Consider the following 69789-nt stretch of genomic DNA (forward strand, 5'->3'; position numbering starts at 1 on the left):
TTTCCCCCTCCCTGCCCATCTGTCTGGGCCTGGGCCTGAGGTGTTGTGGGTTCTACCTGGCAATTGCACCCAGGCCACCCAGCTGCGAGAGGACAGCTGGGGGCCAGGTACTGAACCTGGCCTGATGGAGGGGCCCAGCCCTGGGCCTCTCTCCCTCCACCTTCTGTTCTGGTGCAGAAGCCCTGACCTGCCTGTTCCCAGCACAGTAATTCCACAGAGATTTTCCAGGGAGCTGACAAAGCAACTCCTGCTGTGTGAAAACAAGACCAAACACATGAGAATGGCTGAGTCGTCCTCTTTCATTCCCAGCCTCCCCTGCGTGGATCAGCCTCCCCTCATCCCCCTGACTGAGGACGGGAAGGACCCCCCTGCTCGAAGCCCCGAAGCCACCGTGGTGGCATCCCTTCCTGAAAGCCCTGAGGGTCAGGGGACCCCTGGGGCTCTGGCCAAGCTGGAATTCAGAGAGTTGCAGCACGAAGTTCTGTCTGGTGCCTGGCTCTGGTCTCTCCCGCTGTGTGTTGAACCCCCTCTCTTCCTGTCCCGTGGAGAGACACAGACTGCTCAGTGCTCGGCCACCGTGAGCTGCAGGTCAGGACTGCACGTGCCCTCATGCTCTCCTCCACCCTTAGGGTATGGGGGAACCCGAGGCCTTGATCTGAATACCCACGGGAGACACCCATCTTCACACCCCTTCCCCAACCTGCCGGCTCTGTCCTGCTGGCCCCTTGCCTTCCTGTCCCCCACACTTTGCGCACACTCCCCGCTCCAGGAAGTGCTGTCTGCTGCCCCAGAGTCTGTCCTGACTCTGCATCTGAGCTAGTTTCCAGCATTTTCTCTGTGTCCTGCACTAGTCTGTGTTCCCGGCACCTTGGGCAGTGCCTGGGACATTCTGGTGCTCAGCATGTGTCTGCTATGGGCTTGCTGAGGACAGGTCTTCAGATACATGCTGGAAACCATGGTCAGTTGACTCCTCCTGCCTTTCCAAATGGGAAGCTCCAGGGTGGACCCTGCAGGTCCAAGCCACATGGACTTTTGGTCCATAGTGCTCTGATGGGGACGTTGGAGCACCTGCGAGCATGGACTGTCTGCCACTCCTGGCCTACAGGCTGGTGCCAGGCCCTGGAGAGGGTCAGAGGGGAAGAAGACTGCGGGCCTATTCATAGACCATCCCCTCCTCCAGGCTACTGACTTCTCTGGGCCTGGACCAGGATCCATCAGTAAGTTCTAGAAGCCAGGAGGGCCAGGGCATGGGGGGGGGTGTACTTCCTCCTGGGCCCCAGGCTCAGAGCGGGGCTGAGAGCAGGGTCTCAGTCTGCAAACAGCCACTGATTAGTTCATGCATTTAGTGAGCACTTACTGTACACAAAAATTTAACTGTGACCCAGAGAGAGGAGAGTACATTGGGAATGCACAAGCCAGGCCCCCTCTGCACCCCAGACAGATAGGTCAAATGTGGCCTTAAAAATGGTCTCTTCCAATTAACTCAGAGACCTGGGTCTTAGAGAGGGGCATGTGCTGCCCTGGGCCACACAGCAGTGCATGGTGGCTGGGACTAGAGTCTAAGCTCCTTCCCCAGCACCTGCTGCCCACAGAGCTGCCCGAGTGCTGGGCACAGGCCGGGGGCAGGGCTCGGAGAGGGGGCTCTGGCCGAGGGAAGGCCAGGCAGTGCGCCAGATGTTCTGGAGCGCAATTGCCAGGGGTGGGGGCCTAGACCCAGCAGTGTGGAGTTACTGACAGGCACAAGGGATGTGCGTGTGTGAGTGTGTGTGCGAGAGGCAGGGGCCTGGCAGGGTTTGTTCTGGGCAGGGGTGTTGCGTGTATGAATGTTCAAAAAGCAGGAAGAGTAGTGTAGTCTGCTGTTGCATTAGCATTTTGCTGTTGATACTTTGGGGGTCTTACAGTGGGCAGGCAAGAATTGGGTGGGCCTGCCGGGCTGGGGTACAGTCCGGAGGTGGGTCGTCATCTAGTGTAGCAAGACAGGTGGGCTTGGAGGGCTTGTGAGTCGCTCAGAGTCAGGGAGAGGAGGAGGCTCCAGCTCTGCCCACTTCTTGGGCAAGGGGAGTCCAAAGACGGGGGCTACTTTTGCAGCCTGGCTTCAGGCTGTGCATAGGACATAGCTGGGTGGTCTAGGCGGGTCTTGAGGGTGTGGCTCAGAGCTTTGGCAGGTCAAAGAGGGTGGAGGGCCTGTAAAAGGCTCTGGCTTGTTTTTCTGCAGCACCCCTACCCCAGTCACAGGCTGGAGGTGTTTGAAGAGTGACTGATGGGGGTGGTGGGACCTTTGGAGGCGCCTGAGGACTGTGATTGCGGCCACCTTCTCTGGGACCCGCAGTGGCCCACAGCAGCCGGCAGGGGGCGGCGCCCGACCGGCTTTGCAGGGGCTCCTCCGCCCCTACCCCGGGCGCGGTGCCCGGGAATGCTGTGGGGCTTAGATGTGGCGGCGCCGCCCGCGTCCTGTCTCGTCCGGTTTGGGCGGCCCGGAGCAGCCTCCCTGCCCGGGCACGCCAGCCCGCAGGAGGGCGGGCACCAGGTGTCTGGGCTGCTGGAACCCAGGCTTCCGAGCCCCGCCCCGGAGACCTGGCGCCACACCTGGCGCCTCCCCTGGTTGGGCGCTGTTGGGATGGACACGGAATGTCAGAGTTTCGGGTTTGGGGAACCCTCCGTGGGCAGCAGCGTGACGCATACCTGTCCTGTTGTTGGGTGGCTTAGGGTGGGGGTGACAAGCCCCTAACCTCTGCTTCAGTGGCCTCCTACCGGTCCTGCTGGAGGCAGTAGGAACTGTACCGGGGTCCTAGCTCTGGGCCTCAGCTTCCTCATCTGCTAACCGTGGGCGACGACCCGCTCTTACAGGGCCTTGGCCCATAGGAGAGGCTCATGGACAGTGGCCCAGGGCAATGCCAAACGATGTCCCCTGCCCACCTCCCCCATCAGACTGGCAGCTCCGCCAGGGCAACTCCTCACAAGGGGTTCCTTATTGTCTTACCCACCCACCCACAGCTGGTGGTGGCCCTCAGCTCGGGAGTAGATGTATGTTGGGCAGGGTGGCTGAGAAGTGAAACACGATGGCCTGTGCTGGTGACAGGCCAGGCCTGTCCTGTCCTGTCTGTTGTCTCTGAGTGGCAGAGAAGGAGCCTGGAGGGGGGTGGAGAGGGCTCGGCCCTTTCCCTGCCCCTGGTCAGCAGGGCTAAGGCAGCCGGGTGGGGAGGCACACTCCAGGCTCGGAGGGGAGACTCAGACTGGGAGGGGAAGTTTCTGGCAGCATGGGGTGGAGGGCGGCAGGGGGATCACAAAGACCATTTCTGCCTGACAGATGGGTAAACTGAGCCTCAGTTTCCCCCTCACGAGTTAGTGGCAGAAGCAGAACCAAGGTACCTGACTCCCGGCCCAGTGCTTTCTCCATTTCCTCACCCACATATTTGGGGCTGGTGTAAAACTACAAAGTCCAGAATACGTACAGAGTCCCCATTTGCAAACCCAAGCGTGTTGGTGGCTACATCAGTCACCCTCGCATTCTGGTCATGGTCCAGGCCCCAGAAATTCCAGAAGGGGCCTTGTCTGGCCGTGCTGCTCCTGTCAACCCCAAGGCTGGGCCCGGAAGAAGCCTTGCAGCCTGCTCCTCCTTCCAACAGAAGATCGGCTGATTTTGCTGTGTCTGTCCTCTTTCCCTTTCCGCCCTGCCAGGCAGCAGCCCCAGGACGCAGAACAGAGGTCGGAGTGAGAGAGTAGCTAGAGCCCTGCAGTCTCCAAAGAGGGTGGGAGGGGTCAGGAGGCCCAGCTCCTGGCCTAAAGCTCACAGTGGGCCATCTCCACTGTGTGGGCCTTGCCCTGAGCCTCAGTTTTCCCATCTGTAAAATGAGGTAGTAGGCTCCATTCGTGTGCTGGTATGTCCCCCTGGGATCCCTGTGGTATCTATCCTCTGTGGCCCCGTACCTGAGGTCTGCGGTGACCCTGACCTATTTTGGAGTGACCTAGAAGGCGAGGGATCTAAGTGATGGCGCCGGCTGCCTTTGGGCCAGTTTAGTTTCCAGAGGGCAAAAGAAGCAGCTCTCATTGTTAAGTGTGGCCGCAGTTCCTTCCGGGTGCATGCCTGGGGGTAAGGAAGGTCAGGAAAAGAGTCCAAGGTCGTTCTTTTGGGGCCTGACAGATTGGGAGCTTGATGACCAAAGGGCACACGGCTAAGAGGCAGCCTGCTACACGGCCGTCTCTGATCTCTAGGAAGCTCTTCAGAGTCAGCTTACCAGCCTAGGTTCAGCTCTGCCCTGGACCAGGACAGGGAGCTCCTCTCCCTCCAAGCCCAGGAACTGGGGGGCCATGGCAGGGTGGCTTGTGGGGCAGGGTTTTGTTGGGGGACTTCGGGTCCCAGGGTGAGAGGGCCACGGGCATATCGGCCGGCTTCCTTCCTCCAGGAGGCCCTAGGAGAGCATGTGTGTGGGACGGGGCACAGGGGCCTGCCGTGCCCCCCACCTCTCACTCCGCCAGAACATAGTCTCAAGCAGCCTCGGGCTTGTGGGGAGATGGAGTGGGGGAGGAGGCTGTCAGGGACACTGAAGAGCCCTCAGGAGGATCCCTGGGTTCCCCCAGATTCAAGGAGGGCCCCTAAAGTGCCTCCTAAGCAGGGCAAACCTATGATGGCTTAGAGGGTGAGTGTGTCCCTAAATCCTCCATTTTGTACCCCAACGCCTATGGCTAAGAGGAAGAGGGAAGGCAGCAGGAATGCAGGAATCCTGGCCAGGTCCTGTCTGCACAGGCTGGGGCGGCGGGGGGTGGGGGAGGGGGCCAGGCTCCCACGTGGGCCCACGTGCTCATCAGTTTGGCTGTAGCTAAGCAGCCTGTGCAAACAGCAGGAATACACTGAGCAGCCCCTGCATGCATGCACATCTGCTGGGCCTCCAGGCTCAGGGGACAGTCACATGCAGGCCTGATAGTGGGGCTTCTGCTTGCTGACACTTGCTGAATGCTCACTGCGTATCACGAAGCCTGGCCCACTCGTTGGTGCCTTAGATTCTGACAGCCTGACAGGCCCTCTGATGACCTATGTTTATAGACAAACTGAGGCTCTGAAAAGTTGCACATACCCAAGGTCATGGAGCAAGTGAGTGGTGAAGCCAAGCGAGGGTTCCAATTGGGGTCTCTGACTTCAGAGTATGGCTCTACCCCCAGGCATGTGTGGGTGTGTGTGCACGTGAGCATCGACTGATGAATGTGTGTGTAGGTGTGAGCTTTCATGGTGGAGCTACGTTGGTTTGCATGTCTAGGGATGCCTGCTGTGGGTGTGGAGATACCTGTTCACCAATGGAGACATGCACCAATGCTTGTGTGTGAGCATGTGAGACATTGTATGCATGTGTATCTCATGTACACACACACCTGCAAGTGCACAGGGGTTTGTGTGTGTGCATGTGCATGTTCACATGTGGTGTGTGTGTGTGCGTGAGTGTCAGCACACAGCCGTGTGCCTGCACACGGTCCTCTCCAAAGGCTGAGCTGGCTCTCCAGCTCTCCACCTTCTGTCCCCTTCCCGGGCTCCTGGGTCGGCCCATGAATTGATGCCATGGAAGGATGTGTGATGGCCTTGTAGCTGGCACTGGAACTTTTGAGGCTTTGAAGGAAGGGCATTTTGGAGAGGGATGGGATTGGCAGGGATGGGGGTTGAACAAAAGAAAGGCAGATGGGATGACAGGGATTAAGGCTGGGGGCAGGTACTGGCCTGGGTTTTCTTCAGCCCCAGGCAAGGGAAGAGGACCCACTGTGGACTGGTCCAGAGAGCCCTGGTCCTGCTCCCACCTCCTCTACCCACCTCTCTCAAGGCTCAGTCCCCACCACATAGGGAGCTTTTAAAGGGATCCTGCAGGCCTGGAGGACACGTCTGTGCTCTGTCCCCACATCTGTGTGTGTCAGGCAATACCCCCGAAGCCCCAGAGGGAACAGACCAGGGACAGCAGCTCAGGATGGGAACCTTTCTGTGGTTCATGGGTGTGGGGGAGAAGGACTGAGGCCAAATTCTAGCCCCAGGAGCTGGTCTTTGCGCCACCCCTTTGCGTGGTGCTCTACGGCTCCTGCTGGGCATGGAGGTGCAGGTGGAACAGCAGTCAGCAGGGGGCGCTCAGGGTCCGCGGATGGCTGGGAGAAGCGCGGCATGCCGGCAGGATAGGGACATGGAGGGTGGGGCTGAAGCACAAGTACAGACAGACCCACTGGCGGGTGGGGGTGGGGCCACAAATCGTGCACCGAGAGGGTCAAATACACAGAGAGACAGATTCCCAACCCCTGCTTGTAGACTCACAGACCCTCAGGGGACAGGCACAAAAGAACAGCTCCCTCCTCCTCTAGAGCTGCCAGGCTGCTGTCGGAGGGCTTTGGGTGAGCCGGATGGAGGTGGCAGGGGCTGCACTGGCCTGACAGGGTGTGCTGGGCCTTTGTGACTGTGAGAAGGGGCCCCGGCTCCGGAATCAGACAGGCTTGAGGTCTGATTCCAGCCTGCCTCGGGGTGACCCTGGGCAAGTCATTCAGCCACCCCTGAAATGGAGGCGAAATCTAATAGCGAGCGGCCCAGCAGCTGCAGTGACACACGGGTGGCCGTGGAGGTCATTGCCAGCTGCCAGAGCCTCCCTCACTGGCAAGCCTGCAGTTTCTTTAAAACATACTGGGGTGGGCAAGCGTAGGTTCACAGTCGTTTGCGTGGAGAACGACATGCAGGTTATGATTGTTACGATAGCTTCATTAACTCTGTGTTTTGAGTACTCACAACCAAAGCCTACTTTTGCCCACCTGTATATTTAATGAACACTTGCTAAGTGCCAGCCCTTAGTGAGGCACTGGGGATACCATAAGGAGCAAGTCGCGTGGGGTGGCACCTGTCTTAAGGAACTAACATTCTAACAGGCGGGCAGGGGTCCTGGGGCCTGTTGAAATGAAAACTACTCCCCACCCTTTGATTCCTTGAGATGGTCGTTATGGGGTAAAAGAAAGACTGGCAGGGAAGACCCTTTCTCTCTTTTATTTCTTGTTGAAGGCAGGGCTGGGAAAATTCCAGATCTCACTGTTTTGCTCTGGCCCTCTGCCGCTCCCCGCCAAAGTCAGACCCGGTCACTGGCCACCCCAGACCCTCCATCTCAGTCAAAGCTGGAGTCTAACCATGACCCACGATGCCCGGCACAGTCTGGGCCCCCCTCTGACCAGTCTCCTCCTCCCACTATCCCCTCTGTCCTCCACGGCAGCCGCACTGGCCTCCTGGCAGAGAATCTGCCTTTGCTATTCTCTCAGCCTGAGGGCTTGTCTCCAGGCACCTGTGTGGCCTACTCTTTACCTCCTGGGTTTTCCTGAAACGTCCCCTTCTCCGTGAGGCTTTCTCTGACCTCCCTCAACACCCCTTATGCCTGCGACTCCTTTGTTTTTCTCCACAATATCTCGTATTATTGCCACCGGGCTGACTTTGTCTTGTACAATGCATTTCTTTCTTGTCTGTCTTCCCGTGAGACTAAACTCCACCGAAGCAAGATGTGGGCAGACTTGTTCGCGCCACATTCCCAGAGCCTGAAACACGGCTGGCGAATCGTGGCATCAATAACTATTTGTTGGGGGAACGCGGAGTGCTGCTCCTGAGGTAGTATGCGTCTCGGAGATGGGGGCCGAAGACAAGGAGGTTTGCTCCAGCCCACGTGATCCTTGGCCACCGCCCTCAGAGCAATCTCCCAGCCTTGAAGTCCCCACTCTTCCCATTAGAGGGAAAACATTTTGCTCCATCCAATCCCCTGTCCCCATGTCCAAGAACTGTCCTGCTGGGACCCTTGCCTGGGCACTGGGGTTTGGTAAGACCCCTCTCTCGGCTCTCCAGCGGTTGCCTTCTGTGTTTACTAGTCTCTAGAATACCTCAGCATCCCCGCTTTGTTCTTTATGCTTTTGTTAGGTCAGAGTGACTCAAGAAACTGGACAGATGCAGCAAGCTAAGGAGAACAGAGTTTATCAGTGGGAAAGTAGAGCGGACCAAGGGAGGTTGGGACTCATTCAGTTGTTCTTAGGTCAGGGTTTTTAAGCGAGGGATATCAGAGTTTAATTGGCTAGAGCTGGCTGCTGGGTGCAGGCTCAAGTTAAAGCTGCATCCCGTTATGCCGAATAGGCTGACCCCAGACCCTAATCTTTATCTGTTTTTCCTGGGAAGGGTTTTCAGGCAGCTTCCCACTGTGCCGGAGCCATTTTCTCTCCTGGTGATTTTCCGTTCCTCCTAGGCCTGCGGAGGTCTGTCAGCTTTCAGTGTCCACCCTATCAGTTCCTTGCATTTAAGCCCCTATGTCTAAAATAGACTGGTTTCTCTTTTCCGCTGGGATCCCAACCGATACACTAGAGAAGGAAAAATCGACCAGGCAGAGCAGGCTGTGCTAAATGCTGTGATGAACGCAAGACAGGGTCACGATAAAGTAGGAAATAAAAAGTAGCGTGGAGGTAGTAGGGGCTCTGTTAGATGGACAGGTCTCTAAGAATGTGACATCTGAGCTGGCAAAGGAGGAGACAGAACTGGGGGGTGGGGTGAGTGCTCCAGGTGGGGTCAGGGTCTCTGAGGCCTGTGGGCTCCGGCAGCCCCCTGGGTGGACGGTGCTAAGCCTGACCCTGTGGAACGGAGGTGGAGCCGGGGCTGAGGGTGGTCCCAGCTCTGGGGGTTCAGCCCTGAAGGCTCATCCCTGGGAGCCTCTGAGCGCTTAGTACTGGTATCGAAGCTAAGAGTGTGGGGGACCTGAGTTCTGGGTTTTGCATTTGAAAACACATCCTGAGTCCTCCCTGGAGGAGGGGAAGTTCTGTGGGCTCAGGCTCCTGGGAAGTGCTGGTCTTGCTGACGCTGGCAGGGGGCAGGGGTTGCCGCGGTGCAAGACCGCCTGGCCCGCATTGACCTTTCCCTAAAGGAATGTGGGCAGTCAGCTCCTGCAGCAAACAGAAGGGTTGGGCCACTTGCCTACCCTCTCTAATCCCCAGCTGCCCCAAAAGGAGTCTCTGAGCCCTGGCCCCTCCTGGAGGGGTGGGGTGGGGCAGGATGCAGGTGAACCTGGGCAGAGGGGGCGGGCCTTCGAGTAACCACTTCACTGGGAGAGGGGACAGGCTCTCACAGTGGGCATGTTGGCTGCTATTGTTATTTTTAAGCATTTAGCCTGTGCCAAGCATGGTGCTAATTTTTAAAAAATTGTGCATCGTTTCTTTAAAGCTTCACAACAGATCTTTGAGGCGGGTACTCTAGCTTTTGGAGGTTGCCTAAAACCGCACAGCTAGGAGCCTGCAGGTGCGTTGCCTAGGGAACTGAGGTGCGCAGGGTGGGGATAGCAGCTGTCGGAGCACTCATCTAACCGCTTTATTTTACAGATGAAGGAACAGCTGCAGAGAGGGGACACACCTTGCCCAAGGTCCCACAGAGAGCATGCTCACCACAACAGAGAGGACTTCGGCTCAACAGAGGATTGTGAGTGAGCAGGATTCTGGCCGGGAGCAGACGCCCCTAGCCCTCAAGGGCAAGGACCCCATTGTACCCTTTACTTCCTCCTACTTCTCCCAGGGTGTCTGGCACAGGGTGCAGCTCTGAGCAGGTGTCCAAAAAGTCCTTTGTCATGGCTTCAACTTTCATCCCTCAGTAGCTGCAGGCCCCTGCCATTCAGGCCTACCTTCATTTATCCAGCATTCAGTAAGCACCGACCGCACGCTTGGCACCCTGCTAGATGCTGGGGTGCACGGTTGAATAAGACATGGTCCCTGCACACGGGAGTTGGCTTATCGCCTGGTTGGGGTTAGGGGTTGGGGGTTGTAGGTGCTCAACAAGCGTTTGTGATGCAGATGATCCATATTCATTCTAAGAACTTATTTCTAAGTAACTTATGAGTCAAGGAATAAAATCACTTTATCTGAATGCTAATAAAAATGCTACATATGAAAACAACAGGAAGCAGTCAAAAGAGTACTTAGAAGAAAATATATGTCCTTCAGAGAATCTATATTGAAAAAGAAGAAAGTTGGAAAATGAGAGATTCAACTCAAGAAGTCGGACGATAATAAAAATAATTAATTTAAAGAAAGTAGAAAGAAGGAAATAACATGTTACATATTTTGACAATGAAATTCAGATTCAGATCCAGAAATTCAAATTAGTATTCAGAAATCAGACTAGAAAATAGAATAAAGGTAGATAAGTAGACAGTTGGTCTTGGCACTAGGCCCCTCCTGGGTGGGAATGCGGTTTATCCATCTGCCTCTCCTGAGTCTTGAGAGAGCCAGACTGAGGCCCATTCACCTGTATTTGGTCTTCCAAGCAGTGGGCTGTCTTTAATCCATAACATCTGCTGCAATAACAGTAACATCACTAATAATGCTTTGCATTTGTTCAGCTGTTACAGTTCAGAGTGCTGGAAGCAAGAGATGTGTCATTCCTGATAGGAATGAACATAACTGTTTTCAGATCCTCAAATGCCCTATTAGGTGAGTAGAGAAGGTATGTGCTCCACTTTACAGATGAGGAAACTGAGGCTCATTTGTCTGTCTCAATGCTTCAAAGTCCCTTCTTTGCCCCTAAGATTCCTACCTTGAGACACCTGCTCTTCTTTCACCATCTCTAGCTTCTTCACACTCACTTAAAAGCCCTACTTCCTCCAGGAAGCCTGCTCTGATTCTCAGCTTCCCTGCATAAGTCCCTCTCTTCTCTGACCTTCTTCACCTGACCAGGAAGTCCAGAATGGCTGTCTTGAGTAGTTAGCTTCTCTCTCAAGCTGTCTGTCAGCTTCCTGAGGTAGAGGAGTGGGGAACGATTGTAGGTATGCTGGCCCAGGGCTGGGCTCCGAGAAGGTCCTCAATCCTTCTTTGTTGATCTAGCATTTGACTTGGCAGGATTGGGCCTGCACCCATCAAAATATATTCTGGGCTGTGCCAACCCCCACAGTTCTGCTGGAGAAGGAACCCGCCATTGCCAGGAGGAATCCTGGGTTGACAGGCTTGCTAAGGCGGCCACGTGCTGTCTAGGTGGGTCGGGAGGCACTGGGAACGCAGGTCAACACTTTCATAGGATGGTGGGGTGGGTGATCTTTCATGTCCAAATTGCATTGGTCTGAAGTTGTAACTAGGTCCCTGGACCTCTTTCCCCATAACTGGAGAACTCCCAGAGTCCTGTGGTCAACCTGTCTGACCAGTGACTGATTGATCCCAAGAGGAGAGATAAAAATAGACACACAGCTTTGTTCATGAACAAATCTCAGTATTTTATTCACCCCTTGGCAGGGAGAAAGGGGCTTTGCCCCAAGGTAGTCAGCCAGTTGGGTGGGGTGGCTGGGATATGTGTTATCGATTCAAATAGTGTATAGCACTGATTATACAGAGACAGGAAGGGAAGCAATAAGTTAAAAGCCACATAAGTTATGAAAAAATATATTTTATATATATTGTATCCCCATTGTGGATTTGCTCCCTTAGAAACCAATAAATAGGCAGAGAAAAAGCAGCAATCAGCTCCCTTTGGGAACTTCAGGGATGAGTATATGTCTGAGTTCCCTCCAGCCTGAGAGTGTTAGTAGCCCTTCAGCGCCCCCCAGAGGCCTGGAGGACCTTGAGCCCTGGGAGGAGCCAAGGTCCCTGGGAAAAGGAGATGAATCAATCAAAAGACTGGGGCTACAGGAGGAGAGGACCTAAGGAGAAGAGAGGGAAAGAGAGGAGGTGGCTTGTGGAGTAGGAGGCTAGAGGAATCGCCAAAGGTGAGAGCCAAGAGGAAAGAAAGAGGAGCACTCCTCCCAGCCCCAAATCTTGTTGGATGCAGACTCTGTCTTTGGTTGTTACTGCGGCTCCCCAGCCTGACCTCAAGGGCTCAGAATCTCCCAGACCTTCCTGGACTGTGCCTTCATCATGGTGCTGCTGGAGGCAGGAGACTGGGCACGGAGGGAGATGGGCGGAGGGGGCAGAGAAGGAGGAGCTCTAACCCCACAGGTATAGGGTGTGCTTGGGCTCCTTGATGAATGCAGGAGAGGGCAGGGCCAGGCTTTTGGCCTGATGGGGGGAAGGGATTCATGGGAAATGAGCCCAGGGTTTCATGGCAGGGGTGGGGTTAGGGACCTGGTACAGCAAAGTCAGGTTTCAGGCTGAGAAACGCCTGGGTGGGGCAAGGGGGTGCAGAGAGCTGAGATCCCAGGCAGGGTAGTGAGCCCCAGGATGGCAGGGAGGGGAGGGGTAGGGAGGATCTGGTTCTCCTGCTTGGTCTCAGGCTGCCGTCCAGCCTTCTCCCAGGAAGCTCATCACGGCAAGAATAGCTTCTGGAGAAGGTGCTGGGAGCTGCCTGGGCAGCCTGTCCATTTCTGACTGTGACCTACTTGGAGGACCCCACAGGAGGAAAGAAGAGGCACAGGTGTGTTTGGGCCGATCTCAGAGGTTCAAGCTCAGGTCCAAAACACCCAGGGTGCCTCCTTCTCTTACTCCCTAATACTGTCAGGTCTCTGGGGAGCCCAGCTGGTACAGGAAAACCAGGGGCACCCAGCACCCAGCCCCCACCAGGACCTCCAGACATGGAGGTGGGGGGAAGCAGTCCTCATCAGTGCCCGGTCCATGGCTGGGGCTGGGTGAAGTACAGAGGCTGAGGCAAGGCAAGGCTTGAGATGTGAGTTTAGGAAAAGGGTTGGGCAGAAGGGTCAAAGGGACCTTGGTCAGAGCCCTCTGTTGAGGAGGAGTCTCAGAGGGGCGAGAAGGTGGAGATAAAACTGACCCCACTTCCAGTTAATCCAGTCAGGAAACATCTGGCCAGAAGGTTGGAAGTGTGGGACTATGAGATACTGATATGGAGCGGAGTGACTTTGAGTAGCTGGCGACAGTTTTGTCCCACTCCTGGCACCCACGAGAAAACGCTCATTGCTGTGAGCTCTTCTCAGTTCAGAATCAGGTTTGCCTCCTCTCCCAACCAGGAGGCTCCAAACTGCCTTCTTGAGTCTAGCTTAAGACTCTCTTGCTGCAGCGGAGTGGTCTGGGACTCCTGGGGTCCAGCTGCCTTACTCCGAGGCCTCTGACTCTTGCATGAGGAACTTCTCTGACATTTCGGTGATTTTGATCACGGGGCCTCTGCTGCTCTTCTTCTTCCTGGAGGGAGCTCTTGCAAGGCGGGACTTGGAGGAAGCTACAGGGAACATAAGGGGTGGGGGAGGGAAGGGGCTGGAGGTTTGGGAGCCACTTAAAATGATGCCTTTAGGGCCATGGTCCCCATACCCTGTCTCCCTCCCCACCGTGGGCAAGTAGACTCACCAGCTCTGGATCTGGACTGCACAGTGCTGACCATGGTGGCTGAAGGCATGTCCATCCTGGGAAAGGAGGCAAATGGTGGGGTGTGAAGGCTTACATTCCCCTGGGATTGGGGACCTGGGGACTGGCAGGTAGAGGGCAATTCTTGGTTATCATGCCAGCTCGGGGCTGCCTTGCTGTGTGACCCTGGCTAGCCAGCTTGTCCTCTTGGCCCGTCTCCTCTCCCCTGTATAAATGGCTAACATTTACTGCGCACTTATTTGAGATAGGTATTTGCATGCAGAATCATATTAACCCTCTCCACCCCAGGTGGTGCATGTTTATGATGAGCCTACTTTCCAGGTAGAAAAACTGAGAATTTAAGGAGCTGGGTCAAGGTCCCAGTTTGTAAGTAACTGAGCCAGGACGTGAGCCCAGGCCTGCCAGGCTCATGGTGTCATGCTGGGGGTGGTGCCGGCTTGGTGTGGGGCTGGTTCTCAGTTCTCCCTCTCCCCCAGCTCCACCCTGCTGTCTCCACCCCTCACCTGATCTCCTCGCCCTCCACCAGCTTGCGGTAGGTGGCGATCTCAATGTCCAGGGCCAGCTTAGTGTTCATGAGCTCCTGGTACTCGCGCAGCTGCCTTGCCATGTCCTTCTTGGCCTGCTGCAGGGCCTCCTCCAGCTGGGCCAGCTTGGCCTTGGCGTCCTGGAAGGCCAGCTCACCCTGCTCCTCGACTTCCTTGATGTTCTCCTCCAGTTTCAGGCACTGCAGCCAGGAGGACAGAGGGAAGGGGTCAGCAAGCAGGGGTGGGATGAAGAGAGAGGGCCCGGGCCAGGACGGAGCCCACCTCTGTTCTTGGCAGGGGTGTGTGTGGGGAGAGAGGCTAAGGAACCCATTCCTGGGTGTGCTGGTGGAGTGTGCTGGTGGGTTGCAATGAAGCAAGAGGAAGGTCAGAAAGATCTGAGGAGACACTTTACAAAAGCCACCAAAGAGGAAAGTACCCCAGGTCACCAGAGGAGCCTGTCTCGGCCGTCCTTACGGGGCAGCACTTGCTCTGAAAGCTCACCTGGCTGGAACCTGGAGCTTAGGCCTCCGCTCCCTTCTCTCTGTAGAGCTGGCAAGAGGCAGTGGGCTCTGGGTGTGTGTGTGGGGCTCTCTACCATTCCAACAGCCCTGGCCAGTTTACAGAGCAAGCTCATGTGATTCTCATAGCCATCTTGGGAGGACAGGTGAGGAAACTGAGGCACAGAGGTGCTAAGTGACCTGCCCAGGTCACTTAGTCAGGGGCTTCCTCTTGCATGTATTCAGCATGTGTGTGTGTGTGTGTGTGTGTGTGAGAGAGAGAGAGAGAGAAATGGACAGACAGACAATTGTGTGTCTCTGTTCTTCCCTGCTCCCCCACAGGTGGTTCTCCAGAACTCACGTGGCTCTTGACGGAGAGGATCTGGGACCGGAGCTTCTGGATGCGCACATTGAGGTCAGAGATCTCGCTGCGGCTGCTCTGGAGGCTGTTCCCAAACTGGGCTGAGCAGGCGGCCCGCTCCTCCAGCTGCAGGGCGTGGAGGAGGGTGGTCAGGGCTGTTCACTGTGTCCCTCCGGGCACCTCCTGTTTCTGGCCCCTTGTTGCTCCTTTTTCTCCCATCCTCAGCCCCCTTCCTCTGCAGCCACCACCGCAGGGCAGCCTCCCCTTCTAACCCCCTCTCCTGACCCCACCCCATCCTCCTACTGGAGCCCCAGACTGAGCCCCCCAAGCTGTGCTCACACCCGGCCTAGCATTGCTGGGAGGCAGCCCCGTCCTGAGCTCCTGGAGGGTACAGACCAGGGGCTTTCCCAGCCCGCGTCACCCTCGGGGCCCAGAACCACACTGAGCTCTCGAATGCTCCCAATCTGTCTGTGAACCGACCACTGTGGTTGCCCGCCCCTGTGCCGCCCCATTCCCCTTTCCAGTATCTCCACACATTTGAAGGGGACCCCAGCCATCAGTAGTGCGGCCCCTCCGGTCCTGACTGCTGCGCCCCACCCTGTGTGCTCAGCCACGAACCTGCCTCCGGGAGTACTCCTCGGCCTCCTCCAGGCTGCGAGCTGCGATGGCATCGTACTGGGCCTTCACCTCCTCCACGATGCCGCTCAGGTTGATGTGGCAGCGTCTGTCCATGCCCACAGTCACCGACACGTCCTTCACTTGGGCCACCAGGTCTTTCAGCTCCTGGCCGGGCACAGATGTGGAGGGCTCAGGGCTGGTGGGGGTGAGACCCCCATAGTTCTTTCATTCCCGGGGTGAGTGGAGGGTGAGCTCCTCTTTCAGGAGAGACGATCAAAGCATGACAGCCGCCCCGCCACACCTGCCGCCCAGGCTCTGGGGAGGCAGCTCGCCACCCCACTCACACCCTCTTTGTGCTCAGAGGGACTAGCCGAGCCTTGGGAGTCTACCTGCCGACGGGGGTACTTCTCACCTGCAGCTTGTAGCCCTGTAGCCATAGGGCCTGGGTCAGCTAGAGCCTTGTGGGCAGCTGTGGAGGCCAGCTGAGGGAAGCCACCCTCCCCCTGCCTGCTCGCTGCCCAAGCCCTGCCCAGTAGCATCGCTGCTGACCAGGATGGGCTCCTGGAAGGGGAAGTGGGCAGTGGCAGCAGCCAGCAGCTCCTCTGGGAGCACCCTGTCTCCACCCTGAAGCTGGCAGGACCCTGAGCTCAGGGGCCAGCTGACCCTCGGGGATCTCCTGACAAGGGGTTTTGGTTGATCTTCAAATGAACAGAGATCGCTGGGCAAAAGCAAGGGAGGGCTGGGCCGGTGTCAGAATAAGGTTAGCGGTGCCCGCGGGCTCACGCCCCACCTGTGCCGGCCCCTGGTTACTGATGGAGGTCGACATTTCCCATATGGCACTGATCTCCTGGCCAGAGCTGCTTGGCTGTGGCCAGTCTCAGGGACGGAGCTCTGGGGCCTCCTTGGTCAGCACGCCAGGCATGCAGAATTCTAGATAAAGCCCTCTGTTGGCCTTGCTAGCCCAGGCCTTGGGGGTGGCGTTCCTTACAGTTCAGGAAAAGCCTGGGACACTCAGAACACTCTGAAGGAAAGCTTCCCACCAGGGTGAAAAGATCGGCAAGACGACTGGCAGAGCAGCCAAAGAGCCTTTCTGGAAGGAGGCAGGGTAGCAGGAGCTCGGTAAACAGAGCAGGCAACGGAGGGTATAGAACGCCTGCAGACCCTCTCAGACGTGCCAGCCCCTGGGCCGTAACAGCACTGCCCTGTGTGGCGTGGAAGTGTCCCCATGCGATGGGCAAGAATTAAGCTGAAGTACAGTTTAGAGCTTCTCTGGGGAAACCAGAGCCTCAGGGGAGGTCACCAAGGAGGCTGCCACATGGGTGCCACCCTCCTTGTGGCCCCCAGGTCATTGTAGACGGTGACTCTGAGGGGTCACCTAGTGCTGCTCGGTAAAATGTAGTAATGGCCCTGGGCTCTGGTACTACCATGTCTTATAAGCTGGATAACCCTGGCCAAGTTTTCAAGCCTCACTGAGCCATGTTTTTTCATCTGTAAAATGGGCATAATTACAGAACTGAAAACAGCTAAGGTTTACAAATACTTACCACCTGCCAGACACGGTTCTAAGGGCTTTGGGTTAGAGCAACACAATAAATCCTCACAACGGATCAGTGAGCTAAGTGTTATTATTTTCCCTGTGCTATATATAGAGGGGGAAACTGAGGCACGGAGTGAGAAAAGAACCTCGAGTTCACGTAATTACTGAGTCAGGGTTCAAATCCAAGCTGCTCTAATGACCATGTCTCTCTTAATCATTATCCCTGCTTCACAGCGCTGTTCGGATTAAATGAGATTATGCCTGCAAAGCACTTATTAGCAGGGTGCTGGGGATATAGTAGGCTCTCGATAAACAGTAGCTGGGTTACTTTTGTAGCTTGTGCAGGTGATAGAGCTGAGGGGAAGTGTCCAGGGGCAGCACTGCCTACCCCTGGAGGAGACTCCCCAAGTGACATGAGACAGGTGCCAGAGCAGCTTCCATGAGGCAGTCCTCTCTGCAGCAATCTGCATCCCAGGAGGTGTGCCTGGCTGCAGGGGGTTGTCCTCAGATTTTGCAGCTAATCTCCCTGGAACCAGAGTTTGTGGGTGGGGCAGGCGGCGTTCCGGCCGGCTGCAGCCAGGCCCCAAGTGCATTCAGTAGCTGGAATGCATCTTGGAAGCTGAAGGAGAATGCCAGCCTCTGCCAGCTTACGCTTCTGTCACCAGCTTGTGTCCCTGGAGGTGAGTGAGGGGCAGGGGAATTGCCCAGGAGGCTGCAGCGTGTAGATGAGGCTCCAAGCAACCCATGGCCTGTGGCTCCTGGGAAAGGCTTTCAGGCCTTATTTCTGCCTGTGTGTATGTGTGTGTTTTGGAGGAGAGGAGAAGGCTGTTTCCTGGACATGGAGGTGGGCCCACACAGGAGTAGCCCATGCTTTGTTGACCTGGTGTCTGCTCCAGAGTTGAAACCAGAGCGTCCAGCCCTCCTGGTGCTACTCACGTCTGTCGTGTTTTCCCCCACCTGCGGTGGCCTGGCCGGCCCCTGTCTGGCGTGGCAGCCACTAGCCATGTGTGATCTCGAGAACCTGAAGGGAAGCTGGTCAGGGCTGAGACGGGCTGAGTGTAAAACATGCATGGGGTTTCGAAGACTTAGTAGGAGAAAAAAGAATATAAAAGATCCCCTTAATTTTTAAATATTGATTACATATGCTCATATACTCATATGAGTATATACTCATATTTTAGATATATTGGGTTAAATAAAAATGGTTATTAAAATGAATTTTCCCTGTTTCTTTCATCAAAAAATGTGGCCACTAGAGAAAATTATGTATTGTTGAATCATATAAGCATGTAGAAAGTTACTTAAAATATATGATATATGTGGCTCACATCATGTTTCTACTAGTGCTGGCTCGGAGACCTGCTGGCATGCGGAATCTCTTCAGCAGAGTCAGTGCTGCCTTCCCCGTCTGTGGTGGCGCGTGGACAGGAACACAGCCCTCGCGTCCTAATGCCGACTTGCACCTTACCCATAACAGTAACTGCTCTAAGGCCCTGAGCAGGCCCTGAGCACTCCCTTCTCCACAGTCATCTTCTAGGACCACAAGCCAAACTCTTCACTGCCTTGACAGCACCCCTCCCCGCACTGGCCAGGGCTGCCCATCACACTTAGAATAAGGTCCAAAGCCCGGCTCAGGGTCAAGGCCTCACATGGCCCCTGCCAGCCCTGCCCCAGCCCTGGCTGCTTCTTTCTTTCCTTTTCATCACCAAACTCACTTCTGCCTCAGGTGCTTCGCACAGCTCTTCCTCCTGCCCGGAGCCCCTCAGCTCTCCACTGGATCTTCCCAGCTTGGGTCTTCTCTCACTTGTACCTCCCCCGAGGCGGCCCCTGACCTCGGGGTCTAAAGCTTCCCCCTCCCTCCAGCACAACTGCATCGCCCGGTTTCTTTGCAGCCCAGCACTTTTCACCCTCCAAAATAATCTTGCTCAGATGCTTCTTTGGCTGCTTATGATCCGTCGTCGCCTTAGCTAAGCTGTACCCCTGGAAGCAGGGGTCACCGCCGTCTTGCTCACTTGCTGTGAGAACAGCGCCTGGCACTAGCAGGCATGTAGTCAACGTTTGTTAAATGGATGAGTAGGTTTAGTCTTCATCCTGGCTCTAGGAGCCTGCTACTATTAGGAGAGGAAGCTGAGGTGCAGAGTGGAGAAATAATTTGCCCAGAGTCACAGAAATAGCAAAAAAGCTAGAGTCAGGACTTGGGTTCAAGGGCTGCAAAGTCTAAATGGAGCAGGAGCTGAGAAGTTCGTGGCTGTGACTAAGGCAGGGCTCAGGTGTGTGGCTGGTGATGCCGGCCTTCCCCTAGTTCTATCTCCTTACTTGTAGGGCCGCTCTCCTGGCTCAGAGTTCGGGCTCTGAGCTCACTGAGACGTGGGCGAGCAGAGTGGAGGGCAGCTTCGGAAACGGTGGTCCTGCTGGTGTCTGCCTGGGCTGCACCCACAATGAATTTGGGTGGAGGGACCTTTAACCCACTTCCTAAGCCAATCAGTGGTGCCACAGAGGGCTTGGCCTGGCCGCGGGGGGCTCTGCCAGGGACGAGCAGCTCCTCAGCATGGCTGCAGCCTCCCATGGCCAAAAGAGGTCCGAGGCTCCCGGAAGTCCTGCTAGGGATGGAGCCTGCTGGACGGAAGTGCGGCCCGGGGCGGCCCTGATGCCTGATCTCCCTCTGCTCAGAACAAGGCCACGAAGACGTGGTCAGCAGCTGCTAGAGCCATTTTAGCAGAACTTTTTGATTGCGGTGGTAACTTCCATCTCCGCTCTGACCTCAGCTGCATTGCCATAGCTCAGCACCAGCGGTTTGCAGTATTCCCCCTGAATGTTTATAATTTTCTCACTTACATTGAAATTTTAAAATTGATTTTTAGCGAGAGAGAGGGAGGGAGGGAGAGCAACATTGATTTGTTGTTCCACTTGTTGATGCGTTCACTGGTTGATTCTTGTATGTGCCCTGACTGGGGATTGAATCTGTACCCTTGGTGTGTTGATTGGGATGATCTAACTAACTGAGCTACCTGGCCAGGGCCTAGAGTAGTATGTAATTTTTTTATCCTCACCTGAGGACATTTTTTCACTGCTTTTAGAGAGAGGGGAATGAGGAGAGAGAGACAGACACACAGACATCGACTTGATTGCCTTCTCGTATGCGCCCTGACAGGAATCTAACCCACAACACTCCAGTCTATGGGACGATGCTCCAACCCAGCCACACGGGCCAGTGCAGTCTGCAGTATACAAGCTGCCGAGTCCTGTCATCCCCAACATGGTGCCACCTACTCATGGCTGAATTAAAGCATCACCCCTATACCTCCTCACTCTTGAAACAGGAGGAGGAGAACACACGTCCCAAAGGATGCCCAGGAGGCAGAGGGGAGGGGAGGAGCGGTGGGCGGCAGGGCCCATCCGCTGACTGCACTGGTGGTGTGCTGGGCCCCGCTGGGCTACAGTCCCGCTGCGGTCCGCCGCGGCTTAGGGACAGACGAGAATGTGCCTGGAGACTCCTCTGTCTGCATTTACTCAGTCGTTTTTGTTTGGTAGAAGCTAGTTTTTCCTGGGAGTCAGAGAATCTGACTGCAGGTCTTCCCTGCCTTGGCCCCAAACAGGGAAGGGAGAAGTGCCTGGCCGTCAGAGCTGGAACTGAGGGCATCTGCAATGGCAGGCACAGAGTTTAGTTCAATAGGAATGGCTGTGCAGGGTCCCCTGGTCCCCCGCTCTGAGGCCACCTCCTGACCCTGGTCCAGATGCACCTGGTCCCCCACGTGCCTCTGCACTTCAGCACAAAGGAGGCATGGGTTCCCCGAGAGAAGGCCTTTTTAGAACCTACCTGCCCATGCTCTGTTCAGTAAGTGACGAGGGGACATGTTGGGTTATTGGCAGCAATGTAGGCTGTGGTTTAGGAAATCATCACAACTGTGACCAGAAACAGTGCCTGTGAAGGTTCCACACCCCACTGGACCTCCTGCCCTCCCTGCGCCCCTTGGCCAGGGCCAGTCAGCTCTTGGCCGGGCAGGACACTGGCCCTGCCTTCTCACCTGCTCATAGACGGTTTTCATCAGCTCCACGAAGCTCTGCAGACTTTTCAACTTGGTCTCCAGTTCGGTCCGTCGAAGACACTCTACGTCCAGGTCCTGGGGGTGGGAGCAGTTGTGAGTGAAGGGAGGGGGAGTGGAGGGGTCCCAGGACAGGAGCGAGGTGGGGGCCTTTGCTTCCTGGGTGAGATTGGGGTGGTTCCCAGAGGAGGGCTGGCTCAGAGCCTGGGATGGGGAGCAGGGTGGGGACAGGTATCTCTCTGTGGTCCTGGGACCCAAGCCTCTGAGGGCGTTGCCTGGGGGTCCTGAGGGAAAGCAGGCAGAGGGTCCGTGAAGAAGGGCCCCTGGGGCGGGCGGGGCAGGCTACCTTCTTCAGCTGGACGAAGGTAAACTCCATGTCTGTGCGCTTGGAGATCTCATCTTCATACCTGGGAGGTGAGGCGGGTGGGGGAGACAGAGAGAGAGGCTGCTCAGCTGATGTGGTGGGAGCTTGGGGTTTGGTTAACCCCTTGGGTGGGACTTAGGGCTTCTGCTGTCCCATTTGGTGCCTTGTGACAATTAGAAAAAAGTGATTCTTCCTTCAGGTGGATGGAGCCCCTCTTCTTCTATGACACGTCCCTTCTCCCCCATGACACCCTGGTGTTGGCTCCGGGGAAGCAGGCAAAACCGTTCTCCTTCCTGACCATCAGCCCGTGCTCTCCCCGTGGCGTCTGTCCCCTTGCTGGCCCTGCTCCATATCTACCTCCTCCAGGAAGCCACTCCTGATTGTGTAGCCTTTTTACCCTGACAGTTTGTTCCCTCCTCCCCCAGGGTGTCTCGGTTTCTAACCAACGGTGTCTTTGGTCAGGTCTGCACTGAGCATCCTGCTTACCCTCAGCCTCTCCCACCTCTACCCTCCCTGCAGCCCCACCCTTCTCCCCTCTACCAGATGGTAGTACCCGGTTCCCTCGAGTTCCCTCCACCGGGAGGACAGGAAGAGTGTGGACTTCACAATCAGATGGACCCGCAGTGTGGTTTTGGTTGGGCGGATAACTCCACACCTCCTTCCTTGACTCTCTGGGCTACCAGGCACGTGCCTGTGTGTGTGTGTGCATGTGTGCGCATGTGCGTGCATGTGTGTCCACTCCTGATGCAATGATAGACGTGGGCAGTCAGTACTCAATTGAGGTGGGTCCCCCCTCTTCTCAGATGTGCTTTTTCCTTCTTCAGGTCCACTTCCTGTTTGGAACAAGGACACTATTTTGGGTGGGAGATGGGACCCCTAGGCCCCTGACCTCACCTTCCTCTAGTCAAGACATACATCTTGGCCCAGCAGGTGGGTGTCCACCAGCCACTGACTCCCCCCCCAAGGCCAACGCCTTGGCCTTGCCTGCCTCAGCGGGTGCAGGGATTCTGTGGTTCCCTGTCTCCTTCCCTCCTCTCCAGGGGACACCTGAATCACTGGCGGCTCTAATTATAGCCGCCTGCCTGCCCCAGTCCCTGACCTCGCAGCAGGGCAGCGTCACCTTCGCCCACATCCCCTGGCTGGACCCGCCACCCCTCAGGCCTTCTCTTCTGCCTGCCTTCCCAAGGAGCCAAGGGGAGCAGATCCGGGGCACCAGCCCGCAGGGCGCTCGGGTCTCTGAAACTCAGTGTGCTGAGTGTGCACTCTCTCTTGTCACTCACTGCCTTGGCTTCTAAAAGTCTGCCAGGGGCTCTGAGGGTACAGGTGACGGTGGCAGGGTGAAGGGCTGGGCTAGGGAGACTGTCCTGCAGTCTAGAACTTTCCAGAGCAAACAAAATGTCCAGGAGGCTTTACCTGCACTGGCTCCCGTGACCTTCAGGGCCCCCGTCCAGGCAGGCCCTATTGGTGCCATTTCACAGGTGAGGAAATGGAGGCCCGGTGAAGGGCCTGAGGCTCGTGGGTGTGCTGGTTATGCATGGGCCTCAGATCCAGGCTAGCTGGGTTGCAGTCCTGCTTCCTTGCTAACCAGCTGTGTGACGCTGGATAAGCAATTATGTGTAGCTCAGTCGTAGTAAGTGATGTCGTGAGGGTGAACTAAGTAAACACATGAAGTGCTCACAACTGTGCCTGGCACCCCCTAAACCTACTGCCACTGTTATCGCCTAAGCTCCAACTCCAGGCCTGGCCCGCAGTGCTTCCGCTCCAGCATCATTGGAGCGGAACCGTGGGAGGCGTCACTGCAGAGAGAGAGTGTGTGGGTGGTTTTCTGCACATCCTTCAGGACCCTCGGGACTAGGCTGCTTTGAATGGGCTTCCCTCTGGATTGTGGGGTCCTCTGAGGAATGCCCTGCCCTGGGCACAGGGGTCTGAGGACCCCCCAGTCTAAGAAGCTCCTCACTGACTGGCCCTTCCCACACAAGCCCGGTGGTCAAATGTCTCCCTTCTGCTCCCACCCCTCTGGTGGCGGAGTTTGGCCAGTCTGGGGGCAGGACCCTTGGCAGAGCCGCCCAGTTGGGGTCCCTCTGAGGTGCGAGACTCCTCCTTACCCCTTACCGCCTTTCTCATCCTTCTGTGCAGCCTGCCCTGCTCCCTTCTCTTTGACTCCATGGGATTCCAGCCCCAGTCCACCCCCTCAACCTGTGCAGTGAACAGCTTGCACAACTGTGTGCAGTGTACCTGAGTAGCTTGCTGTGGCCTTGGGCAAGCTGTTCCCCCTGGCTGGGCTTCTGCTTCATTCTCAGTAAACGGACGGGTTGGCTAGCTGCTGCTTGGGGTCCTGGCTACATCAAAGGTTTGGGAAGTCTCCATCCTTACAGAGGCTTAGGTGATGCCACATCCCGAATTTCACTCCCAATCTTCTGAGAGCTGACAGCTCCCAAACCCGTTCTCAGCCCTTTGCAGCTCTTCACACCCACAGCACCCCCTCTCCCTGACTTGTTTATTTCTATGAGCGAGCAAAGCTGATCTCATCGGCCTCAGAGAGGCAGGGCACACCCCTCCCCCTCAGGGCTTGGCCTGGTGCCTCTTGGCTCCCGGGGCCCCCAGGCTTTGCACAGCCAGGCTGCTGCTTTTCAGGCTCTGGCCTGCAGACCCAGAAGCCCTCCAGCCTGGGCTTCCTCCAACTCAGGTGGGTTCCCTACCAGAGAGAGGAAGGGAAGCTCTGAGCCTAAGTAGTCAAATCAGGCGGCAGTTGGAACAAGGCAGCAGGCCAAATGAGGGGGCCGAGCCAGATTAGAACAAGTAGTGTTTGTACAGAACTTCCAGGTACAAAGTATCTCCATGGATATGATCTGGCCGGGCTCATGGGAGCAGCCTCTCTCCCTGGATGACAGAGATTAGGGATGGGTTTCAGCACGCATGGCTCTGTGACTGAGGACAAGCCCCTGCCCTCTCTGGGACTGTGTTTCCTTCCCCATAGAAGTATGATCCAGGGCCTCCCCCTTGCTCTGTCATCTTCTGATCCTCAGAGGGCCAAAGGCCTGCGAGATATCAGTGCGATGATATCGTAACAGATTCTGGTACACTAACACCATGGCCCTCACTGTGGTCAGATGGGTAATCAGATTCCCTATGTGTTTCCCTAGGACCTGGGAGGGCAGGGCTGGGGTAGAGTGGCCCCAGGTCAGAGAGGGGCCCAGCCATGAGAAACAGCCTGGGCCAGGGCTACAGATCATGCCTGTTGGCCGGAAGTTTCCAGGCAGATCCACAGATGAGGATCTGAGGCCCCAGAATGGGGAGAGTGTCCTGTGTGACCATGCCCTCTGAATGTGGCCTGAACAGAGGAGGTCGCACAGAGAGGCAGCGGACAGGCTCAGTCCCAGCCCAGGCCCCTGGACAGACAGCGCTTACTCTCCAGTCCTGCCTTGCTGGCTGCTCTGGAGACAGCAGGCCTCTCCCCAGTTCAGCAGGGTTCGAAGCAGGACCCAAAGGCTGGAGGAGGGGAGAGGGTTCAGCCACGGCCTGCCCTCCCCTCCCCTTGGCTGGAGACAAGCCCTGAGGAGGGGGTGTAGGGGAGCAGCCCCCATGCTCTGTCCAGCCTCCTGGTCTGTGACGCCCTGGCCACTGTCTGGTCTCCTCTGAGCCATCTAAGTGTATGGTCTGCCTTTCTAGACTGTCCAGTTCAGCTCAGCAAGCCCACGCCAAGACCGACACTGTGTGCGGAGCACATCAGCCTTCTACGGGATACAAGAGCGGCCATTTATATCCATACTGAGTTCTTGACTTCCTCCTACCAGCCCTGGTTGGTATCAGCCACCATCCTTCCCTCTGCACACAGGAGGAAACTGAGGTTCCCTTGTTAGGTCACTTGACCACTGTCACGAAGCTAGGTGGGTGGGGCAGATAGTAAATCCCTTTCACTCTACACCCAAGACTGAGCCCTTAACCACTGGGCAGTACTGCCTGCCAGCTTGCCCCACAAAGTTGTGAAAGCGTACTGCAGGCTGCGGCTGTTTCCCTCCTCTCTCTGGATCCCACTGAGGTCAGTGCGCACCACACATGGAGGGTTGCTTCTTTATTCTACCCAAACCCACTGCTCTGGCTTCTGCCTGCACTTGCTCCTTTCCTTTCCAGCCCAGACAAGAGAGAAATCCCAAACCGTATCCAAAGCAGGAGCTCAGCTGTTGCTCTAGCATTGCTAGTGGGACGTGTGGGCAAGAGCAAGAGCGTTTATGGACACAATACGAGGGGATAGGGGACAGTGGCTTCGGTGGTGCCCAGGGGTCAGCAAGCTGTCAGACACTACAAGACTGACTTCCTTGTAAGAGTCACTATTTGGGGGTAGGAGAACTGTGGTTTCACGGCCGTATCCCCTCAAAGTTTAGAATATTGCCTGACACATAATAGGTCTTCGAAAAGTATACCTGGAGTAAAGAAATATTCCTTAAAGAAGTTTCCTCGTGTTCTGGCCTGACTACACCGGGACCTTGTACCTGAGTGCAGGTTGGTCCCCACCCACAGTCCCTGCCACAGCCCTGTAGGGTGCACTCTACCTGATTCGAAACTCCTCGACTTTCTCCAGCACCTGCAGCAGGTTGGCTTCTAGCTGTCCCCGCTCTTGGCTCACTTTGCGCAGTTCCTCCTGCAGCCGGCCCTCGTACTTCTCATAGAGGTGCCCAAGGTCAAAGGCAGTGGAGCCCTGGCTCTGCAGGAAGCTCCAGCGGGTCTCCAGCAGCCGGTTGCGCTGCTCCAGGGCCTGTACCTGGGGGAGCAGGAAGGCTTCTGTGAGAGGCCCAGGCTCAGGCCCGGAGGCCCCAGGGCAGCCGTTGAGCCCCGCCTGGGGTTTCCCTGGGAAGTGGCAGCTCATCTGCACTGCGCACCTATCCAGGGCCATCACTCAGCACATTCAAAGGGCTTCTCCAACTACTGATAGTTAAAACTAACGATAGTGAGATAAGGAGGGAATCGAAGAGGGGTGGAGCCAATTAGCAGAGTTTTCCCAGGGGAGGAGCGGGGCCAGTTAGATAAGGGGAGGAGGAACTAGGGTGTGAAAGTGACAGGCTCTTAGTGCCCTCCTGGGGCTTGGGTGGGGGACCCCAGGGAACCTGAGGTGTCAGAGGCCCATCTGCCACCCCCCTCGGCAAGCCGGGTCTCATCTTGCTTTGGAAACTCAGCAGGGTAGGGCCTGGTTAGTACTTAATGCTAATCTTCCCAGCAACTGTGGACCCGTACGTAGCCTTGCCAAGCCTTAGTTTCCCCAAATAGAAGCTGGGGATGACATCACCTGCCCACCTCAGAGGGCTGTTGGGAGAAGAACCTGGGATGTGCTTTGGAATAGAAATAAAAGCTGACGATTATGTGGCTCCTTCTGGGTGTCAGGCCTGTTTAAAAGCCTAACAACATGTTTACCTCATTAACCCCCTGAGACGACCCAGTGTAATATTGTTATGAGCTGCACTCTACAGATGAGTAGCCCAGGCATGGAGAGGTTAAATAGTTGCCCAAGGTCACAACATTGGCAGGTGGTAGAGCCAGGTGTGGACTCCAGTGAGTTTAGGTTTAGAACCTCTCACCCGCTGCAACATCTGCTGTCGGCTGCCGGGATGGCTGTGCGCCCCGGGATCACCTGCCCTTCTTTGCTGGCTTCTGCCTCTAGTTAGGCCAGTGTTTCCTTGAGGGCAAAGACTGGGGGGCTCTGGGCTCCGTTGCTCCTCTCAAGCTCTGCCTCCTTCACATTCTCCTGCTCAGACGGCAGCACAAGCTTCTACCACCCTCCACTCCCATCCCAGCCACCGGCAGGCAATTAGGGTTCCTCCTGTGGGATGGCTGGGGCCTGGTTTCTGGACCAGACAGGCTGTCGCTGTCAGGAGGATGCTGTGATAACTGGTCCAGGGATGCTCCCCCTACCTATGACCACAGGTGAGTAGGTGGGCCTCTTCTTGCTCACTGCTGGCGCCAGCCCCCAGCATCACAGTTTGAGAGACCAGAATCACGGCGAGGAGCCTTTTGGAGCAAGTGGTCTGTCCCCTTCATTCACAGAAGAGACGGAGGCCCAGGGCAGTCAAGGGACTTGTCCAGTGTCACACGGCCACTTGGTGGCCAAGCTTCCCAGACAGACCCATTTATGGTGGCTGACTACTCTGGACCTTCATGGATTCCCTGTTCCTCCTGAGTCTGGGGGCCAGGTGGGCCCTCCTCTCTCTTTCTCTGCCATGCCCACATCCCCAGTGTCCCCAGAGGCACTCTGACGCCCTTGGGAAGTCCCCCTTGACATTCCCAGTGGCGACATCAGCAGGAATGATGGATGATGGCCACTGTGGGCTGTCATTCCCCGGCTCACCTCCCATTTGCATAGGTAAGTTCAGCTGGAGGCTGACCTAAGCCTGCAGTCTGTGAGAGTTGCAGCCAAACAGGTTCAGTAGGAATGGAAGTCAAGAGGGTTTCTGTCTTACTTGTGTGAGTGTTTTTTGGGGGGGAGGTATCTGCTCGCCCCACCTTCACTCCGTTTTGACAAGCAGGAGCCCGTGTTTACACTGAGGGTGGGGTGGCAGGAGAGATGTGAGACTCCTCCCTCCACCCATAGGCAGCAGAAAAACCCCTGTACACCGGGAAGTCTTTCCTACAGTCTGACTCGAATCCCCTATGCTATAGCACTAGCCTGCTGGGAGATGGAGTGCATTTGGCCTGACAGTCCAGCCAGATGGGATTCTGGCTGTGGGGGATCTGGGGCAGTTCCCTCCCCCGCTGCCCTTGGGGGGGCTGCCTATCGTCTCAGTGTTTGGGAATGGCAATGACCCCCCCCAAAAAAAAAAAAAAACTTTCCCTGCAGAAAGGCTCCTCCCTCTCAGACAAAGACCTAGGGAGGTGCCAAGTTAGTTGTCACCATCCAACCAAGGCTGCTGAGTACTCACCTATTATTCCCCTTCCTCCCCATTCTGTGCTCTTAGGTCACACATTGGCAATTCTAGGAGGGGTCTCCCAGAGCAACCCCTGGTCTACCGGCCCAGAAGCACAGAACTCCCTGTGACTCAACTCCATGGTACTGGGTGGGCCAGACCAGGTTGGGGACAGGTGTTTTTTGTAGGGAGCCGAGCAGCCCAGGTTCCCAACCCATGGGCCCATACTCCAGGCAGGGGAGCATACAGGGTGGCGTTCCTGGGGCAGGCAGGTCCTAGTCCTCAGGGGAGGGAGTTTGTCAAATTCCCTGCCTGCAGCCAGAGTTTGGCTTTGACCAGGGACCCTCCAGGTCTCTGTCTTGAAGGACTGGTTTGTGCCTTCCTGCTTATAGGCAGGGCATGGCTCCAGTGACTTCCAGGGGCCACACAGGCCTAGGGGAAGATATTGTGTCCATCTCTCTGACTCCGGGCATTTCACCCCCTGGCCTTCAGTTCCTTCTGGAGAGCCTACTCGGGCTGACTTCGGGTAGTCCTTCCTCTTGTCTCATCTCCATCCCTCCCAGACAGCAGCCTCTCTGCTGGATGTTGAGTTGCCCTCTCCCAGCTTCCGTCCGCCTCCTCTCCTGCTGTAGCTTCTGCTCATCCCCCTTCCTCTGATGGCTGCCACTGTGCCAGTCTTTACACTGGCGTGGGCTCGGGGCCACCCTCGGAGTGGGAGGGTGGGTGGACCACAGAGAGGATAAGTGGTTTGCCCTGGGAAACACAGCCTGCGAGTGGAAGAGTCAGTGCTGCTCCAGGGCCTCTTGCCAACTCCTGGTAGTCTTCCCACCAACCCTTCTCCTCCTCCTCTTCTTCCTCCTCCTTGGTGCTCTGACTTCTCCCCAGGCCTCAGAGGGACAGAGGGGATGTGGAGCTGAAGGGCCCTTGACTGTCCCTTCTCTTTGCCTAGATCCCCCACCCCTGCACTGGTTAGGTTACCTTACCCTGGGCCCATGTATCTCTTTCAAGCCCTATGCTGCACCCCTAGCCACAAAGCTCCTCCACCCCTCCCTCCAGCAAGGCCCCTCCCCCCCTTTCTCAGACTCCTTCCTGAAAGAGGCTAGCTGGGTTCAAGAGCACCCTGGGCTGGGTCCATTTATGGTATTTTTAATTTAACAAATGAACACACCTGGTACATGATAAATGCTTTATAAATGATTTTCAGTAAATGATTTTATCCCATTTGAGTGTAACAAGCCCATTAAACGGAATTGCGCTGAGGCACAGAGTTCAAACGGTTTGCCTGAGCTTACACAGCTGGTCAGAGGTGGGAGACAGGACTCAAACCCAGCCATTCGGCTCCAGGTTGCACCCTCTTAACTGCTACCTGCTTCCACTCAGGTCCTCGTGGGCTTTATAAGGGGAGAGAGAGGGACCTGAGCCAACAAATCTCCAAAGAGTTCACGAGGCAGCTGAGAGTCCTCAGGAAGAGGCCCAGCAATCGGGTCCCCCAAAGGGCTGGCACCCAAGGCTCTCTTCCTCTACCCTGAAGAGCACCTGTCTCAAGGCCCACGCTTGAGGGTTGGGAGGTTCCAGTTCTGCTAAAGACCTTGGAGGGCACTGCCCTGGCCCCCGGGCACAGGACCCCGACCGCTCAGGCCCCCTCCCTGTGCCTACTTACCCTCATGTCCCCATGGCAGAGGCACTGGGTAACATCAGCCCTGGTGTTCAGGGAAAAAGCCACCCATCTGAGCCAAATTATATAGCTCACGAAGCATTCCTTTTAAGGGATTAACCTGGTTTTGGAGAGGAGGTGGTTCTGCAGGGACCTGCCTCCTCAGGACAGTGGACTCTTCTCCTAGGGCCAATGGCCCAGCAGTGTCAGGCTCTGCCTCCAGCCAGGACTGGGGCAGGGGAGGCTTCACAGCCCTCACCCAGACACTGCAGGCGTGGGTGCCAGCAGCCGGAAGAATGCTGGCCTGGGCGTGTGAATGGGGGACAGAAACGCTCCCCATCTCAGAGACGACTGCCATGTGTCTCACAGACCTGAGTGCAAATCCAGCCAGTAGACTTGCCGGTTAGATGACCTTGGGCAAGGCACTCAATCTCTGGGTGGGCGGTCTCCTCACGTGCAGGCAGGGGAACTAGCCTCTGGGGGCGTTGCTGTGTAGGCTAAATGACACAAGTCTGCAAAGTTCCCACAGACAGCCAGGCACGATCGGCTCCCATAGACAGCCAGCCATGCTCAAAATGTGTTGCTTTCTTCCCTCTGCCCCTCTCTGGGAGCGGTCCCCTCCTGGGGACACTGGAAACATGCAGAGGAACACAGAAGCCGGGAGAGCAAGATGCAGGCAAGAACTGAGTCAGGGCAGAGGGGTGGGGCTCTGGTTTACGGGGGGTGGAGGGAAAGAAGGTTGATTTTTTCACATCGGTAAAATGGGCATAAAGTGACTTCTTTCCTAGGCTTGTTGAAGGAAAGAGAGATAAATAGCAAAGCACCTAGCACAGTTTCTGGCACATAATAAGCAATTAAGTAACAGCCGCTCTTAGTACTTGATTATTTTCCTTGGGCAGGGGAGGAGGGTGCAGAGCTGAGGGCTGGTCAGGAGAGGTCTCTTGAAGGAGTTAAGTAAGGAGCAGGTTTGGGAAGTGGACAGGACTTCCTCAAAGCTCTGGAAGCTCTTGCCCTGGGGCGGAGGCGGACAGGAGTGCCCAGACCAGCACGCCGGCATCGGGTCCAGGAAGTCGGAATTCTGGGGACTCACTCCCCCCACGCAGGGGGGTGTCTGGCTGGCTAGCCTGCCGGCTGGCTCTTTCTGATTCTCAGCACCCATCGCCTGCATTCCCGTCTCTTGACTCCACAGCTGCAGTCCCTTCTGGAAGCCCCCCACCTGCCCCCTCCTACACACATGCCTCCTTGACTCGGCTGGTGCTCCTTACTCCGGGAAGGCTAAACAGGGCCAGAGGCCTGGACAGGACAGTGGACCCTTGGGAGGTCATCTCCACTGTCCATCTGCTTCGGAGTAGGACTGCAGACCATGCCTTCACCAGCCATTCCTAGGAGGGGCATCCTTTTGGCCATACTCAGAGCTCTCCAGTCCATGCCAGGGGGAGGGTCACCCGAGGCCACACTGCACAGTATTATCCAGACATCCTTCAGAGGCCATCCCGGGGACTCTTTCTCCCCCTTCGCCAGCGTGGCTCAGGGACTTGCCTCCACATCTCTCTGCTCCGAGCGAGCCTGCGGAGTTAGCCACGCCGGCTCCCCATTGGCTGGGCCCAGGGGCGGGGCATGATGCTCCGGAAGTACCGAAGAGCCTCCTGCCCGTCCTCAGTTTTCGGAGACCCCCTTCCCATCTTTGCTTACCTTGCCAATCAAGGAGGCAAACTTATCATTGAGGACCTTCATCTCCTCCTTTTCCTGGGTCTTCTGCTGCTGGATGGCTGGGTCCACCTTGAGGTCCAGGGGCACCAGCAGGCTGGGGTTCACGGTCACCTTGGGGATGGTGCCGGCGGACCAGCAGCCTGTGAGGCTGCGAGAGCTGAAGCCCGGCCCGGGGGCTCCGCAGCTGCCCCATTCCGAGGTCCCAGGCCGGGGGCCGCCCGCTGGAGTCACCTCACAGCTGCTAAGGCTGCTGAAGCCGACGACGCAGGAGCGGCAGGCCATCGCCGCGGCCCCCCGGGCCTGGGGCGCGGAGGGTGCAGAGATGAGCGAGGAAACTTTTGCGGGTGGCGTCGGCAGCCGGCTCCAGTCGCAGGCAGGACAGGCTGGGGACTGAGGGGCAAACACCTGTCGTACAGTGCTCATTAGCTGCAGGAGGGCGGGACGCCTCCCAGCCCGACCAACCTGTTAGATGACGTGATGCTCTGGCCCCGCCCCCGGCACCACTCCTCCGGGCAGGGGAGCTGCCTTGCTGAGGGGCTGTTCACAGGCCCCCAACCCAGCAGGGTCTGGTTTCAGGGAGGGGGCAAGTTTGGGCTGGCTGGGTTGGGGCGGGAAGGCTGCGAGAGGAAGGGGTGATTCAACAAGGAGGAAGAGAGAGCGAGAGGGCGCGCGCCTCTTACCTCTCACCGCAGACCTCACTGCATACCTGGAGGCTGACGTACCTGGGCCCACATACTTCTGGAAAAGATGAGGCAAGCGCAGGCCCTGAGCTCTGAAGTGTAAGGCAAATCTTCCTGAGTATAGGGTTGCCATCCCAGGCACCGTTCCAGCCTAGCTTTGGAAAACAACACCTTTATTTTATATTTTCCAGTTGCCCAAGATTCTCCCTGGCTTATCTTCTCTTCTTCCTCCCTCTCTTCCTCTCTCCTTCCTTCCTTTGATCTACCATTTATTAAGCACCTACTATGTGCATTCTACTGTCTCAGAGGCTGGAGAAGAAATAGATGGTCATGGCCAAGAGCCCTTGGCTTTGGACAAGTGAGACATGGGTTTAAGACTGGCATGGCCTCGGGCAGGTTACTTGATTTCTGTGCTTATGTGTAACATGTGGATGAAACCATCAACCCCATAGGAGGTGGCATGTGCAGAGAACGCAGGGAGGCTAGCACCAAATCCTCAGTAAATGGTGGCTAAGACCAGTGCCCACCTTCTGGAGGCCGAGTCAGGCTGGGGAGACAGCCGTGACCAAATGCAGCCCTGCCTCAAGGGCTATGAGAATGTGCCTTTGTGCCCCCTCCCATTCCTCCTTTCTCTTCTCCATCTCCTCCCCCTGTTTCATTTTAAATATGAAGTAAAAATAGAAAGACAGCACTTTGCTCCCACAGAGTCTAGATGGGGCAGGAGAAGGCTCAGCCCACCCAAAGCACTCCCTCCCTCCTTCCTGAAGTTCCAGAGGCCCCTGCCTCCACTCCCATGGAGTACCAGCTCTCCCGGGTCTGCCTCTTTCTTCCTCCCTGGCCTGGTGTCCCTGGACCCTCTCGCCCTGGCTGGCGAGCTCTGTGTGTCCTCCCTTGACCTGGCACACCGCCCCAGGTGGTGGGGTCGTAGCAGAGGAGGAGTTTGTTTAAGATAGAGCCAGGCAGGCAGGGATAGAAGAGATGTCAGCCCTCTCTGGGCCTGGGGATGGAGCCGCTGCTGGGTCACACTGCCCGTTCCAGGCCTCCTGCCTCCCAGGCCAGACCTCTTTCCCACACAGCGCACATTTTGGACCCACTAAGGCACAGGAATCTGCACCTAGGCCATGAGTCCATCCTGAGGCCTGGTTCCAGGCTCTGAGGCTGGGGGTGGGCTGGCGAGGCACTTCTGGGTGACCGGTGCCCACTTCTGACCCTTGCGGCCACATTCGGCACCCACTTCCATGGTTCACCCCAGTATCCCTGACCTGGCATCTGAATGGCATTCGGTCAAACTCAGCACCCTGCCCTCCCCCGCCCCAGCTGCCCTGTACTCTGTGGGTGAATGGGAGGGCAGGCAATGGCATTTGGGCCCCACTGGTGGTGACAGCTGGCAGGTCAGGTATGTCCCAAATGCTTTACCTGGATTAGCTTCCTTAATTCTCCTGGTCACCCCTACTTGAGGTGGAAGCTTTAATTCTCACCAGCCTGATTTACAGTGGTGGACACTGAACCTCAGAGGGGTTCATCGCCTGTCTGAGGTCATGTAGGCTATCAGTGCTGGGTTTAAACCCAGACCCCTGGAGCCACGAGCCTTTCCCCTTATCTTCCTCTGGGCTTGATGGCTGCTGGAAAGGGCAGTGGGTAGAGAAGGAAGCTCTCTTCCTACTGTCTGGGGCTTGGTTCTACCTCCTAACTTTTCTAAGCTGGACAGCCAATTCGTCAAAGTGCCTCTGCATAACTTCAGTCTGCTGTTTCTTGCTGACTTCCACTGACCTCTGGTCAGCCTCTGAATTTAGACAGGTCACAGTAAATTGCTGGTCCTTGGCTTTGAGGCTGGCATTGCAGAGGACCCTGGGACCCGAACACTGGGCAGCCTTCCTCTGGGGGGCACTGGCCTCCTGGAGGAAGTGGGATGCTCCCAGGGGCTGTGGCCCAGGGGTGGGATATGGGTGGGGTGGGACCCACGTCTCACCTGCTGCTTCCTCTCTGGCCGTACAGCCTCTCCTGGGAGCTGTCAGAGGGACGTCTTTGGCTGTCACGGCGTGGCTGCTGAGGAGGAAGAGCAGTCGAAGGCCCCAGATAAACACAACCCCATGAAGGCACCCAGCTCCATCACCACGCCTCCCACACCTCCCCTCACTCCTGCTTTGGCATCCTTGGGGGTCAATTGTCCAAGTCCCTGCCTTTCCACCCCTGTGGAGGACCTGACATGACCCGCTTCAGGCCTTGATATGGAGCCCGGACCACCTAGCAGGGATGGGAGAGGGAAGATGGAGGGTGGGTAAGATGGTTAGTCTCTTTGGGGATGTCGAGGGACCTGGGCAGTCTCCAAACTCCACCTGAGTATGCTCACAAACTAGTCTGTTTGAGCCTTTGGGTGGGGTGTGAGCTTGGGTGACCCCAGCTGTAGACCCGCACCTTGTGACCCTCTGGGACTCTGGACACCTGTCCTGGTTGGTCCTCACATAGTCAGGGACAGAAAGCTCAGTCCCCCTCCCACCCCCTCAAGTCTTCCCACCGTGCCTGGGATTCCCTGTGACTGGTGACAGGATACAATGCGGATCTTTCAGGAGACAGAGGAAAGGCAGAAGAGAGGCAAGGGCTGGCCAGAGAAAAGGGTCGGCCGGGCTGCCCAGAAGCCTCCTGAAATTGGTCCTCAAAGAAGTAAGGGGGAGTTTCCTCATTTTCTCTGCTTTCTCCTGCCTTCCATTTCTCTCTTCACATCACTCTTGCCCAACTTCTGCCCTGTCTCCCTCTCACCCTCACCCGCCTCTTCTCTCTTGCCTCCCTGTCTTCCTGTGCCTGTGAGAGTGTCCTGCCCACTCAGAGACCCGGCTCAGGGTTCGTCTCTCAGTCCTGGGGAGCCCGGCTCGATGGCCTTATGGGAATGGCATCCCCGTGTCACAGTTTCAGCTCCTCCTCTGTGCCTGGTTCCCTTTGGCTGGAAGCCTGGCCCATGGAGCCGGCAGGCCTGGAATGATGCAGCATAGCGATGCGTAGTTGTTGGGTGGATGTTTCAGTGAGCACATCCCAGCCTGGCTGGGGCTCTGGGGTAAGATGTGACTCTTGGAGAGATAGGCAGGAAGTGTCTGGGCAGGAAAGAATCTTAGCTTCACTCCAGGGAATGATGGCAAGGTCAGGCCACTCCTCCAGGAAGCCTTCCCAGATGAGCCTGCTCATGTTCCTGTCCATCTCTTCTTCTTTCTCCTAAACACACCTCCATATCTATGCTCACTGGGTCAGAGCTCTCTCCCTGATGAGGCTGGAAACTCCAGCCTCTTTTCTTTGATTTGTCCCGTTGAGCAGGCCTCTCCTGAGGGTGAAGGAGGGAGGCCCTGCCCAGCAGCCAGGGTCTGGGAATGGGATGCCTAGGACCAGGGCTGAGGGTCTTCGGGCAACATATTGCTATATAAAAAACATTTCCGAGGGCCCTGGAGCTGGGATAGGGAAGCCGAAAGTACATTTGGGATGAGCAAGGGCCAAGAAAGGGGAACTAACCGCAAGGATAGAGAAATGAAAACAGTGAGCATAAAGCCTCTTCCACACAGAGGCCGGGAGAGGCACTGAGCTGGGTTGGGGGAAGGGGTCTGCGAGGTCTTCCCAGTGGGGCCAGGGAGCAAAGGCTTGCAGGGAGAGGGAGAGTTGCCCAGGAGGGGAGGAGACGTGGGTTTCAGGCTGAGGAAGTCGGAAGGGCTGTGGGGCGAGAGGCAGTGTGGGTGGACGGTGACCACGACGACAGCCAGTGTCACTGCAGGTGCTGCGGAGCCTGGAGGAGCACTGACTGATTCAGGGGCCTGGGCAGAACACGATCATTTCATTACTTTGCATAAAGTACTTCAGCAGCTCCCCGCGGACTATGGGATAAAGTCTAGAAGATTCCTTGGAACATCAAACAGGATCCTTTTGCACCTGTTGCCCTTCTCCCTCTCTCTGTCTTAGCTCCTCCACACCCACCTCTCTCCACATCCCCTGCCAATTTCCACCCCTCCAAACTGGCCCCATTCCCCCGAGCCTGCCGAGTGATGCCAAGTGTCCGTGTTGGACAGCGTGGGCTTGGGACACTTCCACCACTGCCCATGATTCTGTTGGATAGTGCTGATCTGCAAAGGAGGCGTCTGAGAGGGGCCAGGAGGCTGCAGATTCCTGGAGGCTGTGAGGTGCTTCAAGACAGACTAGGGGGGCAGCATACGGCCATGGGAGAGCTCTGGACCTGGACGCAGGAGGCCTGGCTTCTGGTCTGGGCTCTGCTACTCACTAGCTGTATGGTTTGAGGCCAAATGCTTGGCTTCTCTGGGCCACAGTGGTTTGTAGAATTAGATTGTACCGGCCACCTGGATGATTGCTGTTTTTAAAAAAATTTTTGTTTTTAAGTTTAGCTCATCAAATGTTTCTCAAACTTTTGCCAACCCCCTTGCTGTGCCAGGTGAGCCAGGCTCGTCGGCCAGCGGCGTGCTGGGGAGGTCTGGCAGGTGTGGGCATTCTATAATGAGGGCAGGCCTCTGGAGCCAGGGAGAGGTAAGCGCAGGCTAATTACTCTTTCCTGCCTTCACAGCACTTAGCCCAATTTGTAATTATTTGTTGTGGGTTGTTTAGTTGTTCTGCCTCTCCCGTGGAGCTCTGAGCTCTGTGAGCGCAGGGCCTGGTGGTGCTTTTGCTGCTTCAGTGACCCAGTGCCTGGCACAGGGCCTGGCACGTACGTAGTAGGTGATTGATGACCGTTTCTTCCTGAAATGACTAAAAGGCCACCTTTCTGCACAGGGCACTGGTTCCTCTGTGTTGCGACGCAGGGCACATCAGGAGCCTCAGATGGCTAGGTGAACAGACCCCAGCTGGGTTGGAGGAAAGTCGGGGTGGCAAGTCCCCCTGGCCCCTGGGGCCAGCAGTGGAGCCTGCCCCGCAGGACCAGGCTGCTTACGTGCCAGGCAGAGCTGGGCTGACTGGGACGGGCCTGTGGTTGATCTTAGGTCCTCAGCCTGGGGTGTCACAAGTACCATCACCACTGGTTGACTCCCAGAGGCCTGGCATTTCTCCTTCAGTTCCTGCTCAGCATAGGGTGGGACCTCTGACAACCTCCTACCATGGCCATGCTGTAGGTGGGGTAGAAGGTTGATGGCCCCTCCTGAAAAAGAGAGAGGTAGAAGGAAGCCTCCTTAAGCTGCAGAAGCCCCGCTAAGCTAGGGTTTGGTCAGGCATGCATTTGGGGCTGGGCAGGCACCAGGCCGTAAGGCCCCAGGACTTCTCCTTAGATGTAGCACCTGTGGGTGAAGCACACGGAGGTTGGTTTCCCTGATCCAGGTACAGAGTAGGCCCAGCCTACCAGGGGAACCCCAGCCCATGCCTGGCTATGTGGGTGCTGGGTTCATGCCAGTGGCATTTCGGCCTGCTTGCCAGGCCTGCTTCTGGGTGGAGAGGAGCAGGAAGAAGAATTGCACAAAGGGAACTGACAGGAGGGCCCCGCTTCCTCTATGGCCACACAGGCCCCTTGGTTCCCTGGGGCACACTGCACCTTCTCATCTGCTTCCAACTGCCAGGTCCCAGCAACGGGGGTCTCAGTGGCTTCCGGCCACTTCCCATTCCGCCCGCTGTGCCCGGCTGCTCAACCTGTTAAGGAAGGTTCAGTCCAACAACTTCCACTTCTCAGCCCCGAGACAGACACTCAGTGTTCCCCCCTCCTCCCGCATGCGCTGCCTACCCACCAGCCTCTGGGCCTCCGTGCGGGCTCCGCCTGCTCCCTTCCTGCAGGCGGTTTTCCCAAATAGCCCCCTCACCTGTCCTTTGAGCAGCAGAGCTCTCAAAATCAGCCTCTGTGGTGGCAGGGACTTTGTTTTGTTCACTGTTCTATTGCCACCGGCACATAGTAGGTGCACAAGAAAGTTGTTGAGTCAATGCATGGTGCACCCTTTATTATTTAGCACTTGTTTCCGTGGCTCCTTTGGTCTCTTCCTTCTACCACCCTCCCCCAGGAGGGACCCTGTTTCCTTTCCTCTGAGGCCTGGAATCCCGGAGAAACCGGCCGGTCTTGCCTACCCTGCCATTTGTACCTTCACTCAGGAAATGCTTTCTGCATCTCTCCCGGGTGCAGAGCTGTGGGGCAAACACACGGATAAAAGGGGAAAGGTGGTGACTGGGTGTGCTCCCCACACACCTCCTCGTCCAGGGCTTTCTGAACTCTGGGGTCTCTTTCCATCCAGCCTCCGCCCGTAGGCCAGCTGCCCCTGGTTCCAGCCTCCTCGGCCTCCCATTCCTGGCACTGCACACAGCTCTTCAGAGCTGTCCCCTCTCTGGGGCTGCTTTCAGAGAGGAACTAGGAGGGGCTGGAAGGCTGGGGTGGCTGACAAAGGCAGGACAGGGGAGTGGTAGGGCATCTGGAGATTCTTATTTGTCTGCCCAAACCACTCCCCAAGCTCCAGCCACTGCCTTTATCTGCCCTGATAATAGACCGAAACCCTGTTCTGCTCCCTGTTGGATGAGCAGCACCCGGCCTCTGGGAGCCTGCCAGGATGGCAGCAGCCCAGGGTGGTGCTGGGCACCGTGCCAGCCGACATAGGCCAGCCAGCCCTGGGGAGCCACCGCCAGGTGGGTGGCCACCGGCCCACAGACCATCCCGCACACAGGGAGGTCCCGCTCATCCGGGGTCCTCTGTGACCGAACAGGGCACACACATGGCTCTCAGGATGGATCTTGGGAACTAAAACTTGAGCTATGGTGGCTTATGGTTCATTCATTTTTTGTGTCCCTGGTACTGAGCACGGTGCCTGACGTGCAGTAGGAGCTCAGTGGTGGGACTTCATGCTCTCAGCACCCATGTGCAGGTGGCTGTGTCTTCTCCCTCCCGTCCTTTTATCTCATTCCTCCTGATGCAGCGAGATGAGGGGAGTCTCTAGGAGGTCATGAAAGGTTAATCTGGGGCTAGCGCTGCTCACTGTGTCTTAGGGAGAAAAGGAGGAGGAGTCCTTCCTTGTGTCCCCATTACCCAAATTAGTACCCAGGCTTACAAAAGTGCTCACACACGTGACCCGGCTTTATCTCCCCAGTGCTGCTCTACAGGCTGGGTTCCCTGCTCCTTCATTTTTCGAGAGGTGTGGGGTTCACATGCAGACCTCCTACCTCCAAACGCAGCCACCAGCCCAGGCTTCCTCATATGGATTAGAGTCTTAGCCCACAGTTAAGTTCTGAGTTTTGGGGGGAAGTTGGGAGGAGCTAGGGGCTGGGAGAGGAGAGAATAGTGGGAGTGGGGATGGGCTGGGGATGGTAGCGATGGTGGGTGGGGTGAGGAGCAGGGGGAGCAGGGCTCAGGGCTGGGCCCCTGGCCTGGGCGCTGGATGGAGCAGGACCGCCCAGCAGGAATCTGATGACTTCAGCTCCTCTCTCTGAGGCGTCACTGTTGCCTCCAGAGTGCGCAAGCAGTGCTGGGTGAGACTGGGGACTAATGAGTGTTTTCCAGCAGACGATTCCTCTATGTGGGGTTTATCTTCCTGGGTCATCGTTTTGCAGTGTGCACTTAGCAGGGTAATAGCAGCCGGGTCTGGGGCTCCACCCACCCACTGGCCCCAGGGGCTGCAAACGGATGGCAGCAGATGAGGGAGAGGAAGGCAGGAAGAAGCAGGAGCAGCAAGCCCTTGACCCCACCCTGCTTCCTTATCCCAGGTTACCGCAGGTGTGTGTGCCCATGGCCATGCCAGTGGCTCCCTGCTGCCCGGATCCGGGGGGACACTGACTCCCCTTCCCAGTCCTCACTGACCTCAACTGCCAGTGCCTGCCCTAGCCCACAGATACCACCTCTGCTGTCCCCCAGCCTCATTTCTCCTGCCACCCAGGGCTCCTCCTTTATCCTCAGAAAGTTGAAAATGGAGAAGGCAGTGCTCTTGACCCAGGCCCCCTGCCCCGCCCCCCTAGTGTGAAGCACAGTTCTCCAGGTTTAGGTGGCCTTCTAGTTTTTATTGTTTTAATCTTCACCCGAGGATATGTTTATTGATTTAGAGAAGAAGGCGGGGGAGAGAGAGAGAGAGAGAGAAACATTGATGTGAGAGAGAAATAACAACCAGTTGCTTTCTGCACATACCTCAACTGGGGATAGAACCCGCAACCTTTGGTGTATAGGATAACACTCCAACCAACTGAGCCACCAGCCAGGGCTCAGGTGGCTTTTTAAATCCCCCTGTGACCTCCCATGGGGTAGGAGTTATTTCCAGGTTGCAGTTAAACATGCCTAAACCCTGGGAGATTAAATGACTTGTCCAAGTTCATGCGGTGTGTTAGGCAGAACAATGGACCCCCAAAATGTCCATGTCCTAATCCCCAGAACCTGTGAATATGTTACTTTATGTGGCAAAAGGGACTTGGCTGATGGGATTGAGTTAAAGATCTTGAGATGCAGAGATTATCCTGAACTGTCTGGGTGGGTCCACTGTAATCACAAGTGTCCTTCGAATGTGGAAGAGGAAGTGAAGAGGAGGCGATGTGAAAAAGTCTCAACTGACCGTGCCTGGCTTTGAAGATGGAGGGGGAGCCAAGGAAGATGGTGGCTTCTAGAAGCTGGAAAAGGGTGGGGGCAGGGAATGATCTTCCTTTAGTACCTTCGGAAGGAGCACACCCTGGCCGGCTCTTTGATTTTAGCCCGTTGAGAATAAACATTTTGGACTTCTGACCTCCAAGCTGTAAGAGAACAAAACTGTGTTGTGGTGATTTGTCATAGCAGTAACAGGAAACAACACATCCAGCAAGTGGCAGAAGCAGAATCTGAATCCAGGACTCAGCCCCTAATCGGTTTCCTTATCTGTCCAATGACTGGGCTCCGCCCACCAGTCTAGGCTGCCTCTCGTCCTGTCCCCTGCCCACATTTTCTGAACTGAAAGTCGAAGGTGGGAGGGAAGATTCAAAACTGGATCAAAGGCTAGAGTTCAGGTACTCTCCTCTGACCTCAGCTTCCCCTTCCTGGTCTCTCCCCTACAAGGGGACTCAAGATTTCTTGAAAACATGCCTCCAGCAGCCCATTTCTTTAGGAAGCTGGTGTCAAGGGAGGCAGGGCATGTGTCAGCCATTAGGATTGGGGGCGTGGAGGGGCTGCAGTGTTAAACCAACGCCGTTCCTGCCCTTCGGGCAGGCACAGGTTGCCTGGTCTGTGCGCAGCGGTTTCTCTTTCCTGGGAGCTGGGTCTGACGCAGGGAGAGTGGGGCTGGGAGGCGGCACCTGAGAGTCTTTCTGCTTTGAGGCCCTGGACAGTCCATGTGTCCCCTTTAGGGCAGGGAGAGACGCAAGTGTCCGGGTACCTGGTTGTGGAAGGGGCCGGGGGCCCTGCTCCCCTGGCGTGTGTGGGGTGTCTTTGGGCTGTGTGTCTGTTCAGACCTCTGTGTATGTGGGTGTGTGAATGTGTATCTACTCACACCCCTGTGTGAGTGTGTGGGCAGGCCTACTCACGCCCCTGGTGTGCGTCTGTGTGTATGTCTGCTCACATCCTGTGTGTGTGAATAAATGCGCGGCTGTGTAAGTAAGTGAGCAGGTGTCTCTTGTGCCCCTGGTGGGTGAATGTGTGCCTACTCCCATCAGTGTGAGTGTGCTAACACATGTGTGAGGGCGAACTCACATCTCTGTGTGAGTGTGTGTGAAAAGATGTCTCCCTCATGCTCCTGCATGTGAGTGCGAGCAAGTGAGAGTGTGAGCACGTTGATTTGCACCCCGTGTGTGAACAAGTGAGCGTATAAGTGCACAATCATGCCCACTCATGTCCCATGTGTGAATGCACTTGTGTGCAAGTGTGTGTCTACTCACACTTCTGTTTGAGCATGTAAACATATAAATTTGGGAGAGTGTGTGTGTTAACATGTGAGTGCAAGTGCATCTTCCGCCAGCCCGAGGCAGGTGAGAGGCGGCTCCCTGCACCCAGCCAGCATTGCCTCACCCCTGTGACACGGCCACTAATGACTGTTTGCCATTGTCTGGGAGGCAGTGGCATCACCTGCACTAATGACAGTCTCCCCTGCCTAATGACCTGCCTTCTGCCCCATCATTTAGAGCCACAAGCGCACTCGGGGCCTGTGCCCAGAGAGATGTTGACGAGCTCAACACATTTCCCGATGGGGTGTCCATGGGGGTGGGGAGAAGCCTAAATCCCACCCTCCCCTGCAACCCTCTGGTGTGGGCTGGGAATGTCAGCTGGCTGGTGGCATTCCTGGGTGGGAGGCCGAGCCTGGGCCCTGCCCTCTGTCTCTGCTGCCTGGGCCGCTCCGGTTTGGGGCCACCTCTTGGGGTGAAGTGGCCGGGGCAGCCCAGGAGTTTACAGAGTTCAGGACAAGCCATCCTGTCGGAGTCCCACCACTGCAACCTCATTGGATGACCCCACAAGCATGTCTTTTATTATTGGAATGAAGTTAAAATTGTCTTCTTTACCCCGGGAGGAACTGGGGAGGGCCTGCAGCCCCGTTTCTCTGTGTCCACAGCAATCTGTTCAGTCTCTCATAGCTTTGAACCTATTCCATCCTACTGGTGTTTCCCACTAACAGGCCTGCCTCCTCTTGCTAGAAGTTTATCTAGATTAGCAGATAAGCCTAGTACTCCACCTAGTTCAGTAGGGACTCACTGAAGGTTTCCAGTTAAGGAACACAGCCCTGATCTAGCTGTGTGACCTTGAAGTGACTTGCAGCGTTCTGCTCAGCAAAATGGGGCTGACTTATATACACCAACTCCAAATTTTTACCACCCTCTTTGAGTGGTTTTCTTATTGTGCCCATTTTGCAGATGGGGGAATCAAGGTCCAGAGCGCTAACTACGTCCACATTTAGGAAGCGTGAGAACTGAGGTTCAACCCCAGGTCCATCTCTTCCTACATCCTGCTGTAGCGTCTGAGAGCAAGGCTCAGGGTGTTGGTGGAGACACAGCACTGGCACTCAGTCTGGTTCTGGAGGCTGGGAAGAGGGAACCTGGTCTCAGAAAGGGCTGGCAGTGCTCCAAATGGAGAGGCTTCCCTTGAAGAGAAGCCTACCTCTTCCAGGCACTCCCCAGAGACTCCTGCCCCAACCCCGAGACTCCTGCCCTGATACATCCTCATCTGGGGCCTCCCTGGCAGCCAAGGCAAGAACTAGAACATGAGGAGAAGCTTGCTCATGGTTGGGAGTTTCTTCAGTTGCTTGATTACCAAGGAGAAAAAATTGCAGGAAGAGAGATATGACTTAGATTCCAGAGTCTTCCTTGTCAGTCCATAAGGGCAGGGACTAATTCTCCAGCAAAATGGGTTTAATTAACACTGGGGACTCTCACGACAAGTGATGACCGTGGAAGATGTGGCTTTATGAGAACATTTGCAAAACAACATGTAAACAAGGGCACAGGAATACAGGGAAACTCTGGATCTAGGCGCTGAGGGGACTTGGGGTAAGCAGTGTTAAAAGCTGGGTGGGGTTGCCCCAGGAAGGCTTCCCAGAGCAGAGGGGCGTAGACTGGGCTGGGGAGGGACAGGTTTCCTTGCAGGGGCGTGAAGGGGAGCAGCAGGCGCCCAGCGTCCCAGCGGCAGCATTCCTGAGCCGTGCCCCGGAGCCCTGGCTCGGTGACCTGCTACCTGGGAATTTGCCCTGCCTCCTGGGTGGGGATTGTCCAGCCACACGCCAGCCTAACCTTCTTGGTGTCACTTGATAATGACATGAAAATGTGGCCTTGAGTCAGGTCCTCCTCTCCAGGGAGGTGGGCCCAGTTTGGCCTATTGTCTATCCAGGCATCTTTTCCATGGGGCGTCTGGGGAAAAGGATGAGGGGGTGTGGGGGTGGGGACAAGGGAGCAGTTGGAGGTTTGGGGATATGGAAGGGAGTGTCAATAAGTCCCTAGCCCTCTTTGAATGGGGTTGGGGTGCCGACAGGGTGGGTGGCAGGCCTGGCATCGGCCTGTCCTGTGCTTGGCTGTTTCAAGGCTGGGCCTGGGTCTTGGGTGATGGAGAGAAACCTCGGCTGCTCAGAGGTCCTGAGCAGGAAGGGCCTCAGTCTCCCTGTTTCCTTCAGAAAGGGACCTGGAGGGCTAGGAGGACAGAGTTTACGTGACAGGACAAGAGGGAGATGGGGAGCAGAAAGAGCACCTGAGGGCTTTGCCTTTGCATCAGGAGGCAGACAGAGCCCCTGGGGTCCAGCAGGGCTTCTGACCGAGCCCCTGGATGCAGAAGACTCTCCACTCCTGGGAGCACGAAGCCTGAGGCCCCGGGGTTCCCACCAGCTCCTGGAACTTCCAGGAGCTACAGCCTGTCCAACCAGCTGTGGGACAGAGTGTGGGCTCTCCTTCCCTGGCTGTGGATTTTTGGGGGGGAGCACCTGGAGGGGGCATCCTGGGGGTGGCCTTGGGAAGGAGGGGTTAAGGGTCAACACACAGGAGAACACTGGGACCGGGACTGACTTCTGGTCTGTCCTCACCTGCAGGGACGCCCTGAAACTGGACAGAGTCATCTATTTGGGGATTCATAGTCATTTTATAAGTGGCATTTGAATGCGTGCCCACAGCAGCCTCAGGAATGACAGTATTTGGCCATTCGTCTCCCGCCCAGCAAACTCTCAATGCTCTAAAACAACGGCGTCATCCAGGGCCAGGCATTTGGAGCAGAGAGACACAGAAAGAGAAGGCAGAGGCTGACCCTCGAAGAAGAAAAGCAAGCCTCTCCTCCTCTCATTCATTGTCCTTTTGGGTAGGAAGGGACAGTGAGGGGGACTACTGGGCAGCATGAAGGGGCCTTGGAGCAAGAGCCTGCCCAGCTGGTGGGCCACTAGCCAGAGGCCATGTGTAGAGGCCAGAGGGAACCCGAGTCTGAGGCCTGTGGGGCAGACTCTGCTGTGGGCCCTCGCATCTTGTTCTTGGGCTTCGTGCCCAAACCTTGCTGTCAGCACCTGCTCCCTGAGCCAGCACCTGGCAAACACAGCCATGAGATCATGGGGTGGGGTAAGTTGGCCGGTCCCCGATCTCTACTGGAGCCGCGGCAGGTGCATGGCAGAGCCCAGGGCCCGGCGCCTCTTTAATCTCCCTCCTGTGCCCTTCCTGGGAGGCGGCTTCTCCAACCAGCCAGTGTGGTCTCATCCAGCTCAGTCTCCAGATTCCAACAGAGGTGGAGCACTGGCTAGTGTCACAGAATGAAGGCTTGAGATTGAACTTCAAGAAGGACTTTCTACCCGAGATGGCATGGTGGGATAAGGGAAGGGGGAGTTAGAATTAAGGACACACGCTAATAATAAGTGTAGCACTCCTCAGTGAGGGCTTATTCTGTGTCCTGCTCTGTGCTAAGTGCTTTGTAGGCAGTTCCCTCGTAATCTTCACCATGACCTGGTAGAGCATAGAAACTCAGGCTGAGGTTTCGCAGCCAGTAAGCAGGGAAGCTGGTACTAGCACCCCAGTCTCCAGCTCTGGTGTACATCTCGAGGCCCAGGGAGGTGGCCCACCAGAGCACCATGTGAGCTCCTACGGGCTTCCTCTCTTCTTCATTTAGCACCCAGGGGTGAACAAGATGGGGTGCTTGAGGGCAAGGGCTGGAGGCTAGACAGGTAGGAACACTAAGAGGTGAGTTGATGTTCCTGCGGTGGAAGTCAGTCACGCAGAGGTGGGTGTGTTTGTTTCTGTTTGGCACATCTTGAGTCAGAAACGAAGCAACCACGTCAGAAATGCAGCAAGAGAGAGCAAAGTGGGACAGCAAGACCTCCTGACTTCCCGGGCTGCAGGTCATGGCACGTGAAGGGCCTGTTCTCTGGAGAGGGAGGGCAGGTTGAAGGGCTCAGTCTGGAGGTGGGGAGATGGACGGCCTGATGTAGGGGTTTTCATGTAGGTGCATGTGCATGCACACACGTGCACACACATACGTGTGTCCACAGTCTCTAGTGGTGCACTCTCTGCCCCCAGCCGGCTCTGAGCCCTCCAGCAGCATCCGTGCTGTTGAGCCATAGGCGCCCACAAGTTCCCTTGCTGACGGTCTTTGTTTGGGTGCAGTGCCATTTTGACTGGGGACCCTTCTTGTTCCCCCAAACTCCTCCAATTCAGCAGAACACTTATTCTAGTCCTGAGATCCCCACTTTTACTCTCAGGATGTTTTCTCTGCCCCATATTCAAGGGCCCCATATTCCCTTCCCCTTTTCTGGGGGTGAGCTGGGTCTAGGATTCTCCCTAGGGGTGGGCATATGTGACTCCTTGCCTGGGCGCCCGCGGTTCCACCCTGACCCCTTCACCGCTGTGCTCCTGCCTCCACAGGACTGGACCCACCGTAGCCAATCCTGCGTGCTTAGAGCGAGAATGCGTGGAGACAAGGGTCCGTGGATGACTCCTGGCGTGTAACTGGGGCCAGCCCTTGGGTGAGCCCTGTCAGGTGCCATGTCGACTGCTCTCGTTGGGCAACCTGTGCCCCATGTCAGTGGGGCTGGGGTCAGATCCTGTGTTTGAGGACACGATGGCAACCCATGCACAGAATCTGAAGACGTCAGGGCTGCAGGAAAACGAGGCTCATGCCCTCCGTTGACAGACAAGTCACCCTCAGAGAAAAGAAGTCTTTGCCCAAGATCGCACGGTACCCTGGGGACACTGTGTGTCTCCTGAGCCCTGTTCCACAGCCCCTTCCATCCCACCACATACGAGCCTCTCTCCCCCTCACTTCTTTCCCTTGTCTCTGTCCTTTTCTCATGCCTCCCCCTGTCAAGTTCACCTCTCCAGGCTCTGCCATTCCTCATCGCCTAGCCTGGCCCTCCTCTACTCCAGAACCCACTTGGTTCCTCTCCTCTACCTTCTTCTGCTCCATTTAACAGCATGTCCTGCTAATTTCTATTTCCTAATTGTCCAGCACAAATTAATGCTTTATTACCTGATGCTCTAATGACCTGGGTTCTAACCGAGCTCAATTGCTGCATGACCTTGGGCTACTTACTTAACATTCTTAATCCTTCGTGTTTCTCACCTGTAACATGGCGCAGGCACTGAGGCTGAGTGAGCAGCAGAAGCTAAGCTCCGAGGGCTTGACTTGGGAAATGGCGAGATTGAAATCTGAGGTGTGGTGGGTGTGAGTGAGGGTGATGATGGAAAGGCAGGAAGGGGCCAGGTGGCGGGGGGCCTCAGTGGGGAGAGATTATGCTATTGGCAATGGGAAGCCTTCAAGGTATTTTTGAAAAGGAAGAAATACCTCCCCCTGTCATCGCCTAGAGTTGGGGTAGCCAAGAACCGGGACAGAACGGGTCCGGGCTTTGGAGCTGGCAGGTCTGGCTTTGCACTTCAGCTCCACCACTGGTTGGCAGTGTGATGCTGCACCGATAGCTAGATCTCGCTGAGCTTCTCTTTTCAGCCTGTAAAATAAAGATTTTATCTACCCCATAGAGTTACGGGAAGGATGAACTGAGAGTGTGTCTAAACTGCTTAGCTTGGAGTCTTGTACTCAGTAGTGCTGAATGAGGGTAGTCATTATTCCTGGGTTGCTTTTGTCATCCCAGATGATCCCTCTGCCTGTCTCCTGTTCTGGTTTTTTCCCTGGGCCTGTCTGGGCCCTGAGTGACAGGTTCATTCTTCATGTTCCAGCTTGGAGACTTTTCAAGGGCAGGGCCTACATAACTTGTCTCCCTGCTCTAGCTGTTATAGGAAGGGAAGGGAAGGAGCTGGGAAAGCTGTTGAGAAGAGGTGAATGCCACGCTTTGGGGTCTCTGGGTGGCTCTACAGAAGCCCCAGAGACCTGCGGGAGGAGGGTCCAAGTCCTTTTGACCTTACATTGGCCCCAAATTGTGTGAGGAGATTAAGGCATTCAGGGAGCTCTGTGCTGATAAGGTGTGTCCCCACTTCTAGCTAACTGTTTCAGGGATAGTCCTTGGGCCTCAGGCACAGCAGTAGCCCTGTTGTTGCTCATGAACGCCATGAAGAGGGGCAAATACAGAGCTCAGGGAGGGAGGGAGGGAGGGCTTAGGGGAAACCGAGCACCAGCCACCGCCCCCTGCTCCAGTGTCTCCTTGGCTCGAACTAGTGGAGAAGGGAGACAGACACACCATCAATGAAGGAGTTAGAGTCTAATAATTATTACACGATATTTATAATATGCCTACTAGGTGCCGAGCAGTATGTCAGATGCTGAGGGTAGTCATTTGGCAAAGATGGACTGGATTCTGTCTGCGTAGAGGGAGGGGATTCAGACAGGCACTTGGAGGGGCAAGCCCAGGGAGTGAGGGCTGCACCCAGCCCGCTGTGTGGGGACCTGAAAGCAGCTGGTTGGAGAGCAGACGCTGGGCGTGTTGTGTGAGAGGGGAGTGGGTGGAGACGATGCCAGGAAAGGACCCAGGTATCTTCAATGCCACAGTGAGGAGTGTGCACTATGTCTCAAGGAGAGGCGGGGACCACGGAAGGGTTTTCAAGCAGGGAGAGGCATGGCTGGATGCAGGGGCTGCAGTGCTGCGGGAATGCAGAAGGACAGATGGGTGGTCTGGCTGCAGGTTTCGGGGAAGAGGGGGCGATGAGGGGGAATGACATGCTTCTGGGAGTGGAGAGGGGGTGGGATGATTACGGAGTGGCTGTGTGATTCTGCAGCTGAAATTTGAGGTGGGTCTGCAAAGTGAAAGGGCTGGGACTCCCCTGGGAGGGGGTTTGGAGCCCAGGTGAGTGTAGGTGGGGTGCAGGGCAGGCCTGAGTCAGGGCTCTGCTGGAGGTGTCAGGCTGAGGCACAGGGCAGTGCTGAAGGAGGAGCAGGCCAGGGGCAGTACCCTGGCCTTCACTCTGATGCCTCCTCCCTTTAGGCCTCAAAGTCTGGTCTGCTCCCCAGACCCCCAGACAAGATGGGCCCTCAGGGATCCCATCTAAAACACAGAGAGCGCAATGCCTTTCTCCCTGCTGCTTGGCGTGTCCAGTTAAGGGGCAGTCACTGCTCCCCCATCTGGGCCCGATTCTGGACACAGAAACCAGGAGAGGAAGAGCCTGTGGCCCAACGGGACCCCACTGGCTACAAAATGGCCACAGAGGGGCTGTGGGCCTGATGGCCAAGCTCTGGGAGTGCTCTGGAAGGGGCTGGAGGGATGGGGCTTTCAGAGTGTCTCCAGGGTGAAGAGCAGCTGGACAAGGTCCTGGGTCCAAGGACCCCTTATCTTCTCTGTAATCTGAGCTGCTCTCTCAGAACCTTCCAGCTCACCAGGCTTACCACCTACTCCTGTGAGAGTGGGACCAGGCCCCCAGGGCTGGCAGGACAGGAAAGGTGGGCGACGGCTTAGGTGCAGAGGGGTGAGAACCCTGGACTCAGCCAGCTCTGTGAGTCTCTGCACCTTTGCACATTACAGCTCCTCTCCAGATCCTACAGAGCCCTGAATAGGAGGAAACAGGCCCATGAGCTGAGAAATTGAGGTAGAGAGATGCTCATACCCCGGTGGCTTCTTGCTCCCAGCGTAACTGCCCCCTGGGTCTTGTTGGGAGTTGTCCTCATGTGGGGTGTCTGGCAGGGGGCAGGGTGGGGCTGGCCAAGGTGCTGAGGGGATTACTGTCACTGGGGGCAGGGTAGAGGGTGGTGCAGCCAGCCCAGGAGGGGGAAAAGGGTTTCCACCCCCATGCTCCTCCCCCATGGGTTCCCCTTACATGGAAAAGGTGCTCTCTCAGGCATCCTCTCTCTCCTGCTCTTCTTCCTCCTTTCTCACCTGGCTCCCTTCCTCCTCCCCTCTATACTTTCCCTTTCATCGCTGGCACTATCTTTCTTTTCCATCTCCCTCCATTTTCCTCTTCTCCTCCCCCCTATTCCTTCCCCGTCCCCTCTATTTCCCCCACTGCCACCCCCCACTCTCATCTTCCCTCCAGTTCTCTTTCACTTACTAGCCCCACACGGACTCATCCTTGAGTTCCAGCTGCTCATTCTCCCTACTTGGAGCAGGAGGTCATTCTGCACACTGCAGGGAGTCCAGGCTGTCTTCCTGACCCCTGCAGGTTGTGCCAGTTTCCTCCTGAAGACTGGTGGGCCCCAGCTGGAGGCCTCACGGTGCCACCTACTGCCTTAGGTGGTGGAAGGACTCTACTCTTCAGAGCCTGGGGAAGGGATTGTGGACTGAGCAGCGGCCTCTAGAGGTGAGGCTGGGGATCACAGCTTCCTGTCAGTTCCCTGCCTCCCTTCTCACAGTCTCACCCCAGGAACTGTGCAGGCCACACCCATTTGTCGAGGGGTGTGAATGAGTGTGTGAATGGTATGTAGACACTTGAGCATAGTATGCCATGCATGCACATGTGTGTCTGATGTGGGTGTGTGATTTGAGTGTGTACATTCTGCCAGGTGCCCGTGTGTGTCTGTGTGAGTATAGAGGGCACATGTGAGTGTGTGAATGGCATATGGGCTCTGCAGACTTTTGTCTGTGTGTAAGTCCTTGTATACCGGCGAGTGTGTACACATGGAGCACATGTGGTAGTGGAACAGCGCATGTCTCTGTGGACAACTGAAGGAGCTTGAGGGCTCTGCTAAGCAGGAGCTCATCTGCACCTGGGGACACCAGTGAGCATGGGAACGGCATGAAGACAGTGGCCGTGTGTGTGAGGGAGCGAAGGGCTGCTCTCGCCGCCTGTGACAGGCTCGTGTGTGCACTTGTATTTTCACCCCAGTGGGGGCAGGAGACCCCCAGGAGGGTGACCGTTTGGGTCTGCAACACCATAGTCACGTGAGTAGCACAGAGGGCCTGGGAGAAGCGGTCTTTGTGTGCGTGAGGAAATGAGTTTTTCTAGGCTGGGGCCGGGCTGAAAGTGGAAGTAGTTAGTGATTTATAAGCTTTTAAAGAAATGCCTCTGCCCCCAGTCGGGCCCCAGACACAGTGAAGCCCGTGCATTGCTCAGGTCTGACATCAGCCAGACACTTGAAACCACAGGAATGAGAGGAGGCTGCCTCCCTCACCTGCCCGCCCACCTACCCGAGGCTGGTGCCGGTGGAGAGCACGCACATCTCTTGCCCTGAAGCTGGGTGCAGAGGCGCACTGCGCAACTGATGTCCCGGTTCCAACCAGACACCCTTCCCCAGACACTGAGGCAACGTGCCAGCAGGCAGGGGAACACCTGTTTCTGCCTTGATGGATCTAGGTGCTCCCTCTCCCAGCTAAGCCTGGCTCTTCCAGGAGAGCTGAGTTGGCCTCCTGCAGGCTGCCCTCCAGGACTAAGCAGGCACAAAGCAGAGGGCAGGAAGCCCTCTATAAATGCTCTGGAGAAATAAGTGAACAAATGGGGGTTCCCAGTATTGGTGCTGTCTGGCCTCAGGGAGTTCTCTGAGGGTAAGTGGGTGGCCGGACTTATGCTGGGAGATTGGCCTTTGAATTTACCTCTGCATGATTCTGAACTTTCCTTCTTTCTAGAAAAGAGCAGAAATTCCCCACAGGGTCATTATACCAATGAAATGTGGTGGTGTGCCTGGTCCCTGACATGTGGTAGTTGCTCAGGAAATGACAGGTAAGTCCTCCCTGAGGTCCGACTGCTGCTCTGAGCCCCTTCCAGAGCTACCCCTGGACTGGCTATGAGTTAGCTACTCCTGGGAAGCTGGAATTATCAAGCTCCATTCTAGGAGCATGAGTCAGACCCAGGTCAGGGAGGAGGGAGGTCACAATGGGGCCACATGGCAGACCCAGGTAAGAGCAGACATACACCTGGTTGTCACCTCATCACGATACCCTGTTCCAGTAACCACATCTCGGGAGGTGGGAAGACGAGGATCTGAGGTTGAACAGAAAGCCCCCAGGTCTGTGGGCTCAAGGTGTTGTTGACACAGGCTCTGTGGCATCTAGGTGCTTTTCAGGTAGCATGCCCTGGGAAGGGCTGTGGATGCCCTGCAAGGCCTTGCTGTCATAGCTGCTGTCAGGGCAGCACCTCCAGCCCTGGGGCCTGGCCCAGCCTGGGGACTCCCTCATCTTCATTGGTGCTTCCGAATCCAGCTTGCCAGGCCCAGAGCCCTGTCTTGGTTCCCGAGAACCTCTCTTTATGTATCTAAATCTCAGTGGTCTCCAATCAGGACTCAGATGAGCTTTTCCCAGGCTTTGGTAAACATCGCAGACACAGAAATCCCTACTCTGAACTCTTCCACACCCCTGACTCTGGGCAGGGAGTCTGTCCTTCCCCATTGCTGTAAATTGTGACCATTCAGCACAACAGACAGAGCCCATGCCTCAGGTGGACCAAGGTGGGGGATGGGGGTCTCTTTGCTTTGCAGTTGTCAAAATTTTAGCCACAGTACACATATCTCCAAAGCCTGGCTTCTAACTTCATTGCTTCCCTGGAACCAGGAACTCACTGATTTCTTAGGACAGATAACTCAACACACACTTTTCTAGACATTCACACATGTGGTGTGATTTAGGATGAGATGCCTCAGAGGCCTCTGCAGGTAGAAAAGTGGAGGTAAGTGATGTGGTGACGGGGCTTCTCTCTGCCACCCAAGCACAGAGAAAAAGTGAATAACACACACACACACACACACACACACACACACACACACACACACACACACATCATTCGCCAAGCACCTTACTAGGAGCCTGGAGGGAGTGGATAGAGAAGTGTGACATGCGGTTGACTGCAGGGTCTCGCCTCGCAGCTGCTCTCAATGGCACAGAAAGATACGTGTCAACAAGCATTTATTTCTTTTTCATTCTTGGAATTTGCAGAACTATCTCCAGGAAAACATGAAATATGTTAAAATAGGCAAAAAATGAAACAGCAGCTTGGCTGGGTGGAAAACGACCAAACCGAACTTCCAGGTCAGTCCTCTCCGGGTTCCAGCAGAAGGGCCCTGCCCACTCCTTCTGGGACACAATGCAGAGAAGTGGCCGAGCGGTCCAAGGTCAACTTTTGGTGACTTTTTTGTGGATTAAATACATATGTATGTATCAACAATGTGACAGTCTAGAAATCAAAGGCTGTTCTCTCTTCCCTGCCTCTCTCCCCTTCTCTTCCCTGAGTCTTGGGGACTGATGGGAGAAGCCTAGTGCTAGTGGGGTATGGAAAGAATCCTTGTTTGCTTTTCTTCCTACCCCAAGGCCCTAAGGCCATAAGCTTCTGGCCTCCTTCTAAATGCTCTGTGCTGAGGTTCCTGGTGTAAGCCATGTAAGCCCTGGCCCCAAGCCTCCACTCCAGCCCTCCCTGGCCCAGCCTCTGATTGCCCTGGACAGAGAGCTCTTTGCCCAGCCCACACCTGGCAGTCTGTCCCTGGCTGTCGGGATGAACAGGTTTGGCTGACCAAATTGGCAGCCACCGTTGTTTTTAGTGGGATCAAGAAAGAGTCAGAGCTTTTGGCCACAGCTGAAATAAACTCGTTGGACTTTATTTTCTCTTGAATCTTTTCTAACTTATGGAAAAGTGGCAATAATAGTACAAAGGACTTTTTTCAGAACCAGTTAATGTTCTTTTGACCCCAAATACTTCAATGAGTATTCCCTACAAACAAGGACATTCTCTCTTTCAACCACACTACAGCCATCAAAATCAGGAGATTAATGTTGATCCATGACTGCCATCTGATTAATCCTCAGACCCCATTCAAGTTTTACCAGTGTCCTTTCTAGCAAAAGCATCCACTCAGGATCCTGTGCCATTTCATCTGGCTGTGGTGTCTTCTTACTCTCCTTTAGTCTGGAACCATTCCTCAGTCTTGATTTTTGTGACCTTGACACTCTTGAGGATGTTTTGTAGTATGTCCCTTAATTTGAGTTCATCTGATGTTTTCTCATGATTAGATTCAGGTTATACATTTTTGGCAGGAAGACTGCCGAAGGGATGCTGTGATCTTCCTGCTGTATCCTGGCAGGCAGTGCACCATTTCAATTTGTTCCATCGCTGGGGATGTTCACTTTGATGACTCGCAATGGCGCCTGCCAAGTTTCTCCACTGTGAAATACATTTTTCCTCTTTGCGATGAAAATGCACTTTGTGGATAGACACTTTGAGACCACGTAAATCACAGGATTCCCATAAAACTTTCTCCACTAATTCTATTCTCACTGATGTTTTTTGGTTTAATTATTGCTATGGTTGCCAAATCCATTATTACTCCTACATTTATTACTTGGCATCTTCTGTATGGGAAACCTCCATTTGTCTTCTTCTTGTTCATTCATTCATTCATTTCTTCATTTATATTATACAGACTCAAGGATTCCTATTTTATTCAGTATTTATTTTGATGCACGGACTGCCCCAGCTTCGGCCAGGGGAGTCCCTTCAAGCTGGTTCCAGTGTTTGACACAGCCCCTCCATTTCTTAAGCACTTTCTAATTTTCTGGAACAAGATGGGCCTGACTCATCTTGAGATTTCTCTGTCCCAGCCCTGGAATCAGCCATTTCTCCAAGGAAACTTAGTTTCTTTTCGTGGAGAATGGTATTTAGAAACCAAGATCTCATCACTAGATATCCTCATAGCTTTTAAAATGTCAGTGATTTTCCGACTCTTAAGCTGGGAGAAGAATGTTTCATAACTTACTGGGACTGTTTCAGCTATTCCCCTATGGTAGGTTATGGGGGCTGCTTCCTCTCTTTATATGTCTGTATCTATAGGTACGTCTCTCTCTATAGATATCTCTGTCTCTATTTATAAACAATGCCATGAGGAACATCTTCATGAATGTTTTCTCATGGACTGTTTTCCAAAGGGTTGGCCTAATTTGAACATCACACTCAAAAACCATTGGCATAGTATTATTTAAAAAATAGCTGACATTTTAGCCCAGGTGGTATGGCTCAGTTGGCTGGGGCGGCGTCCTGTACCGGTCAGGGGACGTACCCAGGATAAGGCGACCCCATCCTGCGCTATGAGCCCTGGTCCGGGCACATATGGGAGGCAACCCATTGATGCTTCTCTTTCACATCGATATTTCTTCCTTCCTCTCTCTCTAAAACAGTAATGAAAACAATGTCCTGGGGTGAAGATAAAAAATAAATTTACCCCCCCATATGTTAATAGGCAAAAAATTACTTTGATTTAATTGGCATGTATTTGAATTAATTTTATTTTATTCAAGAAACATGTAAGGGGTGCCTGCCGAATACCAGGAATGATGGCAGGAATGGAAGACACAGAGTTATTTTTATTGTGTGATTCAGTCAGAAATCCAACACCAAGGCGTCTCAATGAATCCAACCCATGACTGAGTTTAGGGGCGGCGGGGGCGAGGCCTGGACTGAAAGGCTGAGGGGCGACGTGGGGCGACCGCCCGGGCAGTGGGTTGGTTCAGTGAGCTCAGGAGAAACGCGACGGGGTGCAGATGGGACTCGCAGTCGTCAGGGCGAGAGTGACGTTGTGAGGTCCATCCGAGCCCCGACAGCGTTCGCTGCGCCCGCAGGTTTTGCTAGGATCGGCCGAGAGGGGGCGCCAGAGGGGGCGGCCCTCGGGGCGTCCGCCTGCTGCGGGCTTCCTGTCCGCCCGCCGTTCCGAGGAGCCTCGCCCGGCCCTGGGGCTTCTCCGGGAGAGCCGCGGCGCCTTCCTGTAGCAGCCGCAGAATCTGTGTGGCGGCTTTCCCGACACTCGGGGAATCGGAGGTCCTCCCGCGTGGCAGCCAGCCGGTGCTGCCCCCGCAGAGGCCCGGGCCCCGAGACACCAGCCGCCCGCCCGCCCGCCGCCGCCGCCGCGCCTCCCCCTCGGAGGCCTGCCTTCCACGGCCCTCCTCGCCTTTCCAAGTGCTGGCAGTTCTAACCTCCCCACCTGTTCCCTCGGCCCCGGTTACCTCAGGTTCTCTTTTTACCCTTTCGCTTTCCCAGGTTACAGCTCTATACCTGGTTCTCGAGCCTTTGCACTGAACTCTCTGTGTTCAAGTAACTGTCGTCTCCTCACTGGAACCGCCCAGCTGCCGGCCGCGGTCGCTGCCAAGCTGGCCGAGCGGAAGCGGCCTTTCCCAGAACGTCTGGCTCCCTCGTCCGCCGGCCCCGAGTGGGAAGGGTCCGGCCGGGCTGCAGAGTTGCTGCCCGGAGCGATTCCGGCCCGAGCGTTGGGCCGCCGGGCGTTCCAGGAGGCCAAGGACGTCTCCCGGAGACCGGATCTGTGGAACATAGCCTGTCTTCCCAAATCCGCACAAATATTTTGTCTGTCTGGTGCATTTGATGGCCATAGAACAACTCTCATTTCAACTCTATTCAACAAGCGTTATTTAGTGAGCACCTAATGAGGGTCAGAATACAAAGGGAGGCAGAAGTTCTAACCGGGCCACGCAGGAATATGCAAAATACGCATAACTCGAACATCACCCACACCCACCCACATCTGCTGTTGAACCCTTGTGGGATTTCGGGTGACATCCCCCTTCCCGCCAGATCACAGTAACTCGCAAGTTGCAACCCTTCCAATGCCCACATCCACAAGCAAAGTTCAAGTCTTTCTTCCAGGTAAAATGCCTTATTTACTATAGTTGTTATGTATTTCTTTTCTTCTTTAATAATATTTAAAACTATTTTGTTTATTTATTTTTAGAGAGAGAGGAAGGGAGGGGAGAGGGAGAGAAACACCAATGTGCGGTTGCCTCTCACCAGCCCCCCAGTGGGGACCTGGCCTGCAACCCAGGCAGGAGACCCGACTGGGAATCAACACGTGCCCTTCTGTTCACAGGCCAGCACTCAGTCCGCTGAGCCACACCAGCCGGGGCTTAGTAATTCATTTTTTAAAAATTAGAGTTGACATACAATATTATATTAGTTTCACGTGTACAACAGTGATTAGACATTTCTTGGTATATATTTCTTAACCATGTTATGTGTGTAAAACTGTACTGCTGATTTTATTAGAGTCCTATCTTTTTTAATGTGTCACTGATGAATTTTAAAAAATATTTTATTTATTTTTTTGGAGAGAGGGGAAGGGAGGGAGAGAAGCATTGATGAGAGACAGAAACATTGATCGGTTGACTGGGGACTGAACCTGCAATCCAGTCATGTGCCCTGACTAGGAATCGAACCGGTGACCTTTTGCTTTGTGGGAGGATGCCCAACTAACTGAACCACTCCAGTCAGGGTACTGATGAAGTTTTGAGTATTGTGTCCCTAACCCCATTTCCCCCATCATAAGCCTTGTGGTTCTGTTGCATGGTTTTGCATTGTGTGGTAATTTTCCGGGATGCATATGTTATAGAAGAACTGACTATACCTAAGACAAAGAAAACAGCGAGGGAGATGATTACAGAATGCTTCAGGAAGTTAGAAAGTAGAACAAATTGTAGCTAACTGCAAAATAATAGAAAATACATATATTGGTCTCTACTCCTCACTTCTGGCACAGGGCCCTTGAAACCCTTGTAAGTTCCTAATGCTAAGAGCACTAAGAGCATCTCTTGTTCTAATATTTGTCTTTGTCTCTGTCCCTGACATAGGGCTCCTAAAACCCTTGTAAATTTGTACGCGATAAGAGCACTAGGACCATCTTTTGTTCTATTGAGGCAACTCTGGGTGGGCTCTGGGATGGGGTCTGGTTACCAGAAAGACCAAGTCATGGTTAGAAACTTGAAATTTTTAGCCCTGCCCTCCATCTTCTGGAGAGAAGAGGGGCTGGTAATGGAGTTAATAACTGATCATAAGCTTTGTGAGGAAGCTTCCACAAATTCCCAATAGCGTGGGATTCGGAGAGCTTCCAGGTCAGCGAACACATCCACAGTGGTAGGGCGATGCACCCCATCTCCACAGGGACAAAAGCTCCTGCACTTGGGACCCTCATCCTAAGTATCTCTTCATCTGGCTGTTCATTTGTCTCCTTTATCATACCCTTTAATAAACTGATAAATATAAGTTTTCCTGAATTTTGTGAGTCACTCTAGAAAATTAATAGAACCCAAGGAGGGGGTTGTGGGGACTTCAGATTTATGACCGACTGGTCAGAAACACAGGTGACAATCTGGACTTCCAATTGGCATCTGCAGTGGGGTGGGGGTAGTCTTGTGGGACTGAGCCCTTGACCTGTGGGATCTGATGGCATCTCCAGGCAGATGGTGTCGGAATTGAGTTAAATTATAGGACACCTAGCTGGTGTCACAGAATTGCCCAGTGGATAAAAAACCTCACATATTTGGTGCCCAGAAGTGTCAGAAGTGAAGTATTCTGTGTGAGTAGCGAAGGAGAGACAAAGGGGAACTGTGGATTTTTAAATACACTAACTTAGACCTAAGAAAGTTGATTATTAAGCCAGCTATGAGAAAGAAAGGAGCTACACAGAGAGAGCTTCAGAGATCTGCATGGGTTCTCCTGAAGTCTGTTTTGAATAATGAGTCTGGAATGTGCAGAGTGACACTGAGGACAGGCAAAGAATGACTGGGAGTTGTAAACTGAACAATTTTCAGAGTTAATTCTAGTTACAATTGGTCAGAGAGGAGAGTCCTTAATGAATACCTGGGACATTCAGCAAAGGCCCCAGAAGGATATACCCTAGTGAATGGGCTAAATTAGTCTAAAGTAAAGACTACTCTGGACTCACCCTAGCAGAGTTAATATTGGAGGACTATGCCAACTAATCCCAAGATAAATATAAAGCTATAGTAATCAAGAGTGTATAATATTGGCAAAGGATAGACATAGATCAATGGAATGATAAAATCTAGAGATAGGCCCACACGTCTATGGTCAGTTGGTCTTTGACAAAGGTGAAAAGGCAACTCTGTGGAGAAAGAATAGTCTTTTCAACAAGAAGTCCTGGAAGAATGAGATATCCATAAGTAAAAGAACTTAATGCATTTCACAAAAGTTAACTGGAAATGGATTATGACCTTAACATAAGAGTTAACACTGTATAAATAACTTCTAGAAGAAAACATAAGAGAAAATCTTTATGGTCTTGGGGTAGAGGGAAGTTCATTTGATAAGACACGAAAATCATGAAACTATAGAAGAAAAAATTGGGTAACATGGATTTAATCAAAATAAAACTTTTTGCCTTTCAAAGACATCATTAAAAAATGTAAAGTCTAGCTATACTGAGAGTAAATAGTCATATATTTGACAATGGACTTGAAGGCAGAATATATAGAGAACACTTGCAACTCAATAAGACAAATAGCCCACTTTAAAAAGGGATAAAATATTTGATGTACACATCACAGAATCAGATATATGAATGGCCATTAAGCACATGAAAACATGTTTAATGTTATTAATTATTGGGGAAATGAAATTAAAACCACTGTAAGATCCACTGAACCCCCATTAAAATTACTGGTAACATCAAGTGTTAGTGAGTCTGTGGAGCAACTAGCACGTGCATATACTGCTGGAAGAAAAGTAAAGTTGCTGAACTACTTTGGAAGACCACTTTGCAGTTTCTTATGACCAGTAATTCTACTTCTAGATATTTATTTTAGAAATGAAAATATATGTCTATAAAAATGCACGTATAAGAGTTTTGTATCCTCTATATTCATTATTCATAATAGGCAAAAATTGGAAATAACTCAAAAGTCCATACAAAGCAAAAATTGTGCTATATTCACATAACTAAATGCTACTGACCTGTAAAAAGATGTGAAAATTGATATATGCAACCAACAGCATGGATGAATCTAAAAAAATTATGTTGAATAAAATAAGCCAGACACTGAAGAGTACTTACTGTATACTTTTATTTACATGAAATTCTAGAAAAGACAAACCTATTCTACAGTGACAGAAATTAGATGAGTGCTTGCTTGGGCCCTAGGGTTGCTGGGACTGATTCTGAAGAGGCATAGGGACTCTGGGGTTAATGGCTATGTTCTATATCTTTATTTCAGTGGTGGCTAGAGGAACATGTACATTTATCAAAACAGATCCAACTGTATACTTAAAGTGGATGCATTAGATCATGCATTTGTACCTCAATAGAGCTGATTTTTAAAAAACAGACATGGAAGATTGGTTGCAGTTTATTTAGTCATACACTGAACCTTAAAATTCCCTCCTCCCCTCAAAGCAGCTAGATGCTGTCCTGCCCCACCTCAGCAGAGGACTCAAGGTTTATTCTCTGGAAATGGTTAACCAGAGGGTCTTTATAACCAGGCACAGTAGGGCATGTTACCTCACTGAAAAGATGGGGAGTAAGAGAAAGTTTACAATCTTAATGCTGAGACCCCAGCCTTCTTCTCTCATTTGTTTCCGGAATGCTAGAAGGCAAGCTTGTAGATCTCAGGGAGGGATTTGGAAGATTTTTCTGACCAGCTGCAAAGAAAAGTCCCAAGACCCTGACAAATGGATTTTTCCACATGAACAGCCCATCTGTCACATGCCACAGTGAGTCCAGCGTTGACATGCCTTATCTGTGCTCGTGAGCCCCCATGCAGTTTTTAGTGCCCCCCCCAGAAATGTGAGTAGGTAGCTGTGGATCAGTAGTCACCTGAGAAGAGCCTCCAACTTGAAAACTGGAGCTCAGACAACAAACAGGAAAAAAAAGTCTGGGGGAAGCAGAGACTAAGTAGAGAGATGAAAATATTAGAAGGAAAAAAAATCCCCTTCTTATTAATATTTTCAAAGAAATAATCCCAGAAGTTTTCTGTAATTAAAGTTTGTAGGCCCACTGAATCCCCAACAGGTAATCGCTAATTCATGTTACTGGGAGCAGAGTAGATTTTACAAACTTATATAGAGGAGAAAAAAATTCACACAAAGAATCTAAAGTCAGAATGGATTCAGGTTTCTCAGCAGTGACATTGACAGCTGGAAGGTGGTGGATACCTTCAAAAATGGTTTTTTTAAAAATTTATTTATTTATTTAATTTTAGACAGAGGAAGAGGGAGAAAGAGAGGGAGAGAAACATCAATGTGTGGTTGCCTCTCATGTGTCCCCAACTGGGGACCCAGCCTGCAACCCAGGCACTTGCCCTGACTATAATTGAACCGGTGACCCTTTGGTTCACAGGCTCAATCCACCAAGCCACACCAGCCAGGGAAGATACCTTCTCAGAATTCTACAGCTGTGCAAATTACGAGTTGCTTTGAGAATAAAGAATATTTGGACATGCATTTTCTCAACATATTTGTATCAGCTTTCTCAAAAAGGTACCTCAGGATGTGCTCTACCAAAACTAGGAGTAAACAAAGGAAGAAGAAGAGATAAAATGCAGGAAACAGGGAGTCCAGTGCAAAAGAGAAAAGAAGGGAGTTCCTTGGAAGAAGGTGAAGGGAGATTCCAAGATGAAAGCAATCTAGCAAGTCTAGAGGGCACCCAGTCCAGAAGGGAGCTGGGAGAGAGAGACCTTGGGAAAATGGCCCCAGATGATGAACTTGATAGAATATTTGACATTTTTGACCATACTGAGAGGTTTAGAAAAGGGAAGGACAGTGGAGGGTGATTTACGAATCTATATCTATATCTACATGTCTATATATAGGCATATAGATAATTATTACCCTGGGAAAACCAGAAGTAAAGTATATTACATGGTTCAAAAATAAGTGAGGTATACTACATAGCTCAGTTGTGAATATCAATTAAAGAAATAATTCTACCAGGGGGAAGGAGGAGAGAAATGTGGTGGCTGTGGGGTGGTTGTGAAAGAGGTAAATTTTCACTTTCCAGAGTGGGAAGTTAATATTGTCACCTAAACCTGAAAAGATAAGAAGTAGCAGTATAAACATGCTATTTAGAGATATGTATAGAAATTTTTTAAAAGTTTAAAACTTGAATATGATTACCTTTGGGGAGCAGAAATTTTGTGTGCCCGAGAGCTGCTATTTTTCATCATAAGCATGTATTATGTCTCTTTAAACCATGTATATGTATAACTTATAAAACTCTATCATCTATCTATCTATCTATCTGTCTGTCTGTCTGTCTGTCTGCCTGCCTGCCTGCCTACCTACCTACCTACCTCCCCATTCATCCATCTTTTCTATATCTGGGGACTATTGGGAAAATGGTGGCTGAACTGGAGAAGGGTGCCTCTTTTCTCCTTTTTCTTCTGAGATATTTAACCAGTAGTATAAAAAAGCTAATCAGCTAATGAGAGTGGGTGGGGATGTTTGGTGTCTTTGCTGGAGCCCAGAGCAGGCACATCAGAAGCTTCAAGTCCTGAAATTGAAGGCCTGGGGGAAGCTTGTTCGGCTAGTAGAGCCAGGGCCCCCTGAGACACCTGAGCTGGTAGAGCCGCTCCCTCAGGACGAGGAAAGGTCCCAGCCTCAGACCTCTGCAAAAGGTCTATAGGGAAGTCCCCTATATCTCTTGACAGTGGCTGCGCTGCAGGGAATCCACCCTGTTTGCCTGAGCTAGGACAAAATTGTTCTTATCTGTTCATACCTGGAGTAGCCAAGGGACCTAGAGGCTCTCCCCATTCTTCAGACAAGAGAGACCTGTCTACCAGCCCATTTGCTGCTGTCCTGAAGGGAAGACACCAGTTTGAACAATCCTCTTATACTAGGAGAATGAGTATCTCTTACTGAGGAAAATTTAATGCAATGAATGAGATAGAACTTAAAAAGAATGTACAACAACAACAAAAATACTTTTATGGTGATTCAACAATATATTGCTAAGGAATGATCTGGGAATAAGAGAGAGTTTTTGGTAATTAAAAAATATCCCAAACTTAAAATTCAATAGAGGAAATGAAAAGTCAAACATTGAGTGGGGGGGGGTGGCAGTGGGTGGGTTGGGAGAAAGTTGTGGCAGGAAAATGGAGACAGCTGTTCTCAAACAACAATAAAAAAAGATTAAAAAAAGAATAAATAATGCTGGATGATAGAGGGAGTAATTTAGGAGACCAAATGGAGAAACTATCTTGTAATATGGAACAAAAGTATAAAGAAATGGAAATTATGAGTGAAAAGATAAGAGCAAGAATGCTAAAGCTAGGAGATCTTATAACTGAATAATAGTTGTTCCAGAAGAAGACAGAAGAAAAGAGCAAACAGAGGAGAACCAATAAAAAAAGAAACAATTGAAGAAAACTCTGAGCTAAAGAAACACGAGTGTTAACATAAAAAGCATTTTTCAGGTGCTTAGCAAGATTAATAATAAAGACAAGACACATACCTAGTTGTCTCTTGGTGAAATTTTAGAATTTAAAAAAAAAATCTTATAAGCTTCTAGACATAAAACATTCAACAACAAAAACTGGTTACCTGAAAGGGAAAGAGAATCGGCCCGGCAATGGAGCTGCCATTTGCATCTTGGAAAGCCCCAGGAGCATGAAATGTTGCGCACAACTTCTGGGGAAAAGAGCTCAGATCCAAGAATCTTGGCCAAATGTTAAGTGTGAGGTAGAAGGCAGATATTTTCAGATCTGCAGGGATCCACGTACCATTTTTCAGGAAACCATTCAAGACAGAAGTTTAGACAAATGAAAATTAGATTTTAAAAACAAAACCAAAAATATCTCAAGATAAGGGAAGAAAAAGAGCATATTATACAGTGGAGAGCAATTGGTCTGGTAAAATGTATAGTAAATAAATGGATGATGATAGACTGATTTTTAAACTAGGTTGTACATTGCAAAGGATTTTTGAGGTAGAAGGCAAGGGGTAAAATCCTTAGTAATAGGTTGAAACTAAAATGACAGATTCTTTCAACCAAACCAGGATGTGGGATGGGGAGACTGAGAGGCTGAGAGGAAAGAGGGGACCAGGAGGGGGACTATAAGTGCCACAGGACCCTGCTGAGCTGAGGGGGGGGTCACGTAACTATATAATTTTGGTATGTTGATAGTGAAGTATGGCTTCAAATATAACTTGAAATATGAATGTAATTATTAGTAAATTTGAGATGGATAGAAAAACTTCCAAGTACAGGAAGGGAAACATGAATTTAAAATAGAAAAATACTGGAAGGATACCTATAACAGTAGAGACCTATGGGGTCAGGTAAGGGGGGTGAGATTTAGGGAAGTAAAGGGAGAACTTTACTTCCTTTTTTCCTTCTTCGTTCTTCTTTAATGTTTGAATTCTTTTTTAACAGTTAGGATGCATTAATTGCCTTTATAATTCTAGACAACGAAGTAAGAAACACTCAAAAGACAACAGTGTGCAGCGAGGCAAAGGCAATGCCATCCGCGCTGTCTCTGGGAAAACTCTTCCTGCTTCTCCCTTTCTTTCCTCTCTCCCCCCACAGACAAAGAATGGTGACTGTTACTGGGCAAACGGGCTGGACAGTGGTATGTGACTAACGCCGGAGGCCCCAAAGTAAACACTAAAGAATTATGCCGTAAGTAAAGATGGCTATCTGTGTTCTCACCAGTTCTGTTTGTTGAGAAGAGAGATGCTCGGGCATGCCCTGTGGGGGATGCACTGTTCCCATCTTCAGGAAATTGGACCCCTGGTTGGAAGCTACCAGAGCAGAGGCATGGTCTGGGCCTTCTTGATCTAGGAGTTAAGGCTCCTGAATATTAGTTTTGTCTCTGCCCTTTGCATGAGCTACATGCCTTTGTGCAGGTCATCTAACCTCTCTGAAGGCGCCTTCTCACTGCAGAAATACTGTGTGGCTGCCCTTAGTCAACATTCCCTAAATGTTTGTTTTATGAATAATAAATGAATAAAAGAATGAAGTGGGAGCGAGGCATGACACTCACAAGTATCCAGCTTAACATACAGTGAAGATGGGTTCCTTCCACCTTCCTTTAGCCCACCCCCACCTCACCCTTCAGCACTCTGCACTCCTCCTGGAGGATCTGCTCCTGGCTCTCCACGGAGCACAGGGCCAGGGTGCAGACCTGGAGCCATTGGCTACCTGGTGCATGTTCTCCCCGGAGGCCACCATGAAACACTAAAACTGCAGCTGTCGATTCTCAGCAATGCTCTTGATCAAGAACTTCTCAAAGTTGGGGTTGGGGTCAGTCAACACAGGACACCATACAAGCAGGCAGATAGAACTTGAAGTTGGCCCCAGGCCACAGCCCAACTCCAGCAGGGAGAGCTTCCCGGAGGGGCCGGAGAAGTCCAGCAGGTTGCGAAAGAGCTCACGCTTCTTGCTGGCCATCTGCTTGTTGTATATCTCACTGAACCTCACCAAGAAGTAGGAGAACCATTTTTTGCAGATCCAGCTCCACAAGCCCAGAAAGTTGAGCAAGTACAGGGGAAGTACCAGGATGCAGACGGCCAGAAAGAGGGGACTGCCGGTGTGCAGGAAGTAGAGCCCAGAATCACAGGGATGGGGGAGTAGGGGAGGGGTGAGGGTGGCAAAACCACCATGGGTAGCATATGATGTTGTAGGCCTCCCAGGAGCACGAAGTCATCAAGTGAGGAACAAGTTGAGGGAGGTGACATCTCAAATCTCAGTCTCCTTGGGCTCTCACCAGCAAGGAGAAGATAGGAATCGCAGGAGCACGCAGACATTCCCCTGGTCATCTGCCACAAAAACAACTTCCACCACAGAAACAACTCCCATCTCCCGAGGCTTTAAGTATATTTTATAACATTATCTTCCTCAATACTTAAAAGATCCCAGGGGATAGACTATTAATTTCCCATTTCTCAGAAGAAGAATCCGAGTTGCTACAAGGCTGTGCAGCTAGGAAGCGGCAGTCTGAATAGAAGCGGAGCCCTAGCCTCATCCTCCACGTGGTGTCCTGGGCACTGCTGGACCCTGGCAGGGGGTCACTGTCTGTGTGGGGACTGAGGCCACAGAATGTGCAGGGTTCGGAGAGTTAGGTCAGAACGGCCCCACAGAATGTTTTTGTCCATGAGAAATAGCTATTCTAACAGTCTGTAGGACCCTCTCTGACTAACTAGACTTCTGGCTCATCTTTGAATATCCTTGCCCTTCCTTTGCTCCTTCTTGCCATCAAGGCAGAGATGCTTCTCCTCTGCAGCAGGCCGCTCTCACCTGGATCTTAAACCCATCCTCCAATCCCTCCTCCCTGCTCTGTTAATTAGCTATGCCCCCCGCCCCCCATTTAACATCTCTCCTTATTCATCTCTTTTTCTCCTGCCAAACCTCATGCTCAAATCTCTTTATCCCACAATGACCCTTTCCTGGCTTTCCACTCAGGCTAAATTCCCGTCGCACTTTCCTTCACTGCCAAACTCGATGAGAAGTTGTAGTTGGCACTCTGTGTGTCACCCACACCTCGGCCTGCTGACATCTGGCTTCTACCCGCCCAGCTTCAATGAAAGTGCGTGCAGACCAGTGAGAAAGCGGTCAGAGGGAGTTGGGGGGAGCAGGAGAGGGCGACAGAACCGGGAAGTGGTGACTGATGAGCAGGATGGAATACTGCAGCCGAGGGGGTGAGAGAGGCTGGTGTCCAGGTGCATGTGCTAAGAGCCTGGCCTCCTCGTGGAGCCTGGAGAGAGGAAGAAGGGGCTGGTGGGCCGGGTAAGTTTGGGTGGGGGGAAGGAAGGTAAGGCAGTTTTTGCCAGATGGCCTTGACTTTCTCAGTGAGGAAGAATGTTTTGACACTTTGTTGAGAGTGTGGGCGTAGGGACTAGGGCAGGGACAGGAAGACAGTGGAGAAGCTGTGTGGCAGCAACCAGGATGACTGGGAGGGGCTGCTGAGCAAGGGCTGAGGGAAGTGCCCGGTAGCAAAGAGGATGCTGCTGAGCCTGGGGATCTGATCTGGTGGCAACACCAGATCTGCAGGAGGGGCTGGAGCTTGAGCAGAGAAGTGCAGTGTTCAGGCTGAATAGAGCTGGGGGCTTTTCCAGGCAGGGGAGACCGAAGGGTAAGGGGTCAGAAAGGGAGGGGTCCAAGCTGGAAAGAAAGCCCGAAGGAAGGTGATGGGCAGGGAGAAAATGGAGCAGTCAGGGTAAGGACTTAGGCTGTTGGTGTGGCCGAAGAACACATTTGCCGAGAGTGAGAGAGTTGTGAACAATTCTGTAGTGTGAGATCGGAGTGTAAGACTCCAGAGATAAAGCAGTTTAGGGCGTAGAGCGTGGCCGTGGGCACAGACGGGAGAAGAAGGATGGAAGTGAAAGTCACTGGAATTGAGGAGCTAAGGAGCAATCAGGTTAAGATGCTGGGCAAGTCATCTCCATGGAGAACGAGGGTGCCAGGGTGGAGAGGAGCACCGGGAACCAGGTGCCAGTGCTCCTGGTGAGGGTGAGGGAGGGCCAGGAGGTCAGGGAGTGATCGTGGGGTCACAGGCACCAGCTACAGAGGAGGTGGGTAGACATGGTGTAATTGGATGGCATGAACCTTGTAGGACTTTAAAAAATTACAGCGATTTATGCAATCAATATGTAAAGGTAACAACTCAATCAATATATAAGGGATTTTATTCTTTTCAATGAAAAGCGTTCCTCTGAATGTAATCAAATGCAGTTCCAGCTGCCTGTTGCTGCAAAAGCCAATATTTGAGAGGCAGCCAATATTTGTGCTGATGGAAAACGGTTTATTTTCAGGCGTTGGCCACCTGGAGGGAAGATGGGGGGCTCACATTTCAAAGACCATCTAGGAAGATGGGAGACTCACTTCTCAAAGCCTGGTCCCCCACTCTCAGGCAGTGGCCCCCCACTCTCAGGCAGAGGTTTTATAAGGCCGGAGAGGGGAACAGAACAAGGAGATCGAGGACAGTGGTTGCGAAGTTCCCTACGTGCAGACAAGCACAGTGCATTCTGATAAGACAGGCGATGGTCAGGTGTGCGTCATCCCGGTTTACTCATCCTGGCTTCACGTCATCCTGGATCCGCGGTTGAAGGTCAGTGAATCTCCCGGAGCTGGGATGCCTGAAGGTCTGAGTCTGTATCTTTTGAAGTTAGTTACTAGGATTCTTACACAAACATGCTGTTTATCTATAAGCTACATGTTAGTGAGAGTCAGCACTTACAGAAACAATGTGAAAAGAATGGTGGGGTGGGTTACAGCTCCCCACTGTTACATGGACATATGTAACTCTGGTGATTTAATCATTTCCCATAGATGAGCATTTATGCTGTTTCCTGTTTTTCACTCATGTAAAATGATGGCAGCAGAGACCACACATGTGCACTTTGATGAGAACATCTATAGGATAAGTTCCTAAACGTGATCAAGGACAAGGGTATTCATCTTGTTTAGATAAGGACAGATGTCTTCAACTTTGATAGTTACTGCCAACATTCCATTTAAGAGGATGAGCCAGTCAATGACCCCATGACCAAAGGACAAACTGCCTGCTGCCCACACATGACTCAGCACCGTCACCAGATGTTTTAGTCTCTGACAATTTGCCCGGAGGTTGCTAGTTTTCATTACTGTCCTTGTTGTATTTCTTTCAGTGAGGTTGGACATCTTTTCCATATTTGCTATTTTTCCCTTTCTTTTCCTTTTTTAGTAACTACTCGAGAGGCTCAAACAGCCAAGTTTAAAATCCGGGCTTTTCTACATGCTACCTTTGTGAACTTGGGCCATCTACTTAAATTTGTTGTGCCTTGGTTTCCCCTCTTAACATGAGGTTAATGACACACTACACCATAGGGTTAGTGTGGGAATTAAACGGGCGAATAGATACTAAGTGCTTAAAACACTGTCCAGCACATGTAAAGTATGTGCTATGTAACCAATATCTTCTATTCTTTTTTGAAAGTTTTAATACTATTTTTCAATTATGGTTGACATTCAATATTATTTTGTATTAGTTTTAGGTGTACAGCACAGTGGTTAGATAATCACGTAGTTTACAAAGTGACCTCTCTGATATTTCAGGTACCCACCGGGCACCACACGTAGTTATTACAATATTATTGACTACGTTCCCTATGCTGTACTTTATATTCGCGACTACCAACTTGGACTTCTTAATCCTTTCACCTTTTTACCCACTCTCCCAAGCTCCCTCCCCTCTGGCCACTAGCAGTCTGTTCTCTGTATCTATGAGTCTGTTCTATCAGTTCGTTCGTTAATTTTGTTCTTTAGATGACGCACGTAAGTAGAATCACATGATACTTGTCTTTCTCTGACTGACTTTTTTCACTTAGCATCAGGTCTACCCGTGCTGTCACAAATGGTGAGATTCACTCTTTCTGTGGTTGAGTAATATTCCATTGTGCACATGAGCCACAGCTTTTTCATCCACTCACCTATCGGCGGCACTGAGTTGCTTCCATCTCTGGCAATAGCTCCTGTTCTTCAGGCCTGTCGTCCTCTCTTCTGTTGCAGTTGTTTGTCTTTTTCTTATGGCTCCATCTGTTTAGGAAGTAGCTTGTTGGCTGTCATATGTTGCCTCTGTCTTTCATCACTGACTTTTTAAGTGTTGCATTTCACGCAGAAATGTTAAATGCCTTGTAGAAGAAGCTCAAAAGAGTCACAGGCTTTGGCTAGAGATAAATGGCAAAAATTTATTCATGGGTCTTAAGGTTTGCAAATTGCAAACACAACTAGGCAATACCCAACATATTCCAGGAGAGAAAGCAAAGTTGGAGAGCTTTTATAGTAAAAAGCACATGCTTGGAAAAAAGTCAGTTCTGCGTTGTGAGCCAGCAGATTGGCTACAGATGGTAAAGCCTCCAGATGCCTGGTGGCCTGATTAATGGATGCCAGGCCATCAGGATGAGTTTTTTCTTTAATGAGACAAATGTTCATCTATCAGAGAGATATACATCTCCAGCACATGAACATTCTTCAGGTTTTTCAGAGGTTTATCTATGGAATTTAGGTACATCCAGGCACTGGCACACAACTGAAAGTTCAAAAGTTTAAATTCTTGCACTGTTTGGAGAAGAACAGAATAATTTCTTCATGCCTCAACCTACTTCATTTTAATAATCTAGTCGCTTGAGTGTAATGGTTGCATTTTATTTCTCTCTTCTTTTCCTCAGGTTTTTGTTATGATTTTGTAATCATAACAAGCACTTGAATTCCAAGATAATATAAACAAATCATGTCTTTTTTTTTCCTTTAAGAATCAGA

At 53.3% G+C, this 69789-nt stretch overlaps 1 protein-coding gene and 1 pseudogene across 2 annotated transcripts; both read right to left on the reverse strand.

Annotated features, from left to right (window-relative positions):
• Positions 1-11218: 11218 nt before the first annotated feature.
• KRT80 (keratin 80) lies at positions 11219-31879 on the reverse strand. 2 transcript variants are annotated; one of them, XM_037137469.2, is made up of 9 exons: positions 31438-31879; positions 25749-25957; positions 21181-21241; positions 20817-20912; positions 15255-15419; positions 14637-14762; positions 13758-13978; positions 13237-13292; positions 11219-13111 (listed from the first exon to the last, which is right to left on the reverse strand). In XM_037137469.2, the coding sequence occupies exons 1-9, from the start codon at positions 31876-31878 to the stop codon at positions 12987-12989; spliced, it is 1500 nt and encodes a 499-aa protein (XP_036993364.2). In that variant the 5' UTR covers position 31879; the 3' UTR covers positions 11219-12986. The 2 variants fall into 2 exon arrangements, with proteins under 2 accessions (XP_036993364.2, XP_036993374.2); XM_037137479.2 differs by having other exon boundaries at positions 13022-13146; positions 31438-31848.
• Positions 31880-64585: 32706 nt separating this feature from the next.
• LOC119041602 (putative methyltransferase-like protein 7A) lies at positions 64586-65352 on the reverse strand (annotated as a pseudogene).
• Between the last annotated feature and the right edge of the window lie 4437 nt (positions 65353-69789).

The sequence above is a fragment of the Artibeus jamaicensis genome, unplaced genomic scaffold (genome assembly GCF_021234435.1).
Source record: "Artibeus jamaicensis isolate MK-2021 breed Jamaican fruit bat unplaced genomic scaffold, CSHL_Jam_final contig_233, whole genome shotgun sequence".
NCBI classification, from domain to species: Eukaryota; Metazoa; Chordata; class Mammalia; order Chiroptera; family Phyllostomidae; genus Artibeus; species Artibeus jamaicensis.

Coding starts and splice junctions, on each gene's coding strand:
- KRT80 (XM_037137469.2), bottom strand. CDS start 31,878: ATGAGCACTGTACGACAGGTGTTTGCCCCTCAGTCCCCAGCCTGTCCT. Junction 21,242..25,748: donor GTCGAGGAGTTTCGAATCAG/GTAGAGTGCACC, acceptor CTCACCTCCCAG/GTATGAAGATGAGATCTCCA. Junction 20,913..21,180: donor CCTTCGTCCAGCTGAAGAAG/GTAGCCTGCCCC, acceptor TCCCACCCCCAG/GACCTGGACGTAGAGTGTCT.